The following is a 52,500-nucleotide window of genomic DNA, read 5'->3' as shown; positions in this document are numbered from 1 at the left end:
ACTTTTCGAGGGTTCGATAAAACGGAAACGACTAAACCATCGAGACTAGTAGAAAATCGGGAAATCAGCACCCGATCTACGGGAAAATATCAATTGCATGCACGTTTTCGTCTGATACACTCGCAACCTTCGATAGCTGCGGTGCATAGTGCAGCTTGTCGTCGTGGGCCGTAGCCTAGCTTGGTATCGATATCGATGAGTGTTGGCAGCGATGCATCCGTACATCGTTGCTGCATTGACATTGGTCCCCACCAGCCAGCCAGCCGACCAGCATTTCACCTTCGTACGAACAATACATGCACATCACGTACGAAACGATTCCCAAAAATTTATACTAAATATTTCCAACCAAACCTTTTGCTTTTACTGCCATACATCGAACCCCGGAGCTGCGGAACTTAGGGGTATGGAACGGTGAAAGCACGTGCTCAGGTGGATTTGGCGCAAAAAAAATGGGTTTGTGGTTTTTCCAATACTCCGTTGGGTTGTAACGTTTAGCTGATGCATTCCTGGTGGATGCATATTTCGTTATGTATAAGAGGACGGTCACTAACACCATCCGCACTTAATTTGATTGAGCGGGAGGTTTGAAAAATGAAATAGAAAATGCAGAAATAGTGACTGCAAGTGTGTATTGGTCAGATATTACGATACACTTCCTACAGATAAACTACATCGAAGCTGCAGATAGGCGCCATATTCTGATGCTCAACACTAACATTAAACATCATTAAACGAAAAAAAACCATTCCTATTTCCATCTTCTCTTCTACAAAACAGCAGAGTTTAAATAGAACCTCCAACATGCCTCAAACGCAGCTCACTCTGATGCTGATTGTCGGTGTGGTCGCCATGGTGCTGGTGCCTGGTACGATAGAGGCCACGTTTGCATCGTCACAACGCAATCCGATCGGCCGTGAGCGGGGCAATGTGCTGAAAAACATAACCGGAACGCAAGAGTACGAAAATCACATCGTCACCAGCCAGCTCGATGCATCGGAACCGGTGCGGATGATGTACCGTGGGATCCGCGAAGTGTACAACCGATTGCTGGGACCAACGGGAATGCGTGACGAGGGCGTTTCGCTACAGGCACGCGTTCCCCCTCACGTACCGTTCCCGTGCGATGTGCGCGGATACCGGAGCTCACCGGTGCCCCGTAGTGTGCACCAGTTACGGCCCGGTGATTTTGACGTGGTCGCGGCCCTCGGTGATTCATTGACGAGTGCCACCGGTGCTAACTCGCGCCAGTTCTGGGAGCTGCTGATCGATAATCGGGGCCTATCGTGGTGTATCGGGGGGCAGGGAAACTGGCGAACCCACCTGACGTTACCGAACATCCTGAAAGAGTTCAATCCACGCCTGTTTGGGTAAGGAAGATGGAGGTGCATGGTGGATGTTGGACGTTGGCGCTAAAATATAGTCTTTGGTACTGGCCTTTTTTTGTTGTTGCAGGTATTCCTTCGCGGACTCATACAATGTGCATCTGCCGTCGCAGTTTAATGTGGCGGAAATCATTGCGACGACGAGCGATATGCCGTACAATGCGGCATCGTTGGTGGAGCGAATGAAGTCCGATCCAAGGTAACGGTCATTTGAAGGCGAACGCTGCATTGCATTTGGATCTTGTATTGAGATTTCTCCAACGAAATGACTTTATTTGCAGAGTGAATTGGAAAAATCATTGGAAGCTGTTGACGATTATGATCGGTGGAAACGATTTCTGCTCGGATGTGTGCTTCCAGACAAACGCGACCGAGTGGATCAACCGTGATCAGGAGAAGTATCTTCTGACCACGCTACACTATCTCAAGAAAACTATGCCGAGGTTAGATGAGGAAGCTTCAACTTTTAAACGATAAATCTTTCATTTCATTTCAAACTTCCTGTAACAGGACACTCGTGAATCTAGTGCCATCACCGCTGATCAATCTGTCGTTTTCGATCGACAAAGTGCAGGCACCATTAACCTGCCAATTCGTGCGTCCCATCGAGTGTTCCTGTTTGTATGGACCGAAGTATTCCGCACGGCGTAACCTCTACCGACAGCTCGAGCGTCGTTTTGTGCAGATTATGGAGCGCGTTAGCCATCGGCCTGAGTTTCATAGTGATGAGTTTACCGTCGTCTATCAACCGTTCTATCGGGATGCCAGTGTGTTCTATCGCCGAGACGGTAAGCCAGATCTGTCGATCATGGCGATCGATTGTGTGCACCTGAGCCAGAAGGGACATGCCGTGTCGGCGAACGGTTTGTGGAATAACATGCTCGAACCAACCCGTCACAAAACGACGGCATTGCGTGAACTGTTCGAGGAATTCCGGTGTCCGACGCCCCAGAATCCTTACATTAAGACGTACTACAATAGCTAAGGTGGTGAGCATTTTGCGCGCGAAGTAATAAAAGAGCGGAGGTTTTTTAGGAATAGTTTTGTATATTTTGTACAAATGACAATGAACAGCTTTATGTAAGCTTTATTTGATGTATGTCTGTGTGAATGAGTGTGTGGTGCTAGTGGTGTGGCCAGCGCACTCACACTACTGCTCTATGGTAACGATGAGGTGCTGCACATGATGTTTCAAGTAATCTGTCTACTAACTAAACACAGCACGGGCTGTGTGTGTGTGTGTGTTTTAGTACTGACTTAGAGAGAACTGATCACCTCAAAATGATCCTCTTAGAACCTAGACTTAGTGATGGTGCGGGACACCGTACACGGGACGGGGTGGTCCGTACGACGAGGATGGCGGACGGTAGGAAGAGATCGAGTGGTGCGAGGACGAGGATGGGCGATGGTAGTGGCCACCGATGCCTCCGCTACCGAACGATGGTACACCGTACGAGGAGGATGGGATGGCGGCTGCGAACGAGTGGCCGGACGAGTGAGAGGAACCGTGCGAGTACGAGGAGCCGCCCGAGTGCGACGAGTACGACGGGACACCGTAGCTGGAAGAGATGGAAGGGACACCGTACGAGGAGGATGGTGCCGAGTAGTGTGAAGAGATAGCAGGAGCGCCGTAGTGCGAGGAGATAGAAGGAGCAGAGTAGTGCGAGGAGATACCGTGGGATGAGCCACCGGAAGAGTAACCATGCGACGGCGTAAACGACGAGTGTCCCGAGGAGTACGACGGTGCCGAGTACGAGGACGAGTGTCCAGAAGAGAAGGAAGGTGCGGAATAGGATGACGAGTGTCCCGACGAGTACGATGGGGCAGAGTACGACGAGGAATGACCTGAGGAGTACGATGGTGCAGCGTAGGATGACGAGTGTCCGGAGGAAAAGGATGGCGCCGAGTACGACGACGAATGGCCGGACGAGTAGGAGGGCGCCGAGTAGGACGAGGAGTAACCGGATGCGTACGAGGAAGCTGGTCCATGGGATGCCTTGTAGTACTCGGCAACTTGGATGCCCTGCTGCACGTGACCGAGCTCGATGCCGGTGGTTTTACCGTATCCATGTCCGGAGTACGAAGGAACACCGTAGACGGGCGATGGTGGTCCATACGAGCTCGATGGTGGTCCGTAAGAGGACGAGATGGATCCACCGTGGCCACCGCTAGAGTAGCCACCATGACCGCCGCCGCCGCTGCTGTACGATCCAGAGTTTTCGTGCTCGAGCAGCGCCTCCTTCACCTTGTGCAGTAGGCTATGGTCGACATGGAGACCTTCGGAGGTTTGATGGCCAGGGCTAACGGCAATGTAGCCACCATCGTCGTAACCACCGCCGCCACCATGGCCATGACCATGACCACCACCACCTCGACTGGAGTAAGAGTAACCGCCGCTCAGGACGGGCGGTTCGGCAGAGACCAGCGCTACCGTGGCAGCAACTAGCAGAAAGATCTAAAGAAAGGAAGATAGATAGATACGGGGGAAAAGGTTACTTCGATCGGCGCGATTCACGAACAAGAAAATGTCAATTATGGCCGCAAAGCACACCATCTCATTTCTTGTCGATTATTAGCTAGACACTGGAGCCAGGTAAGTCAGGTCCGGGAGACTCTAGTATTAGGTCACTCCGCTTGCAATAACCATGATATTCGTACATTCAACCCGGAACCGATTCGCCACCAGCGCGTGACGTACGGTAATAACTAAATGTGGAATGCGAATTGTGATTTGGTTGCACTTTGTCCCCGACACTCTCCTGATGTCGATTCGAGTCGCGTCGAGTGGAGTGATAGTCACTCGCCAAGTGTGTCCACCGTACTTTCGGACGAATGGTTATGGAAAGTGAAATTCTTGCCGCCGGCATGCCGGCATCGTACTCGTACTCGCACCGATTGGTAACCGGTTCAACGGAACGGAACCCACGCGTCATCTCGTCCTCCTCCCGTGAGGGGCCAAAGGCTGAGAAGCTTACGCAACGCTGCAGTGGAGTGGAAGGAAGGAAGCAGATACTGGGATAGGTAGGGAAGAAGCAAACCAAACTCCTTTCTCCTGGCGCAAGCAGACCTATCGGTCCACAAGCAAAAAGCCGTCGCTGAAGGAGGACAAGTACCACACGGAGGGAGGTGTTGAGGATGAAGCGCGAGTGCGCGCCGCATATCGAGATAACTAGGAGTTGCGGGGCGAGTAAGTGGCACCCACGGTTGGACATCATTTTGGGGTCGTACAACGATATTGGGCTAGTGGCACGCATCATCATCATCATCATCATCATGTTGAGCGTCAGTCTACGATCATCATAATTTGGTCTCGGTATGATCATCGTGCCACGGCGTGTGTAAAGGGTGCCATATACATATTACGAGGCATCTGCAATCGTTTCAAGTGAAAGGCAAGCGCGTTGTCCATCCTATCCGTCCGACGTTACGCCCGACATTTCTCTTTCCCTTTGGGCGGTTTTTCTACTGCGCCATTGGCACCGCGTGATTGTGATGCAAGCGAAGGGTACCGTTGGAAGGTACAAAATAAAGGAAGAAAGGGTGGTAGGCAAGGCGGGTGAATCAAGATTTCAATTTCTTTTAGACGGTCGATTAGTCAGGTTCGTCGCCGCTGGCCAGAAGCTGTCAGTTCAGTTATGATGCAATGTTTGCGGCCCCAGTGCAACATTGTCCTGGTCTGGGCGAGAGATTAGGGAAGTGAAATGGAAAGGTGACTTGTATTTGATGAGTGCGTTCCCTTGGAAATGTCCTGTGCGAAATGCTATAGTTTTGAGGATACGACGTTAGATAGAACTCAGATGTAGAAGCATTGGATTCTGAAGTGAGGTGATTTGCCAGTAGTTTTATGTATTAGCTCAAGATCTGAGGTACCCTTTCGTTTTTCCAGTTTATAGACAGTTGCTCTATGCTATCGAATGAATAGCTAATGTCTACTGACACTTATTAGCGACTGAAGCGACGCTAAAAAGTATCCTTCAAAGAACTTGATGTAATACAAAGACAATCAAGCTTCATTAGGTGAGTCTCTTTGTTTGCTCGCCAAACCCTTCTCCTAGGAAGGGGGACTCATCGTACACTTCACTCGCCCCCCTTTCACATCCACTCTACACTTCCTTTTCTCCCTTTTCCTTTCCTAACACCTGTTATGTCGCCAATCGCCATTAACAGCATCCCACTTTGCGTCTTGCGCCATTTTGCTTTCTTTTCGGCCATTAGAGTTCCTCCTTTTTTGTGCCAAGCCGGGGAAGCCATTTAGATTGGCCATAAAAAAGCACATACACACACACACACACACATACACTGGCAAACCGCCGTCGGTCGCTTGTCTGTTTGCTGTTTGCGTCATTTCAATCGAAAAAAGGGAATTTCATCGACATCGACCGGGCGTCGTCCCAATTGTCCACTTTCACTCCATCGAACGCCCGATCGAAAGGGGCGAAGGTCGAAGGCAAGGCCTTTTGCTTTCATCGCCCATGATGGGCGATTCGATCAGAATCCAGCTTCCGGTTCGCCGGAATCGCCTCATCAAATACGACGCCACGACGGTGATTTACGCAAATCGCCATTTCCCTGTTGTACAATTGCGATCGTTCCGTTCCGGTGCTCGTTTTTTTTTGGTTGATTTCCACCGGTTACACTGCTCGGTTTTTGGCTGGCAATTACCACATACACACACACACACACACACACACACTCAGGCAGACACAGGCACTTACCGCACTGAACCGGTTCATTTTCCTTTCGCTTTTTTTCTCTCGCTTAATTCTTGCGAATGCAACACGCCAAAAACAACACCGAAATTGCACTCTACGTGGATGGGCAGAGAGAGAGAGAGAGAGAGAAAGAAGGCGGGTAATGCAGGAAGGCCCCACGGGTTGCACGCGGTTGTGTGGCTGTTGGCTGCTGTACTGCTACACGGTACCACGATCACTGATGGCCGTATGAGCCCGGGACAATCGCTTTTATACTCTCGAACCCCGGCGCTGGCGCTTCGGTCCGGGGCCCGGGGCCCGGGGCCACGATATTACGATCTTACACGGCACGGTTTATCTGCCTGGTCTGGTGTTTGGTTCGAGGGTGGGGTTTCGGGGGGCCATGGACTCGCGACGAAGCTGACGCGAGCCACAGACACAGCATGCAGAGTGGGATTTGGGGAAGGAAAGCCCCATGGCGTTGGCCCGAGGAGCCGCTGGTGGTGGTGGTGGGCTCTTCCGGAAGGCGAATCCGTCCGTCCGTCCGTCCGTCCGTCCGAGCCAAAGATGGCTGGAAGAGAGCGAGAGCGACGGCTGTGAGGCTTTCTTTCACTTTGGCACAGCTTCACGCTTTGTGTTGTGTGGCTCTCGATGGTCCGGGGCCCGGTGTTAATCAGGGCAAGTGTGGATGGCGCTCACGGGAAGGCCACCAACGTCCTGAGGAGAGGGACAGGAGGGGTCACAGCTGGATTATTGCGGGCCGAAATTGCAAGCCACTGACAGGGCAGAGGCTGTCAATGCACCACCACCACCACCACCACCACCGCCGCCCCTCGGTGCGTTGCGTGAAGAATTCGTTTTCGTCTTATTGTCGTATGTTGTCCATTGTTCGGCTCTCGGCGTTAATCCACTTGCGGCGGGGTTCGAGTTACGTGACCCGAGAACCAGGAGCTGACGATTCGACGAAAAACCGCAAGCGAGGATTGCGTTGGATCTCCAGCTTGGCCGTGGAAAATTGAAGACGACTGACGAGTGATTTCTGGTGCGATCTCTCGGCGAGCCGTCATCCTTTCGGCCATCCTTTGGCATTGCGTAATCGGTGCAGTGTGGAGAGAGAGAACGAGAGAATGGTCAACTTCACTTTAGCGACATTTCCCGACGACTTACTGGTGACGGTAGCCCGGTAACGGTGCCCGGTATGGTCCAAAGGTCTTCCATCAGGTTGCGCTCATTTATGAGGTTGAGTTATTTACGCGCCGATCGGATTGATAGGGGGAAGCGAAAATGGCATTTTACGGCATTTGCTTTTTTTTCACTTGTTAAGGGCGCCATGAAGAGTAGCTTAACTACTTCTGGTTTGGGAGCCTACAAAGGGTCTGCGGCAAGGATGAGATGTATGTGTGTGTGATTGCATTGAAGGGCTATACGAGTGGTGATTTGCATTCGGCTTAACTGCATTCTTTATTTCGTGTTTTAGGATCATTCGGTGGCCTTTTGGTGTTCCGCTTTAAATGGTCATTCGAGGTGAAGGGTTGATGTCGTTGTGAAAAGGCGAGTCGATGGTTTTCTTTGGTTTTGTTTTAATTGATTTAATGGGTACAGTGGAAAAAAAAACAAAAAAAATATGTAAAAGCTATCGCATATGTAAACAGCTTTAGTTATGTAATTTAAAAAAAAGGTTAGTAACATTCATTCGTTGCTTTCGCGTGCAAGTACCATTGGATGATGTATAATTAAAGCACATTTTATTTTATTTTCTTATCAAAATTAAGCAATTACACCAAGAAAGGGAGAACAGCATTGGCCGGGTTTTTTTTGGAACAAGAGTTGCGGTAAGGTGCCATTGGCTTACTGTCGTTTCTCGCCTTTCAATTTGTAACTTAACTATCGACAACGTTATTTAAAATGTTGTAACGCCAATCAATTGGCACCTCAATTTAACAATTTAGTATTTATTCGTCATTGACTGTTTGATCGAAATTTACGAATAGTTTTATGCGATTAAACTATTGATTCGTTTTGAAAATTGTAACAGTGTTCCTTAATATGTTATGTTATGTATAATATGTTAAATTTCTCCGAGTAACTGCACACTGCCTACTACAATGCGATTTCCACAAAACGTACAATCAATGAAACTCTAAATGAATCAATTGAACCATAAAATGATCGCAATAAACAAAGAAATCAAGATGTAAATCTGTTAGCGATCGTAAAAGGAAAACCCCGCTTCCGATGCACTCTCCCGATACGATCAAACCGATGGCCGGTGACTTAATGCTGCAAATGAAGATCAACGAGATCATAATTATGTAAATCGTAGTTCATCGGAGGTTGAGCACAGACAGGCCATGTGATGTCGGAACACGAAGGCCATACGATTACCGCTGCACTCGTCCCGGTGGTCAGCATTCCATCCGTTGCTCGGACCAGCGATTGCCGCCGAAAACCCACCCGAGAGCATGCGAGGGTTATGCTGCATTTCGAAAGTGAACTCACGGCGACGAAAGACATTAATCATAGTCCCAATTGGTTCACTTGTTGGCGACCGGCCAATTCGTGGGTCAAACACACACGTGAGCATGCATGGACAGCACAAATGGAGCATAGGAAACGCTACCACCATGCGGTAGGTTCCCGCACCGCGGTTTGACGGAAATCGATGCAACTGAAACGAGTGGCGCTCGAATCGAACGAAACATTGTAATTTTGTCGCCGGCGTCGTCGTCGTCGTCATCGTCGTCGGTAGCGGAAATAGTTGGAATGGTTTCGGAACCGCGAAGCCCGTTGCCGCTGGGGAGTCATGATATAAACAAATGTGTGATACAATTTTGTTCGATCGGACACTGGAAAAGCAACAGGAGCAAGGGATGAAACGACAGAGAGAGAGAGACCGAGAGAGAGAGAGCGAGAGAAAAATGTTTTGGTGACCGCCGCTCGATGGAAACTCTCGATTGCATAAGATCGAGCGACGGTTTGGGGCGCGGTGAAAGATGAAATGCTTACGGCCGGTGGCCCAGTGGCCCCCAACACACACTCATACACCTCGTCTTCCCCATCCCAGGGAAGATCCAGTCCTGAGATAGATAAAGTGAAGGGATTCGTGGTGGATGATCGATTGGTGACGGCGTTCCGGCCACGGCGAGCGATCCTGGGGCCAGGTGTTTGCTTCCACTACTCTCGCTGTCATGATCGGTTCCCATTTTCGTCCGCCGGATCACGACAATTGGGTTAGAGGAAGGAGAAAGGTTGAGCGCGGCCACGACGGCGGCGACGGCGAAGTTGACTTCTGACCAGCCGATTTTGACGTTTCTGATGCACACCCGATACAGATCACCCGGACACCCACCATCACCGCCACCACGGGAGGATTGGGAGTGAAATTATGCAACACGGTGGGCTGGGCTGGGCTCTGGCTGGACCATGAACAAGGCACTCGTCAACGAGTTGATGAGTTTTGCGCCAAACATCAACGGTTCGATCAACCGAACTCGATCGACAATTGATCGTCTAATAAGCCGTCGTGCTCGTGGTTTCGTCAGACGACGCGAGCGTAAATTCGATTAGCGGGGAACATTAATTTTGGGGTTTAGCTCCCCACCACCGGGTGGTTGTCTGACATTTCGATGCTATTCGATTGCCAGTATCGTGTCGGGATAAACAGTACCGCGTTTATCGGCGCAATTTGTTGGCTAAACACGAGATGAGCGCAAATGGATTGCTTTCGTCTTTCTTCCTGTCGTCCTATAGCTTGGTCTTGGTCCCGGGGGTTTTTGTCATTACATGCACCATACCGGTACACCGGTCTTCGGGCCGAGCAACACTTGGCAAATGGAAGTGGCCTTCCGAAGTGGCCGGTCGGTACTTTCCTTTCCATTTTGCCGCGTTTTGACAAGTGGTGATGATGTTGTGCCGCCCGCTTTCCGGTAGTTTCGTTGAACTGTTAAGGGTTTTCCGAAATTAAGTAATCGTATGCAAATGGATGGATGGATGGACGACTGGGTGGTTGGCATGGTTGGCCACATAACCGACCGCTCAACCTCATTTTTGCTATCGTCGATGATCGCTGGCGCTGGTGGCGATGGCAAGCTGTGTCGAGCATATCAGGTGTATTGTGATTTTTAATGTCAACTGTCTTATCGTTTGTGAAATGCAAAGAAAAGCCACACGCTTAGGAGTCGGTTTATAACATTTTGCGTTCACTGGGAAGCCGGTTTGGGTCAAGTGTCCAATGGCGAAAGGACATTGTCACAAGTTCATCTGTTTCGTAATTATGTCGTCGTCTTCCTGCTCCCTTCGTTTTTTTTGTCCTTTTGATGTGTGTTAGGTGACAGGAAACGTTTCTTATAAGTTGTCTCAATTGCAGGTACGCGCCTTTCTGGCCAGTGATCCTCAACGAAGCGGTGGATCATGTCGTTTCAAGTCTTTTACCAGAGCGACACGCCAGCTAGTGGAAGAGCTGCTAAATATGGCACGCTACGAAATGTGTGATAATACTAGACGCTGTCCTTTTGCCAACAAAAGACACTCCATTTTATATAATCCCCTTGAAAAGACGGACCAGTTCCAGTTTCCAGTGGCCGAATACATTGCACCGATAGCCGGGGTGAGGCCATTTCACTCCGGTCATTGCGGTTGGTTCGTTCGTTGTTGTTTTTTTTTGCTTTCTTTCCTTTACTTTCATTGGATTTCGACGCGTCGTCGTATCTGCGCCGTTTTTCATCATTGAACTCCCGCATGATGCAACCGCACCGACGACATGACACTCGAAACAGTACACAAGGTACACGGCACACGATGTCAGGGACCGCGAAATGGAAAATGTGTGAGGAAAGGCAGGAAAGTAATTAATTTGGGTTCATCTTACCACCACCACCGGACCGGACGGAGCACTGGCGAGCGATAGTGAAGCTGACAAAAAACAAAAAAAAAAAAACGAAAAAAAAATCTCTGGTCAATCTACTGGCCAAAAACGGGAAAAATCAGGTTTGTCGAGCGACGAACCCCCTTTTTTCACGCCTCGTTGTTGCTGCCGCTGCTGCTGCTGAGCCTTTCTGCTTTCGTGCACGCGCTTGGCGCTTTTGCATCCATAATTGCATAATAGTGCAATGGCGCATTCGTTCCGGCCATCCGGTCGTCTTTCCGCGAACTGGCTGACATGCGAAAGACAGTACCGGGCATCCTCGTACCTACGGGAGGTTGTCTGCACTCCATTGAAAATTCCACACATTTTCCACCTTTGTGAATTAATTTCGATTTTCGCCAGCTCATCCCATTCGTGCTGCACCACTTGACGCCCTGACGGTGAAGAAGATGGGCATTTGTGGCGTCTTCGCTTCGCCATGGCGTTTGACTTCCTTTTCGTGGATCGTTAAGCTTCATGCGCGAGGGCGTGCGCTCACGTGCACTCACGTGATGTGGTGGAGTGTGCCAATTTTTGTCACTTACCCACCGGGGGGATGGATGCTAAGTCATACTATAGCGGAGCGGAGATGTGGTAGGATGCTAAAACAACGCGCGATCACGAGCTTATACTTATCTAAGCGGCTTGTGTATGTCGCGTAGGTGCCATTACAGGCAGGTGCGCTGTGCAAAAGGAGTGAAATTGCGCATTGTTTGCACTTCTTTGCTAATGAAATTGTGTCAGTTATGCAACGAGGAATGCTGGGCCATCGCCTCGCCTTCGATCAGATTATGCTCGGTTTTTGGGATGCTTGAAACGTTTGAAGCAATACTTAAATCTGGCTGTGGCTCACCTTTGAATGATATGAACATTAAATCATATGCTTAGCTCGTGTTTCGTAATTGATTTCATGATTGCTGCTCCGAAAGCGGGCTACAGGGATCATTAAACGTCTCCGGTTGGTCAATTCCTGCCCTCGAAATTATCGTTACGGCCCCGCGTGTAGTTCTGGGAGCTGTACATACCGCTTTGATACCACCAATCAATCATATCACGATTTGTAACATTGTAAAATGCCGACCCTCACAAAAGACAAATGCAACCGACAAATGATTAATAGGGCGTCATTTGTGGAGTCTTTTCGGGGCTAATGAGGTAGATGGGTTTTTGGGTTGGTCCCTAAAGAGGGCATTAGCTGTGCCTTCGGGGTTCTATTGGCGGGCACCGGCCAAGGTCTCATCGCGCAACCGTAAACCACTCTATACTACCCCCATTCACCTCATCTCGCCGTTCGCAGATCCTCTTCCGAGTCGTTTCTTGTTGCTAAGATTTGCGCTCTAGCATAATTAATTTAGGGCACACTTGCCTGAACTTTTGAGGAGGATGTCGCTCTCCCATGTGCTGTTCATGTTGCGCAACCGCTGGGTGTACAACAATGGGAACTGCGGTGCACCATTAAGTCATATCCGTCACGCAAGCACCACCAATCCGCATCCAGCATTAGTCGACAAACGGCCTGCAGAGGTGGCGTGAAATGCTCGCAAATGATAAAATTGAGTGACAATTCCACTTGCTGCTGCCGCCGAAGCCACCGCGCGGAAATACACGCGGCTCCCGGGGCCATGCGCTGCGGCCTTTGTGGCGGGCGGGATGGAAAAGCTTTTATGAATGAATGGCCCTCTGGCGAGACGTGTGCGCGAGCGTGCGCGAGCACTCGTTCGCGTTCGCTCTTGGCATCTTGGCCAAGTGCTGCTGCTGCTGCCGGCAGAGATAGTCGATCTCTGGCGTCGGCTTCCTCAGAGGTATTATTAGTTCGGGGGGCCCTATTCATGCGGGTCTTTCTGTACGATCCGTACGATGGGACTCGCGTTTATGCAAGCATTTTTTTGGATGAACATTAAATCCCAGATAATTGATTGAATATAAATAACGCGGTGTTTTTGGAGAGAATTCGAGGTACTCCTTCACTGATTTCCAAAAACCAGCCCTAAAGAACTATCCCCACTAATCGGATATAACTGTCGTGCGAGCATAGGTTTTGCTGTTTCGATCGCAAATATTGAGAACAATAAACGTTCGGAGCTGACTTAACGACCATACCACATCATACACACAACCGGTGAAAGCTCAACGGTGAGCTGCTGCGGCTAATGGTCACTCCGTTACCGAAACATCGCGCGCAAATAAACGTAAAATTGGACGTAGATGTCATTTGGTTAACCTTTCCCATCATGCTTCAGCCGATTAGATGGGGCACCCCGCCCAGCGTCGATGCTTGATGATCTTTTGAGGGAGCCACCACCAACACCACCACCATCACCAGCAGCGTCATCGTCATCATAATGCGCGCACAATGCCAGCTCCTGGGTGTGGGTCTGGGAGAATGTGCGTTCGATTGCGTGACTGCGCGAGGATCTCGTGCTTTCGTTGGGAGCTGAAGGAGTCTCCCGCTGCAAATCTCCTGGCCAACCTATTGCGTTGCTGATGGGGATGATGATGATGATGGGTGGGATGGGGGGGGGGGGGGCGCTTTTGGTTTGGTGCGAAACCAATTGTGTGTAGCAGCAACAGCAGCAGCAGCAGCAGCAGCAGCAGCAGCAGCAGCAGCAGCAGCAGCAGCAGCAGCAGCAGCAGCAGCAGCAGCAGCAGCAGCAGCAGCAGCAGCAGCAGCAGCAGCAGCAGCAGCAGCAGCATGGAGAAAGGGCGCTTCACGTTGCTTCGAAATCGAGCCTCTGTTGACGCATCTGTTGCTACGGAGCGTTTTTTTATATTCGTCTGATCATTTTTTACAATACACACACACAAACACACACACACAAACACACACACACACACACACGCACGCGCATCGCCTTTCGATTGCGGAACAGGAAAGGATAAGAGAGCGAACAAAATAAATAGTGAATGTTGCTGTTCGCTTGCAATGGATAGCGAAAAGCCGAACAGACGATGGCCTTATCGAGTTTTGGTTTCGTTTCATAAACGGTACGAGGATGCCTGAGAGATGACCGCACAGGAGATTGGCGAGTAAGCCTGGGCCATTGTGGTCAAAGGAGCATTGTTGAGCATTCATGGGCCAATGGGTTGTGATGGATGATATCAGGTAAAATGTCTGACTGAATATGATCCCCGAGGAGCTTCTAATCTATTTTGTTTCCTACTTTAATCTGGCAGTTTATTATTTTATAACGTTGCGGAATAAGTTGAAATATTATACTTCGGTTTGCTAAGTTATCACAATATTTTAAAATTGGATGTGCAGGGGAATTTGTGATCAGTTTTTGTGAAAAATGGAAGTTTATGTTGAATGGTCCTATAAATGTGAATCTTACATTGCTGCGGGGTTTTTAAGGCCATACAGAATAAAGCAAACTTGTTTATGATGATGATCATTGTATTGTTTATGATAATGATCAACAGGCTCGAAGGTCGGTAGTTCTACCATCAGCCCGTAGAAACGTTTGAAAACGAAAAACAGCTCAAAATTATCATTTAACATGGAATATCCGTTATAAAATTTAAATCCCCTTTTTTCTCGATTTTTGACTCGTGTTGGGCAGATGTGTCCCACTATGAAACGCTATCCGCCTGAAAATATGCGGATAGCCGCCTGCTGGGTGCGGATCACCGTCTGCTGGCTGGGGAAATCCCCGAGAGTTTCTGCAATCGAAAAGTTACATTTAGTTGCGCTAGTAAGCTGTGGTAGCTATACGCAACACTACCGTAGTAACCAATAACTTGTAGTGGCCTATGCGTTAGAAAGTAATGCGATTCATAGAAGATTTTTCTGGGTGACCTCAAGGATGTGGTGACCTCAAGTAATGCGATCAAAGATCAAGCGAACTCAGATAAGTTTGGTGTATGAATCAGTTACCGCGTTTTATGTGAATCCGTTATCCGTGCTTCGCAAGCAACTTGGTCTTTGCAGATGAGAAATTGCACATCGATTGAATAGAATATGCCATTGCGCCACGACGAGATCAGATTCCATCCCATTCTAATCATTATTGGCATTATTATAGTAGTGTAGTACAAAAAAGGAAAATGCCGAAAAAGATGAGCGAATTTAAGAAGAATACGTGCCGTAGCTTTTCACTGTTTCAAGCTCCAGAGCTTGTCTGCAATGCTGGTCTCTTTCCTTGATGTTATCATCTAGCGACGAAAATGCGACTCAAAAGCTACCGAACCAGCATGCTAGATGAAGGTAAGGAAATTGTTACTCTGGATTGGCGGTTGTTCATGGTGCCATCTACTTTGTTTCAGCTTGCACCAATGGCTATTGGTGTCCAGAACGAGTTCTAAACGAAACAAGGTTTTTTTCACCAACATTCCCGATCTTTTTTAGAACGAAGCAGATAAATCGATTTATGGATGTGGTGCTAAATTGATCGACTATCGTTTATTATTAGCATCGGCAGATTGTGTTACCATGGCAGCTATTTTCGGATTCATCTATTTTTAATAAGTTTCACACAGCGTTCGAGCGATGCCCGAATCTTTGGTGTTGCTTTGTCTTGGTCGGTCGGGGTTCCTGGTATCGAACATGTTTTGCCATAGGCTTGCGGGCATCGTCTTCGTTACTGATTATAGAAACTAGTTGCTGAAAATGGGGAAACCCCACGCACACGCTTCCAGACAAGAAGATAAATTTCCGGTTTAACAAAGGCGATTGATGGTTCAAGCATAGTTGCTCAGTTTCTGTAGGTCCTTCGTGGCGATTGGAAGTGTGATCGGTTCATCCCACTTTGACCATTTAAATCTGAGTTTAGGATGCTACTCTTAGGACTAGTAGGATTGTTTTATGTTGCAATTTCTATGAGTTCCAAGACGGATAGATTCAGCATATGCTGTCGTGGTGCATTAGTATTGTCGTTAGTTTCCCTCTTAGACTGTCTGGTATCTGTCCAGGCATTTTGGTTTGTGGACAACCCACCAAGTGATTATTTGGCAAGAACATCTTTACGGGGTAAGATCTATTCAGCTCATTGAGAGTCGACATCCTAATCCTCTATCGAACTTCAGATTGCCCTTCTAGGTTCCATTCGACACCGGCTACGTCTTATCTTACCACTACCGCCTATGTCGACGTCGCGTCTGGTCATGTTCCAAGGCGGGTATACGGTGGCGAGTTCCAACACATGGTAAGGAGTCTATAGCCGGTTTTATGCACATTAAACGAGAAAATTGTATGTAACTGACATATTAGGTAGCGATCGGTTGGACTCAGAAAGATGGTAGCATCGACTATGCGTGTGGAGGAACCTTGATTACCGACCGCCACGTTCTTACAGCCGCGCATTGTACTTACGATTTAGAGAAGTATAACAAGAAACATCACTGTGTAGCGATCAATGGTGGTTTTAATCAATGTTTTCTTGTGTGGTCTCTTTGAAGTATTGCTCCTGATACGGTGCGACTTGGTGACACGGACCTTGGAAGCGTAGAGGATGATGAGTTTGCTCAACAGATTGCGATTCTCGGAATTACTGTACACCCTCAGTACCGTGGATCTCTCCGCTATTTCGATATAGCTCTGGTGGAGTTGGCCGAATCTATTGAATTCAACCTTGCCGTGTGCCCAGCTTGTCTGTGGCGCGAAAAAGAACTACCAGAGGAACAAATGCAAGCCATTGGGTTTGGTGCAACTGGTTTTGGCGAAGCGCGTAGTCCAACATTGCAGCTGGTGAAGCTCGATAAAATCGAGCCGTCGGTGTGCGCGGAAAGAATAGTTATCAATCGACATCGACGACGAATGCCTGATGGATTCCGAAATGATCAGTTTTGCGCCGCTGGTGATGGTATGGACACCTGTGAAGGCGATTCAGGAGGCCCGATAGGAGTGAAGCGTTTGGACATATATGGGTTTGTGTTTGATTTAGTAGCTGGTGTTGTCTCATTTGGAACTCCGTGTATTCCGGGATCTACGGGAGTTTACAGCAGAGTAAGTGATTACATCGATTGGCTTGAGCGAGAAACGAGTCAATCTTTAAGCTATGAAGGTACGAAAATTGTTACTATAAATTGGCGCTTACTCTAATTGTCCCTTTCTTTATTTCAGCTTGCACCCAGGACTATTCATGTCCAGGACGGGCTCTTAACGAAACTAAGAATATTGAAAGAAACGTTTATAATCGCTTTGGATTTATATGGAACGAAGCAGATTCCTCAATCTTTGAATGTGGCGCCACATTGATCGATTATCAGTTCCTACTAACATCGGCACATTGTGTTACCACAGCTAAAGGATATCCAAAATACGTTAAACGAGATAGCTTTCAGCGAGTGGCGGTTACAGACGTCTATGTGTCCCCGCGATACAAACCAGGAAGTCCAGAGAATGATATTGCCCTGGTAAAGGTAAATAAGTTCATTAATCCAAATCTCCTGCGCCCAGTTTGTCTGTGGGATCGGCGGATCGACGGTGAATGGTCGGGAGTGCTAAAATTTTCCGCATATGGACCAAGAGCCGCTTCCTTCCAAAATAGGATGTTTTTCAATGAAAGCATCTTTGTCGATGCTTCGAATGGAACGAAATGCCGAGTGAGTGGCGATTCTGGGAGTGATTTGGTTTGCCTTAATATTGATGTCAAAATGCTGCCGCATGCTTGTTATGTAGGTAGAATCCCGTTGTATATTTTAAGGCCAAATTCAACATTTCTGTTTCCTTATTCTTCGCACAGATGGATTACGGAGCAGCGGTTACAAAAACATCAGTTTCGGATGAAACAGTTCACGCGATCGGTGTAACATCCGCCCTTAGCAAGGGTTGTGGTTCCGACTTGATCGTAACAGATGTCACCCCGCACATCGATTGGATAGAATCTATCATCGTTGCACGACGAGATCAAATGCTTCTCTTTTCCTGATTAAATAAATAAATGAACCACCCTAGATAATCTCATATATTAATCGATCTTTTTGGGTTGGAAAGTTTTCGTTACTAGTCCATAAATCATTATTGTTCTCCAAACTCCTACCACGCACAAAAGAAGGAAATTGACAAAGAAATGAAGAATACGTGCGTCTGATAGGAAGATGAATAGAGCATGCCTGCCATGGTTCTTAGGTTTCCTCGCCTGGCAACAAAAATCCGACTGAAAAGCTATCAAACCAGTTTGCTTGATCGTTTCCCATCTCAATCATAGTTGACTTTTTGCACCTCAAACCAGGTGATGACTTGCTAAACAATCAGAACATTACCGGATTATTCTACTGGAAAATCCAAAATAGAACCTCGCACCTCCTCCTCCTCGCACAGAGCGATCGCTGTACAGAATCGTCACCACTAACGAGCTAATGAACGTGGAAATTGTGCTCGAGGGGACTGATCGATATCGCCTAATCATTGCGGTACCGTGCGGGGTGTGTGTGCTGTTGTAGAACAAGGCCTTCGCCCTAATTGCTGTGCGGTTTTTGGGGCCAACGCGCACCGATTTCTTCCGCGCACGTGCGCATTACACGATAACATGAGTTTTGCTCTTGTCGGTTCTCGCATTGACGACACTGGTTAAGAATTTTAATAACAAAAAGAGTGCAGCGCTGGTGATGATCATTAGCGACCGGTTCCTTGGCGATATATTCTGTTCGTTAACCGCTCGGCCAGTTCAGTTGAAGGGTGGGTTCTGGTGAGACACGATCGCAGACGGTTTTCACATAGGCGCATGTGTGTGATAGCATCTGGCGATCAGAGACCAGTTCTTCTGGAAATATCCGTCTCAGTGTCCATCACCCATGCGGTAAAAATAGATTGAGTTCTGTTGGCAAATTCTTAGGTTGGCAAAAACAGGTTCATAGAAGAAGGAAGTTGGCAAAGCGGCCTTTTATTGTGCTGTTGCTGTTGGATTTCCCAGCAATAACAAGGGTATTAAGGCAGAAAGCTAGAAGATCCTCGATCCATTCCTTCTTCAGCATCCGCACGAAGTGGATCCCGTTTAGCGATCAAGTGACCAAGGACCTATCCTGTGCTACTAGGGTGTTCAACGGTAGAGCAAGTGCTAAAGTGTCTTTCGACTGTGCTGCTAATTAACATCTTCAGTTCAGGTATCCTGTTTTGTTCATCTCTCAAAAAACCCTAAATCTAATCTCTTCCCCGCTGCGACCATGAACCTACAGAGTTCCGGTTCCTCACAAACGCGACGATCCGCTAATGCCCGCTGTGGCTGTGGCCCATAAACTAACGACTTTTTTTTCCGAAGGCCACCTTCAAAGCTGTCTCAGAGGAAGGGATCAAAAGGTAGCGGTTTTGTGGCTCACATAATTGTATGCTCACGCACGAGTATGCAAATCTCACGTGGCTAACGCTGGTCCTCTCTGTATTGTATTGTTTTACACTCGACGGGTCCGGTTGGTCACAGTGAAGGCCGGTCGCCAGCGATCCGCCTCCCAATCGATTCTATGTCAATATCAACAACTATGTATTCGCGGAGTGGAGGGCTTTTGGGTGCCCGAGTACGCTCCAGTTTATCGTGGCCTTTCTTTCTTTTTCTTCTTCTTCTAAAAGCTGTACATCGATACAGGTGCAAGGGTCCGGGGCGGGTCGGGCGTACATTAACCCCACTAAGCGCTACGCAAAAACTCGTGGCTCGTGGCTAACGAGCAAAGGAACTAGTTCGACCACGGTTCAGTCACCGGTACCGCGGAGCTACGATTTTGCATCTCCGATTGTTTTTCTTCTCTTCCCGGCGATCAGCCGCCACCGTGGTGGAAAAATGGTGGTCCGCCACTGGGGTGAGTCGAGCCGTTCCGTTCACGATCGCGTTCACGTTTCTTGCCTAACATTGGAAGTACCTTGAATGGAAGAGAGAACGATCAGCTGAGTATTCGGGGTGGATGGGGTTGATCTGGGGATCTGGAAGTCTCTAGTCTCTTGCCAGTGAGCCGGCTCGTAGCCAGCAACTCAGTAGCTCTTGAGGCTTGATGCTTGAAGCATACACGCTGCCCAATGCAGCGGATCGGGCTACCGCTTCCCTATGCCTTCCGAGCATCGCGGTGTGGTGTGCAGTGCAAGAGAAGTGCAAAGTAAGTGTTCGTTAGCAAATTCTTTCACCCCCCCCGGAGGTGGGGTATGAGGCTTGTGAAAATGGGTTTTACGCAGCTGCGAGACGTTCGCGATGCGCCGCTGAGTGCTGAGAAGTGTGTGAGGGACACAGCAGCAGAGCGTTCAAGTTCACGGTGAAATGCTATCGCTGGTCAAGGTCATGTACCCTGTGCTCTGTGTGTGAGTGTGAGGCGATAAGCCAAATTGGAAAGGGTTCGGTCGCCCGGAGTGCATGGCTTAATGACGACTCACAGCTTCGAAATCGAAATGCTGTCACCACGGAATGCTGCTGCTGCTGCTGCTGCTGCTGTTTCTGTTGCAGTGTTGCTACCTATTAAAAGCGTTGTTTTCTTTGAGCAACTTCCATCACCGAGCGAACGCGAAAGCAAATCAAGCGAATTCAACACGCTCGTTCGCTTAGAGTTTCCACTAATGAGAGAGGGTTGCTTCTGGAGCCTTCTGATCCGATGATGGCAACGCGGATTGGGCGTTTGGAAAGGACTGCACGTGGAGCGGACGCTGACTTTAGGGTTGGCGAAATCGCTACTGCTGCTGCTGCTCCTGGGCGTGTAAATGCGTTCGATCGCTTGATCGAGCCGCTGATGGCGCAACACGATCCTAGGCCCATAATCTTGGCCCACTTTCAGCGTGACTCTTTAGTTCCATCCCTACATCGCATCCGTTTGGATCATAGTGTGCTTGTTTTTTTTTAATAATGAAATGAAGTTTAAGGGAAAGACTTCCGCACTGATGACGGCGATGACGACGAAGACGCGATGTAGCGGTGGCCACCGGCGTTTAGAGGTTGCGCTTCCTCACATCATCATTCCAATGCCGCTCCGGTATCCATTTATGGCACGTGTCTATGGGGAGATTTCACTTTCGGAAGGCACTTTCAATGAATACTAGATGACTGTCAGCTTTTTGCGATCATCTGCTTTTTGGTGTGTTTGGCATGATTTGGCGCGCATAAAGCACCTCCCAGTGGGGTGACGGGGGGCAAAGATCCTTGTTCAAATACCCCGGGGCACCCTGGGAGCGGTAGCGCGATCCATTTAAGGATAACAATTGAAGCGTGAGATGTCCATTATCTATTGTGTTGTTTTCTACGATGATGACGATGGCGCTGCTACCGGCGAGTGGGCAACAAAGTGTCGTCGTCCTTCACGCACTTATCCGAGCACTCGGCGCCAAATCCTATTAACGCACAATGATATAGAGCACCCGGTGACCTTTGCTGGATCGAAGATCATTGAGCAGGACAATACGGGTAGCCAAACGCAATCCTCTACACGCCCTCGTGACTCTTGCTTTGACTTTCGTCTCTTATTAGTGAGCACGGAATGTACATAAAATAAACAACTCCACTGCAAAACACTGGGAAGGGTGTACACCGAAAGGCAAATGAAACGCCCAAGCGCAAGCGTTAGGATCGGTTAGGCAAACGCCGCGGATCGTGGTCGAAACGCCGGCACTATGGCCGTCGTGCGTCACATCGCTCGCTCTCTTTCTCTCTTTTGCGCATTGTTCTCCCTTTTGTTCGGTTCCACATTTCACTGACACTCACTCGTGTCACGTGTACGGCAGGACAGGGCCACAGTTAGATTGCCAAATTTGCGCAATCCTTGTCAACAGCGCAGAGCAGAGCAGAGCAGAGCAGAGAAGGTGTCCTCGGGTTCGTGCATTCTGGGCTATGGGCAGCATTGAAGTCTTTCATCTTTCGTTCGGAATTCGTTCGCAACGAAAGCTCATCAGCAAGGCAGCATGTTCAGTGCACGGAGAAGGTGCTCTCCGTCTGTCTGTGTGTGATTCTCGGTGACGCATTGTTCCGGATGTAAAGCAGTACTCGGAGAGATGACGGTTCAGCGAGGAACAGTGAAGCCGCTGTGCTGGCAAATATTTGCGTCTGTCGATCGTTTGCGTGTCAGGTTAAGGTTCGGTTTCACTTTCAGCTGGACGAGCGGATGGCAGACGCCCGATTTGAGGGCGCTAGATGATGCGAGTGCGCCAAGCGAAAGATCTCTGTGGTCTGTTTACCAACTCGTGTCGCGAGCACCTTTGAAGAGGGTTCAAGAGGAAAAGGAACCGAAAATGGAGTTTAAAGGAGTTGTTTTGTCGCGACGTAACAGGACCTATTAGCTCGGTTCGTTGGTAATGGTTTTATGTTGTACAAATAAACCGTGTATTGATGATTTGCATGCTATGTTTTTTTTACACGAAGATAATTGCTTTATCGAGTCATTATCGGATATATTTATCATCCATTTCGTTGCGCCTAATGATCGCCTCGTCTTAACACCCTTCGAGGCTTCCCTTTTCAATGCCAATGATGCTGTAACCAGGGCGGTATGCTGGTGTAAATCTCACTACCTTCATCGCGCTGATTGTATGTTAATTGTGTGCGAGCGAGAGGAGAAAGGCCACCGAGCATGACGAGCATTGAGATTAATGCCCTACAGCGAGAGCAACAGCAAACTCGCTCTCGCTACCTTTTGAACTCCCGCCATGTTGTTCAGTGTCAATGTCACGAGGCGCATTGTGAGCCGAACCGACATCTTCATTGAAACGGAATCAATCCTCTTGAAGCCCCCTCATCCCCTTCCATTTATGCTCGGTGGCCTTAACACAACCACTCAACGGCGCCGGCAACAAAGGTGTACGCGTGTCGCACATCTGATATGCGATTGCGTAAAGCTTGCGAGCATAAACAGAGGGTAGAGGAGCGCGTGCCATCACTCTCTTTCCCACTCTCCCCTGGCCGGTGATGTATGTTCCTTTATAAACGATGCTTAACGCAAACGAAGCATCACAAGTACACCTTTTTGGCCGTTTTTCGGCGCTGCACGTGTTATGCGCTTCCCGGCACGTTCCCATTATTGCGCCACGCGCGTTACGCGCATGAATAGCGCACTAAAACAGCCGAACAGGGGTTTACCAGAATGACCCACTCGTGGCTGGCTCGTTGCCGAGGGTTTTTTCTTTCTGCTGTGCCGGTGCACAGAGTAATGGTTTTAATTAATGTAAGCGCCGCTGCAAGCGTTTTCATTGAACAATTCTAACGTGGATTTACCGAGCGCTGTCTGTCTCACTGTAACATTCCGGCTGCAATTCCAACCAGCTAGACAGACAGACAGACCGCGAGATGATTTATTTGTAGTGCAATGGTTTTTAATTTATGCACACCACTTCATGATCCCAAGCCAATGCTTCAGCTGCTCGCGTTAAGTTGCCACTGCAGGAGAGGGCGCGGGAATGTTTGTCAAACCTTCGCTTTGGCCGCCCTGATTGGTGTGGAAACGAGCGCAGCAAACCAATCGGAACTAACGCGCATGTCGGTTCCACCGTGTTTTTTTCTCTTCTTTTCCCCCTCCGTGCGCTAATATCATTGATTAAGAGTTAATGCGGACCGCGTTAGTGCGAGAGTGCGTTTCACTGTTGCACTCGCGGCACTAGAATGTCTGTGTCGGTGAGGTTTTTTTGTTGGCCAACCCGGGTCCTAGCCTAGAGACCTGATCTGTGGTGGTTCGCGCCACCGGACAGCCGTCCGGCATCGATTGGCACGAAACCTGACCCTGGCGCTAGATCTTGCGGCGATAGGTTGAACGAACGATCGTTCGTTGCAGACCAAACCCAGGACCAGGAGGGCAACAGAAACTCGTTTCAGCCTCGTTGGTTGGTTTCATCAGCAGCTCGCGAACTCACTGTTAGGTGCGTTCTTATGCAAAAAGGGCACCACCAAACGTTTCTACCTATCGTATGCATGTGTGTGTGTGTGTGATGCAAATGATACCCTGGGCAAGGGAAGCTGTGTGCTTGTGTGCAGTGAGATTGTGTGGTGAAGGGGGCAAACGCGACGCACTCATGTTGCAGCTCATCATCAGTGGGTCAAGGTAGTCCATTTGGTGGTTTTTATGAGCTGGCACCGGGGGAGAGCAGTTCTACCATTCGGTTACTCAGTTTTAATACAATGTTACCGTTACAACGGATGAAGACCTTTCGCGTACCGTGTATACTATCCTGATCGGTCCACCGTGGTCCAGTCCACTTTGCAATTCGATTGCAAATGGTAAGTGAGTGAGTCTTGCGGTTGCCCCGAACCCGGACCCGGGTTAACGAAGCTTAAAGTCCTCCCCACACACTGGACAGTTAACAACAGATGAAAGATGGAGCGAAGCGAAACCGAAAAACAAAAAACAAAAAACAGCAAGAAAGGAAATGGCCATTTAATAGCCGAACCGAGGCGTGTTCGTTCGCGTGTGTTACGCTCGAATCGTCTAGCGGATAGAAAAAAAAGCTATGATGCTGCTGCATGCCGTGTGTGTATGTGTGAGTGTATGCCATTTTGTGTCAACCGATCAAACGATCGATCGGGAGATGAAATGGCATTTGACGACTGTTTCGATTGGATGGTTAGTTTGCGACGATTAAAAGCCCATTTGCGTGGTTGTCTCTAACATCAATAAACAGTATTGTGGTTAAATAAACACCTTTACCACGAGACGCTCAGCTGGTGGTGGTGGTGGTGATGATGGCGAATATTAAAGAAATGCATAAAATAAAACGAATGAAAAGCAAGCATGTTTTATGTACACCACCCACCGTGTCTCCCTCCCCGGGTTGTGACAGTCGTTTTAATCTGCTCATTAGTCGCATATTAATGGTTATGTTATTCATGGCGAATGAGCCTGAAAGGAGCCAAACACAAAACAGCAGAGCCAGCCGCTCGTCGCTTGCGGTGGCATTCAATTCATCCATCAAGCTGCAAGCTCCCCAACCTGGCGTGTGGTTGACACAAGAAAGTGGAGAAAAAAGAATGGTAATTTGTTTGGGTAAAAATAAATCTCCGGCGCATGAAAGTGGACCGAAAACCGGGACCGTGTAAATGGAGCAGCTGCGATGACCACAACATTAGACGGGCGGTTGGATCGGTGGCTGGCGGACAATGAGCCGCCGGCCAATCCGGTGAACTTGAACTTGAGTCTCGGCTCGGGGTGCGAACGTAAGCAAATGAAAGATCACCCCGCGCGTACGCTAATGCTCCCCATTTGTGTATTTTCTCACCGATTGAGTTACGGACTCTCCCCCCCCCCCCCCCCCCCGGTTCGGTTGCATCACCGAGGTGGCCACTGGAGATGGCGGACAAATTGGTTCCGTTCGCGCGCAGGACGGAAGTAATAGAGGTGGCTTCCCACGAACGCGAATGCCACGGTGCTTCCAGGCCTTTTTCACGGTAGCAATCGCGTCCGATTGGCAACTTGGGACTCGACAACTTGGCTCGAGGTGAAAGGGGATGAAATGTGGATGCGAAAGTGATTTTCTCACCGGCCACCAGCCATCATTGATCCCGGGAGGGTAGCGAGAGATTAGCTGGGACCGCGGGAGCAAACGCGAGGGACCGATAGACGATCGGAACCGGTGATCGCGTTCGAGCTCTCCAGTTGGTTACGAAACGGTTCGCCACACTTTTGCCATGCTTTCGCCGAACGGAAGAGGGAAGAAAGATGCGTTATGTGGTCGACGTGGACGGTTAGTCGGTCGCAGGAAGGGGATGGGGAAGGGGGAGGTAAGGGGCTTCATATTGAAACTGTTTACCGATGCCGATCGTGTTCGGTCATGCTGATGCCGTCGTTCGTGGTTCGATATTTTATTGCAAACCGATTTGATGAAGTAATTGCTTTCGCCGGTGCGCCGAATTCGGTCAATGTTTCAAGGGCAGCCCCGCATTGGGAGGAGGCCGTCGAAGCATGTCCGGAATGTTGTAGTGGGTGGGCGCCGTGAGCGTGAGTGCAATCCGATTGCAGTTGCATAATGTGTTTGGGTTGCGTTGCGTTTGCGCGGGAAGAAATTGCGTTTTGTCACCGGTTAGAGTCAGGTAGATTTCATGTTTCGGTGTTTCGAATAACTTGCTGTCGAAGGATACACGAGGAATGGATAGCTTAGTGTTTTTTAGTAATGAGTATTTTCATTTATAATGATGGTATTTTTATTGATAAAGAAATCGCTAGAAAAATAGCGTTTAAAGGACACTCACACTACAAAATGTCACGAACGAACAGGCAAAATATCAAAAAGAAATATTTTAGATGAGTACGAGAAGACAATATTACGTGTTTATGAATATGTTGTCAATAGATTAACAACATCAAATATAGTCAGAAACATATTTCAGAACAGAAGATTATCAGAGCAGGACAGATTATTTCAATTACTGAGCATTGAGATAGTAGTCTGTTACTAGATCTGAATATATGTTCAGAAAGCTGATTCATTTGTTCACATATTGACCATATTAATAACGAAAAATTATTGAATATTCTTTAACGTTTATTATTCTCAATGGTTTTATTTATCATTTTATCTGTTTAAACATTTACATAATCACAAAGTTGAATTGACAAGACGGTTGGAAGTTGTTTTAGAAGAAACATTGTGAATAGAAAACTGATACTCAAGTAAAACAAAACCTTAAAATGGCGTGAGTCGCTAGAATGGTGAATTGATTTCTTTTACTTACTAATTATTAGTTTGTATCGTCAATCCACTAGTAACGAACGCGGCGCAATATTCGTGTTGTACTTCCACCCACTTAGAATCAAGTTGCTCCAATTTCACATCCGACCTTGTATGTAGCGACCACATACCTTTAAACTTGTTTACCCCGCAGGTGACACACTTTCACGGCGAGTCAGTAAATTGTACTTTTTTCTTCAATTTCAAAGCAGTCCAGTAGCTAAGGTCTACTTAATACACCTCAAGACCGATTTATGACAATGATCATGAATGATCGAAATCATTTTAGGACAAAATAAAACATAATAGTCATCCGCATGATGGTTTAAAACAAGAAAAGCAGGTATCGAGGAATGTCCAAACCGAGCCGAGTGACTAAGTGCGAATCCACCCTTTTTGGAGAGATCCGGGACATAATGACACGGAGTTCCGTCTCGCTTTCGCCTCGCATTTCGCGGCGTGACTCAACCTTCTTCTGCCATGGTTTTGCAATAGGAAACTCCATCGCCTCACCGTTTTGCTATGCTCTTCTCCTTTTCCTGCTCTTTCCCCATACCGTTACCTAGAAGTTCCGTCGATCACAATGATCCTTCGATGGCCACGATATCGTCGCAACGACACCGGTGCGACCTTCGTCACCCTCGGTACCCTTTCGCTGACCATCATCGTCGTCGTCGTGGGCGCACAAGGAATCGGCAACAGAAACGTGGACATTACGGACCAGAAAACGTTCCTCGATGTCGGTGGAATGCGAGCCATGTTTAAGTTCATGCGCACACTGATGTATACCATCGCCGGTCCGACCGGCGTGCGGACGAGCGGATCATTCCTACAGGATCCGATACCGCCCGAGGTGCCCTTTCCCTGTGATGTGTCACTGGGCCGGAGCGCCAAGGTACCCTCGAGCGTACACAAACTGAGACCAGGTAGAAGTGTCCCTAAGTCTAATGTTCTTCCAGCAGCTTCTTCTTAGTTCGTATTGTCGTGTTCCCTTTCCTACAGGTGATATCCGCGTGATAGCGGCTATGGGAGACTCACTGACGGCGGCATCTGGTGCATCCGCTACCCAGTTCACCGATCTGTACCAGGAGAACCGTGGTCTAGCGTGGAGTATCGGTGGCCAGTGGGATTGGCGTAACGTGACGACGCTACCGAACATACTGAAGGTGTTCAACCCGCAGGTAAGTCCACCGGGCCAACAACGGTATCCTCTTCAGCCGAGTGCTTGAAAGGTGTTTGACCTTGCCGCAAGTGGCAGCATAGCATAGCAGCATTTCCAGCTGCATCCCCTCATTTTCGGAAGGTCCGAGGTACAGGTATCTCAACAGGTCTGCATCAGTCCTCACGATCGCACGATCGGGCACGTTGCAACATTCACTCGACGGGCAATTGCACTTGCTGCACGCTTGACGTGATTGCGAAAAGCGCCTTTTTCGGGCCGATGGATGGATGCTCTTCACGTGGATGCTCGCTCGCATGTGCTCGTGACCTGCATTTTTGGTGAATAACGCCGAACGTAAACCTTTTGATGGTGTCTACGGTGGAGGCCAGAGTCCTTTAATGGATTGTTCTTTTTGGTGGCGATTACCTAAAAGCCACAAGAGCAAGAGAGAGAGAGAGAGAGAGAGAGAGAGAGAGAGAGAGAGAGAGAGCGATGCGATGAGATGCAAATGGACGCCGGTTGCGTTCAATTATGAAAATTATGATTTAGTAACGATCATTCAATCGATCGGAGTGGCGATAGAATGCATGTGAGGGATGCTGTTCCTCACTCTCTTTCTCTCTCTCGCTCGCTATTATGTCTCGAAGACGATTCCTATCCACATCGGTCCGTTCCTGCCCCGCTTTGATGAAGTAATTGAGGGCCTGTGTATTGTCTGTGGGTCGGTCGGCAGTTCAAGAAGAGTTGCCAATGTTGCCAAACAGCTCAACCGTATTCAGTGCTCAGAGGAGTGCTTCGTCGGCCTTTGAACTTTGCCATTTGCGATGCGTTTTTCCAGGTGAGGTTCAAACAGTGAAATTGATTGCTTTTCCAATACCAGCGACCGTGCCATGGTATCGCGGTCCTGGCGCGGGCTACACCAATGTACAATTACATTGCGCGTTAGGCCTTTCTGGCTGGCAGTTGCAATTTGGGGGCCAGCAAGCAAATGATGTAATACCCGTTGGATGTGGTGCCCGGTGTCGCGGTGTACGCCCCGCGGCTCGCAATGCATTCGGCTTAGGATTCGTGCACAGGACTGCAGTGCCAGTGGTCATGGATGAAGATTATGAAAATGTGTTTTTTTTTCTCTCCTTTGTCTTCTCTCTTGATCCCTGGATTGACTCGCAGCTGGTAGGATACTCGTACGGTGACTCGATGCCGTTCCACTGGGAAACGCAGTTCAATATGGCCGAGATTGGGGCCGTTTCGTACGATATCCCGCACATGGCAAGGGCCATGGTCGAGCGCATCAGGCGCGATCGGCGAGTCGATTGGAAGCGCGACTGGAAGATGGTGACGATCGCGATCGGTGGTAACGATATCTGCACCTTCGTCTGTATGATGCAGCAACCGGAGCAGCTACCGTACAAGCATCGGTTGCGGTTGCAGAAAACGTTGCGCTATCTGCGCGATAACATGCCGCGCACCTTTGTGAACGTCGTTTCGGTGCCGAGCGTGAAGAAGGTGATCACGCTGGAGGACAAACCGTTCGTCTGCCAGTCGCTGCACCACGGCGAATGTTCCTGCTGGATCGGGAAGCTGTACAATCAGAGTGATGCATCGCGGAAAAGGTAAGTTCTACCTCTCTGGGTTGCGATCGATTGCGATGGAATCAACCCTCTCACTGTATCACTCACGTGTATTGCTTGGTGAATCGCAGATGGGCACGGATACAGGAGCAGTTCATTAGCGTGGAGCGTGAGGTCGCTGAGTCAGCCGAGTTTCGAGGACTGGATGAGTTTGCCGTCGTCTATCAACCCTGGTCGCTGAACGTTACTGTAGGTTTGCAAAAGGAGGGGCGCAAGGACTTGTATAAGTTGGTTTTATTTAAATTTTCCATTGCTTTGTTATTGTTCTTCTTACACAGATGAAAATGAATGGCAAGAAGGTGGACTATTCGCTTCTCTCGTATGATTGCTTTCATATGAGCCAGAAAGGGAATGCGTAAGTATTTTGGTTGCTAGGCCAATTCTTTTTGTTTTATTTGATTGATTGAGAAATAGTTAAAGATTATGAAATCATTCATTTTTGTACTACTTTATTAACAATAACAAAGTTAATCAATAACAAAGTTAACTCAAGAAGCGATTAAGTTATTCAATATGTTTTCATTATAGGGAGCATTTTGATGCGCAGAACAAATTGTGTTAATAGTTTTTTCAAAGATGTGCCTTTTCATAATTATTTTAAATGGGATTAAAGTTTTGTTATAAAATCACACAGTTCTTTAAACTGCTGAGGTTCTGTTTGTATTGCTGAATTTAATCCAAAAAAATCCTAAAACGCTTTTTATACTTACTGTTATGTTAATGTTAAAAAAATTGATTGTCTTTGTACTCTTTTATAATCCTTCTATTATGAATTGAATCAATTTCCTCTTATTTAAATGTAGTTCGTTCGCTCCTTTCATTTTCTATTTCGGTCGTTCTATCATCTCTCCAGCTACGCCGGCACTGCGCTTTGGAACAACTTGCTTGAGCCTCCGGGCAAGAAATCGGCCAGCTGGCGCCCACTGATGAAGAACTTTAAATGTCCCACCAAAGAGTCACCGTATCTCTTCACCTACGATAACAGCGCAATGCGCAGCTAGCGACTAGACACCAAGAGATGACTACGATGCCTATGACGACGATGACGACGATACGCAGTTGACGCAGGATTCCCATGGAAGCTCCTCGGTGATAGAGGCAATGCAATGGATTGATGATGATAATTCCTTTTTGCATTAAGACAAAAAGGCGAAAAGCTGTTTAAATCTACCACACTGTTGCGGCGCCGCCGGCACAGAAGATGCCAGTCAAGTGTCACTTGGTGCTGCTGCTGCGTGCAACGCAACGTAACGCAACGCAACGCAAGTGAGATCTCCCCACGATGTGAGCGAACGATCGCGGTATTCATAATCGATTTCAGTCTAGTAAGTAAGTGTCATTCAGTAGCAGCACTAGCAGCAGTTGCTGCAGTAGGTAGCGTGCGAGGTGTAAGTGGGCTTTCGAGGTGTGTTGTGTGCGTTTGTTGTGGGTAGGTTTCCCAACAAACGAGTGGAAAATAGGGGGAAATACACTGAACGAGGCAGCAATGAGAAGTAGCAGCAGCAGCAGCAGCAATAAACGCATAAACGAAACCATGTTAGTGGAGCAGTAGCATCATTTGGCTGGCCACCGAGGCAGTGGCCAGTGTGAAAGAAATTTTCCAATCAAAAGCGCCAGCGCCAACGCCAGCGATACCGCCGGCGGTGATAAGTGCTGTGAGAAGAGGGCTGTACGCTCGAGATTCATCTTCAAAATGACGGTTGGCTTGCATAAGAGTGAAGATCACTCGAAGAAGGAGCTGACGAGGTGCCGATGCGATGACGCATGCGAAAACTCTCCAAAAACCCTGGTGCCCACCAATACTCCAGTGGCCTTTGCCAAGAACAAACCTTGCGCTTGCAATCGATCGCTCGATGTAATCGGTTTCCGTTTGCGTCGAAATAAAAATCAATTAAGCCTCCGGGGTGGCGTTCGTAAAGAAAAAAAATGGAAAAACCTCACCGACAGGATGCGTCAACAGCGGGGTGCAGTGCAGGAGACGCATTTCAGCGAAATGCACCCGCGAGACCTCCTTCCTGAGCACCAGCAAGTGTGTCCAGTCAAGTGTTGCACTTTATTTGCTCATTGTTGCGAGTTCCTCGCGCGCTTCAGCCCCCCATGGTCGCCTTTGCATTCACTTTCATCCTCCTTAGCATACGCGCACGAGCAAAAAAAAAAGAGAATGCTCATTCCCCGGCATTCGTAGTCGATGTCGTCACTAGCGTTCGTTGTCACCTTGCCGGTACTCGACTCGGTGACTCGCGAGCGGCCGTCCGTGCGCCGCATTACACGCGCACAAGGCACTGTTTAGTGGCCATCATGCAGTCAAATTAATATTCCTCGATGGTTTTTAACGGTTTTCAGTTGCGCTTTTACTGTGCTCCCCCCTCAGGAGGGAGCACGCGAAACAATGCAGCCACCACATAAGATGCATAAGACCGATCGTATGCGCCACGATCATCCGGAGGGAAGGACTTTTGGGGTTTTGGACCATTCCATTGCTTTGCTTCGATACTTACGATAGGTCTTTTTTGAATCGATGGTTATTTGGTTTGGAGTTTACTTTGAATTTCGTTTCGTTCTGTTGATTTTGTGATTTGTGGTGGCGATCGATTTGATGTTTGTTGCTCTCTTTCTCTCTTTCTCTCTCTCTACGGTGCCCTAGGTCTAAGCTGTTGGTGGAAGACAAGACGGAGTGCAAGTGTTACGTTGCCCCTTGCATGGAGACTGATTTACGATTAACCATTTAAATGAAAACTGAGCTCAACGCCTTCAATGTATTGCCTTTTTGTGGGCAGGATTGCAAATCAACGTGAACCGAAGCCGAGAGGGTCTAGATTGTTGCCCAGCTTGTCATTGAGATTAATTTTGGAGTCAAATCGTGGCAGTAAACGCTATCGTTGAGGATAAATGCAAACCGAATTTCATGCAATGTCCTTGTGCGCTGTTTTTGGGACTCGGGATTTATCCAGAATACCTTCTGTAATGTCTCCTTTATGCCTTCTACTGCAGCAGCAGCAGCAGCAGACGTCTACGATCTTCGTTAGTTGATCAGCTTGCTCTGAACAATCAAACTGCCAATTGGTTTGCGAACAGCTCATGCACAGACGCGCACGTGCAATAAATCAATTAAAGACATTACACGGCTTCGTAGTGGCAGTAACACACACAACAGGAATCGTATCCGTTACTCAACACAAGTTCGGATTTCTTTCGTTGGAAACCACATTTGCCGATGCTGCGCTGCTCCGAGCCCGGCGATGGCCTTATACGATAAGACCACAAAACACGAGGCAATCGGCGAGGCGCGAGGCGCGAGGCTGGCGTACAATTGACACTTGCGCTGCGTCGATGCATCACCAACACCGATCGTCGATGCTCGATCGATCGATATTACGTGTACGCCGCAACGCTGTCTGTGTCTGTCTGTGTGTGTCACGTCTGTCCCAATAGTATGCTCCAGTGGTCCAGCTCCTCCCGGGCGATTAGCTAAACTCCGAAATCGCTTTCGCTTTCCTGCCACGCGCTCGTCCCCGGAAGGCACGGTCGGACGGTCGGCCGGACGGTCCGTTTTAATTTGATAACATATGGTTTGATTACCTTTAAAAATGGACGATAACCGAGGGAGAGAAGGCCGCCAGCCGTTTGATGCCAAAAACTGTCGGTTTGCCGGTTCCGTCGGCAAACATTCGCGTGATTATCGCGTCGGAGGGATAGTGGATTTTCGGTTCGACCAACCCCCCCCCCCCCAAAATCCACCGAAGTAGGCCGTTTAGGCGTGTCAGCACGGACGGAGCGAAACCGGACGACGCGATTCCCCGACATAATCACCCGGGAGGACCACCACGACGAAACGACGTCGTGGCCTACTGCGACCATATAAGTGACCGAAGAGAGCACAGCAGTGAAAGAGACGTGAGGAGACCCCGAGCCCCGAGGGCAACACATCTAGCAGGCCGTTTGCACCCTTGTTCCGAGCTGCGTACAGTTTTATGAATGAACTCGTTCGCTTGTCGTTCGGATGGTCGGTTATGGAGTCTCCGCCGTGCATTGGCGTGCGCCAACATTGTTGTCCGGTTCGGTCCGGTCCGGTGGTGTGTGTGCGGTGGAGGCTTTCACCACGGCGTCGGCGACGGGGTAGGTTCAGTAGGGCTCTGTCTGAAAGCGTCCATAACCGGGCCCCCGCGATCCCAAGTATGGTCAATCGATCGTCGATCGAACGATTTCATTCACAAAACTCCGAATCCGAAGCCGTAATCGTTGTCATCATGTTGCAGACGAAGAAGAAGAAGAAGAAGAAGGGACTGGAGGCAAGCTGCAAAAAGGGCTGAAAGGCGGTGGTGGTAACCGGTTGTTTTTGTGAGTTTCTTTTCGATTTCCTTAAACGATTCCGAGGTGACAACAGCAAACTGAGGCGTGTGTGTATGTTTCGTCAGAGCGGGAAGTGCTCCCGGAATTTTATTGGTTTCTCTGTCTCTCCTTCTCTCTTCCTCCTACTCTTAAATCACATAAAACATGACCCACCTATGGCGCCCCACTCCCCCCTCCTTTAAAGGAATATCCCCGCTAAATTCCCTCCATAACTGACGGCGAGGCGTCTCGGCGGCGGTAAGGTCTCTAGCTGTTGTCGTAGGTGTAGATGTAGGGTGACTCCTTCGTCGGACAGCGGAACACCTCGATGCCCGGTTTCCAGCCCGTGCTCTTCTTGCCCGGCGGTTCCAGCAGATTGTTCCAGTAGGCCACCGCCGCTTGTCTGTATAGTAACGATACACCGGAGTCGACCCGTGGGAGGAGGGTGCCCGAGATGGTTTTGGAATAGATAATAGGAACATGGTCTGACATTAAGGAAACCGCCAAGCGATGTGGCAAGCGATTACGCCTGCGATCGTGGCCGACCGTTTTGGTAGCCGGTTTTTTGGCGAAGTGAATCGTCGCGCGGACGGATACTTACGCGTGGCCTTTCTGACTCATGTGGAAGCAGTCGTAGGATAGGAGCGTGTAGTCCATCTCTTTACCCTTCATCAGCTGTCAGACGGGCAGGGAGAAGAAGAAGAAGAAGCAGAAGAAATGTTAAGCATTAGTATTTGGAAGTGAACTCGCCAGAATATATGGCGCAGAAGTCCCGTGGTCCTACCGACAGGTTTCTCGTCCACGGCTGGTGTACGACCGCGAACTCGTCCAGCCCCCGGAACTCATCCAGCATGGCCACCTCTTCCTCCACCTTACGGTACTGGGTTTGTATGCGAGCCCATCTGAAGCAGAGAAAAACAGTATCGTCACAGGCATGCGACATTCGGTAACGATCGACATTAGTCGCTCGACTCGACGTACCTGGCTCGTGATTCTTTGGTAGAGTTGTGCATCGGACCGACCCAGCACGGACACTCGGCATGGTGCAGGATCCAGCAGATCATCGGTTTCTTCTTCACCGAAACGACGGTCGAAACGTCCGGTACCGAGACGATGTTGACGAGCGTCCGCGGTAGATTGTCCCGCAGATAGCGCAGCATCTTAAGGAGCGAGCGCCGATGGCGCATCGGTAACGATTCCGGATCCTGCAGGGTACAGACGTACGCACAGATATCGTTACCACCAATCGTGATCGTTAGGAGCTTCCAGTCCTTCTGGAAGTTGACGCGCGCATCGTTCCGGATCCGGGTCACCATCTGGGCCGCCATGTGTGGTAGTTCCTTCGAGACGGCTCCGATCTCGGCATTGTTGAACTGTGAGTCCCAGTGGAAGCTGTACGAATCACGATACGAATAGCCAACGAGCTAATCGTGCGACGCGACGCGCCGTGAAGAAGAAAAAGGGGAGAAAGGACAGGTTGCGAGGTATTCGTTATTAGCATATTATTAGCTCCTATGCTGCTGCGGTCAGTCGCCTCAGCCTACCTTGGGATTGAACATTTTGAGTATGTTCGGGAGCGTGGTGGCATTTCGCCAGCCCCACTGGCCACCGATGCACCAGGAGAGGCCCCGGTTTTCCGTGTACAGCTGCAGGAAGCTGGTGGCCGATGCACCGCTCGCCGTGATGACCGAATCACCGATCGCTGCCACCACGTTTATGTCACCTGTAGGGGTGCCAGAAGCGCAGAAAGAGAGGTGAAATGGTGCCGGTAAGCGCCGGGAGGGGGAGTGTTTTTTGTTGTGTTTATGTTGATTTTTATGTAAATGAACCGTTTATAAGAAACCGACCGCCGATGTCCGGGTCCCTTGTGGTTGATCAGGAAGTCGTAAAATGGGAGCATTCGGGTTTGGGGTTTTTTTTTCGGGTCTCTCTAACGCTCTCTTTCTCTCTCTCTATCTCTCCCACCAACTTGTCATCGTTCGATTGTCTGCAACGACCGCGACGACAACGACCTGATAAAGCTAAGCTAGGACGTGTGACAGATTAAAATTAGGAAAATTATCAGGATGAGCTTGAATCCTCCTGCTTTCCGGGTTAATTCGAACCAAACGCTGGCTCATATTTTGAGATATTTTTTTAAAAATAATTTCATCAGACTTCTTTTCTTTCGTGACTGTCACCTCGATCAGCAACTTTTCAATAACTACGGAATAGCAGTTTGTGGAAAATGCCATAAAAAATTATGTAAAAATAATGTACGTTCCATAAGATACTGAGCTTCGTCAAAATGTTGTTAAAATTTAAAATTTTTAAGTGGTTTGAGATAATTTTACAAGTGTGCTTTGCATTGGCGGTGAAATAAATCAAGAAACTTCTGCAAAAATCAACGACCTGGTGTATGTGGTGAATGATATGCCAATGAACTGTTGAAAATTTCGAAAAGATTGGTCCAGTAGTTTCGATGCTAGGATTGATCCCGTATTCGGAAATGTTAGTTTTAGAAAGATCACTTCTTCATTTCAAAATACACTGAACAATGTATGGCGCGAGTTTATTTAAGGCGTCGTATCATTCTCTGTGTTGCTTCAACAAATTGTCATTCTGACGATATTTCTGACAAAAATATCATTCTCTGTGTTGCTAAACCTGTTATGCAATAATCTCAGAAAGCATTTAGTAAAAACAAATATTATTGCAAAAATAAATTAAATACAACAGCACCTTTTGGAGGCAAAAGTCGTAACTGAGCAACAACGTGAGATGATCGTTTGCATGATTCACACACACGCACACAAAACACTCGTGGTGTTCTGCCGCTACACCACGTTATCTTATCTCTTATTTGTCCACCATTTGTCTGTGCAAAATCTTTTCAAATATTTGGACAATAAAAAACCGGTCTCTATATCCTGCCGATGATGTTGACAAATGCTGCATCATTAACGAGACAGGGGCCTAGCGCGTATGCGCTATCGTGCTTGTCCATGGGAAGCCCATCAACGGCGAACTCAGCGGAGCGCAGCAATGATCCGTTCATGATGATGATGATGATGATGATGATAGAGCTTCTCGCATGACATTATGAGCCTAGCGAGCAGGATTTTTTGCATCGCATCCAACGTTCCAAGGAAGACCCAACCGCAAAACCGCGGTTTTGTGACGCGACGTCGCGTCGCGGTTTTTGGTGCCAAAGTGCTGCACCCGCACTCGCCCTCGCCAGGTGCCATGCAAGGGCGCGGATCTTGAAGCGCCGAACCGCCTTGCGATGCGTTGGTACACATTGCGTAAAATGTGTCACTCACTCAATGTGCCAACTGAGTGTCTGACTGGCATCAGCAAGCATCCCGATAGTGCGTGACTGCGATTGGCACGTGGACGCTCTCCTCGTCCAAGGACTGGCGAGCAATTGTTCCGCCATTTGCATGCAAAAGTGCCAAGACAACCGCGACGGGGAATGTTAATTTCGAACAAAAAACCAAACAAAAAATGGTCTTTTTGGTGACCATCCGGGCACCGGCGATGCTCGGACTCCATTTTCCGATTTCGGTGATCCGGTTCGCTTACCTGGACGTAGCTTGTGGACGCTGGTCGGTGGTTCGGGGCTGCGACCGACCGTAACGTCGCACGGGAACGGCACCCGGTCGGGGATTTTGCTCTGCAGGAACTTGCCGGTCGTCTTGAGGCCGGTCCGGCCGGCCATCATCATCGTCACGTTCCGGTAGAGATGGAAGACGACGCGCCACCGCTCGTTGTCGAAGAAGGTCGGCTGGAATGCGCTGATGGCCGCGTTCGCCTTCCAGCGATGGAATTTGTTTTCGTGGCACAGCAACGCCAGCAACACCAGCAGCACGCTCAACGATGACTGCACGAACTGCATCGTACACGGTGTGTGTGTGTGGCGCGTCTAGGGCTGTTAGGTGGGATTTAGGTGTTATGCTTCTTTCGAATTTATGCGACCCTCTCTCAGGGTGCCATCAGCGGAAACAACACTCGCTTTGCGCTTTGTCACTTTGGTCTTCCGATAGCGCGATGCACACGCACACTGGACACCTTTGACACATAAACACGGACGCACGTTGAGCACCCCAACATTAAACACACATAAAACGCTACGCGCTCCACGACGGCCACGACGGGTGCCAATTTGAACGGTTCGATTAGTTCCTGAAAATGGAGATGCCAGCAAGGAAAAAAAAATGAAATCCAAGTTGAGTTCGGTGGCCGATCGATCGATCCAGCAGTTGAATAAGAGCCGGGACGAGCACCGGAAAGGTGATTAGTGTGTTCACGCGCGCGTGTGGCCGCAGGGGCAGATGCTACCGCGGGGCGGATGATGCGAACCCCCAAAGCAGCTCATTTGGTAGCCGAAATGGCTGGTCGCGACCACGGCTGGTGGCTTCTTCCGCGCTTTGCTCCTCGCTATCAATTATAAACGACGACGACGCCCCTCTTCCTGGGGGTCTCTAAAGCTAATGAGTCTCACAACAAAAAAAAAAAGGAAAACAAAAGATGCGACTGCATGACAGGCATGGCGTGCTCGAGGTGACCATAAATAGACAAAAAGGTGCCAGAGCCACGCAGTCTCGGGCTCTGATGGGGGGTCTAACCGTGATGTGTGATGTGTGAGCGATCGAATGATGATGATGATGATGATGCATTAATATGGATGAGTGTGTATCACACCTTGCACCGCTTGCTCCGCGCGTTTGGGGTCATTAGAAAAGTGTCCAAACAGACAGAAAGACGCGTGACGTGGTCAGCGAAACGTTACAATGCACCAATGGATGCCCTTTTCCTTCTGCATGTTTCGTTTATCAACTGCATCATCACCGCACGAGGTGCAGTTGCTGTGTCAGAGAGTGCAGAGTGCACTCTCCAAGGGTAGACAATTTTCGTTGTCACAACGAAAAAAAGAGCTACTTTTTTTTGTAAGGCGCACAATCTAATTTTGAGCAAATTATTCTAAAGGAATTAAAGTATGTTTTGTGTGTTGAACTGTATGGTTTGTGCCGTTTAACTGTAAAACAATTGAGCTAAACGGAGCTATTTTCGTTGCGATGTATAATGTGACTTTTCCCTCCCGAATTTTTTTGATGACAATGTAGTTATCGCTACGAAAATGTTCTGCTTGTGTAGTAACAACGTAACAGAGAGTGCCAGTGGCATTGTGTCAAAGGAGGCAAGGCTGATAAGCACCGCGGATTTGTGAGTCCGAGCGATCGATTTGGATAAGATTGTTGTGGCTTCCATTTTCATCGGAAATTAGTAGGTTTCACAGTCGCTTTCTGGACAACAAAGTGAACTCCAAGAGCAGCAGCGGAGGCGGGTGTGACGCTAGTTAAGAAAGTTGTTACTTAAGCTCTTGTCACTGCTTGTGTTGTTCATCATCTCCACCGCGAGAGAGAGATAGAGAAACAGAGACCCCGCAGGCGCTAGGTAAGTGTTTCCGTGAGAAAAACATTTTTTCCACTAACAAGGGATTCCCGGCGAGGCCAGGGCAGACCAATTGGTTTTGCTGTCACTGTGCAATTGCCCGGGGTCCAATTTAATAAAAACATTAGCCAATCTACCAACCGGGAGCCAGCCCCCAGAGGTAAAAGGCAAGTGTTCCTGGATTGGCTTCATGCTTCTGCTTCCATCTCGACGTACGCAAAGCAAATGCTTTTCAATCGATGACGCTTCGAGGAGAACGGCCGTGAATGCGGTGATGCTTGGTGGTACCGCTTGGTGACTTGGTGGTGACGATGCGCAATTGGAAGTGAGTGGAAAAGTGGGCCCGTTGTTTATGTAATCTAATCATTACGAACCCTACATCTTCATTCATAGGCCGCTACTGCTGCTCGTTTATGTTTCACGCTTCCTCCGCGCTCTCTGGCATGGCAGCAACAGCACCAGCGCCAGCATCGCTTCTGTTTCTGTTTCGTTGATAAAAAAAATCGAACCGATCGCAGGGTCGGTGGCTGGAGCTGGATCGAAAATGTAGCTCAAAACCGCCACTCAAAAGCCACAAACCGAGCCTTGCGATGCTCGGGAAGGCATCGCATACGTGCGCATAACACGCGCAACAGCACCAGCACCAGCACTGTTGTTGTGCCAATTCTCAACGCGAACCTCACGATGGATATCGATAATGATTGCTTCGATCGATCGAACAATCGAACAACGACAACGGCTGCCGTTGGCGAGCTGATGAGGCCAGACCTGGTCTCGCGCTAATGCTTTGGGTCCCTTGCCCCCGGTCTCGAAAGACAGCTGAAGCAGCCGATCGCCGATCAAAGCAGATCATCGAAGATCAAAGAGAACGCTAGAGACAATACAAAAAAATCAAAACAAATGGGGAGCTCCCTACGATCGGATTCGTTGCGGCACATTTAGCTTCGTCAGTGGGGCCGCGATTTGATTTATGAATTGAGCATGGTTTGTTTGGAGTCCGCGCACGCCACACGCCACACGAGCGCGTCGATCCCGTTCTGCGTAATTTTGAAGCGAAAACGAGAGGACCAAGAGCGGGTTTGTTGCTTGCATAATGGGTACATCGTGGTGGTTTACTCGTGCATCCCGCGTGTGGTGATGATTGCCCTTAACGGTCTCTCTGGAGGTGGAGCTGATTGGAGTTACAAGGCCTTTTGCTAGATTCTACACCCCAGGGGATAACACGCAAGGAGTTGCCCGTTGTTTGGCTAACAATGGGGAGAGAGATGTGCGTTAAGCGTCATCGTTTTCCCGTTAAATACTGCACGAGAACAGTCTCTTTTCAATAATAAGACGCTTTGGAACAAAAAACATCATGAGCGACTTTAGCTGCTTAATTGTGTAAAACAGAAGATTGATTGAATCCTCCTTAAATGCTCAATATTTCCGTTTCCCCCATTAAAACGGGGGGTTCAATCTCCCGGTTTCTCAGCCATTGACACTCGCTGATTGATCCCTTCATCGCTCAAAAGACAGCTCAAAAAAAAAAAAGAACAAAAGACAGAGATCATTAACGCGGAGGGTTCGTCGCTTTTGAGCAAGTCTTTCGTTCGTTCGAGTCCACGGTCGCTGCGGTAAAATCGTGCGCTTATGACGCCGTTTATACGGCATTCCCGGGGCATTGTTTCGGGTTTCGCTCATTAGCTTTTATCACTTTATTGACCTAGCAGCTCTTCCTCTCTCGCCATCCCAACCAATAATAAAAAAGAAGAAATATAAAAGTTTGAGGCGCATTTTCCGGAATGCATTTCCCTCTTTCGTGTTCGCAGTACAATGGGAGGAGGGCTGGGAAGGGAGCGAACCAAAACTTCTGCAAACTCTCTTATATCATCTTCTGGTCAGTCGTCCGGGGACCCGCCGCTGCTCACCCCGCTCGCTCACCCCGATGGCCGCTCGCTCACCCCGTTAATACGATCTCCATTCCGCACGCCCCGTCCCGGCGTTCCTGTTGCGAGATCGGGCACACTAATAAGCCAATAAATTGTCTACCGGGACTGACCATATGCCAGTCCCAGGGTCGAGCCAGGGAGCGGTGGAAATGCAGTAAAATGAGCCACTTCACCTTCCCCGTGTCTTGGTATCGCGCAGATGAAAAACGCGATTCGCGAATTCCAGTCGGGACGGGACTCCAGACGGAGATGGAGACGGAATCGTTACATTCATGCACTACTCATGCATTTAATTGCATGCGCCGGCACGGGACGTCGAAACAGGTTGATCACACACACACACACACACACACGCAAGCTCGGAGTTACCGGGGCCAGCTGGGCGAATGGTCACACAAAAAAGTCCGGAATTCATAGAGCTAAAGCCCTCGAGTCTGCGCTCGTGCCACGTGCCCAGCATTGGCTGAGCATTCCGAGAGAGGAAAAGTAGTCTAATGGGCCATTTGGATATTGGCAAATCCCCGGGTCGCGTTACACTCCGAAACCGCCGCCGCGACCGCCATTTGCCCGCCAGATGATCAGAGATGCCCATGCAATGGCCATAATGCTGGTGGGCCGCAGCCACCGCGGTGGCTGCTACCGTAATATGTAACATTAGAAATGGCGCTACGATGAAACAGGAATCGAATCGAACACCGGGAGGGCAGACAGGAGCAGGAGATAAGCGTTAGACGGTGGACGGGACGGGTGGGCTTCACTTCACTTCTGCCACTGCCACTGGCGGTCCCCTCTCCCCGTGCTGGTGGTCGACGAAATGGTCCGAAAATGGGAAAGAATAATCCTGAACCGGTTCACCGGTTAGCTGCCGGGGCTGGCTGGCTGCCCGGGCTGGCTAGCTCATGTTTCATTTGATGGCCAGTTTTCCCGAACCACACACACGCACATACTCATGCACACATACACACTCATGCACACGCACGATTCGCTTTACGTCACACACTACACCACGCGAGAGCAGTCCAGTAGTGAGATGCTCACTCCGAGACCGAATGTGGACAGTCCTTAGCGGCGCATTCGTCCACTTACACAATCCGTCAGCCTCCGTTTCGGTTGAACACCGTTCGATCGATCGAACGATCGAATCCAATCCAATAGAAACAGTTGTTTGATTTTCGATATCTTCGACTCGACTTCCGAGACTGAACTTCTGATACTGCGTCACGAGCACAGACGGAAAACAAACGCAACGCAAAAAGCAAACCTTGTGTGCCTGCAGGGAACGACCTCGACGCGATGATAAGACGCGACCGCCTGTGGCCGAGTGTCGGGCGCAACTAATGCGCTGACGGTAAGCCAGCGACCCAATGAGCTCGATGAGCGGGATCGCGCGGAAAATCGTGGCGCGCGCGCACCGTCGAGCGATCGCTAACAGAAGAAGGGGTCACAAGCTTAGCCAGAGTGCGCTCACACTCTCGAATGCGTGTGTGTTTATGCATGTGTGTAGCGACCGATCGACCGACTGACTGAGCCGAGTTTTTGGTGGGAGTTTCGTGGTTGTCGCGTGCCGACGGGCCCGTTGATGACGATGCGTACCGGCGGGGTTAGACGACGTCGCCGCCGCCGCCGCCGCCGAGTCTTACGAGCCGTTTAACAGAAGGGGGCTTGGTGTTTGCGGCCGAACGAACGGTGGTTCTGGCGTGGTTCCAGGGGCGAGATGGAATAATTATCTATTAAGTTGTTACCCTTTCGCAGCAGCAGCGGCGTTAGATGCTATGAAGGATGCCTCGCTATGAAAGATGATGCTTCGAGAGAGGCGTTGGGAATATGGTTTTGAGTTTTGGCGAATGACCTTCAGGTTCGGTGACATAATGTTCGAACCGCGCTCGCAAGGGTTGGTTGGTTAATTGGATCATCGTGTGCTGTTTTGAATATAGTTTTGCGCGCTTGCGAGCGCTATGCTTGTATGCAAATTAATTCGATAGGACACCGGTATCGGTCGATCGAGTTTGTTTGTTTTTTTTTTTCTATTTTAATTCAAGCTTGACCATGCGTGACTCATACCACGGGTGGGTTGGCTATGTTAAATTTGCTGTATCATTTTTTTAGAGGCGGAGAATGTTTAGGAGCGGAGAAATATTTCATTCATGTTGACATCCAGAAACCATCCAGAAACTATGACTTTTTATCTTAGCAATTGATTTACTTACCCATTTATGTACCTAATTAAACCATAGTTGTGAACGTATTAAGCAAACTAACCATTTTTGAAAGAGCCAATTCGTGATCATTCGTGTTGGTTTTATTTTTAAAAAAATCTGGCGAATTGAGAATCATTCAACAATATTTTACTGAGCCTAAATTGTACTGATCCTGTTAATCGATACATTATTGCAATTAGTGTAAATTTCTCTAGGATCTAGGATATATTAGTTAGGACAAAAGGACACCAAAGAAAAGAGAATAGTAGAAAATAAAGAGAAAAGACAGCTGGGAGAAAATGGAAACAGATACAACACTTTATGTACATTGGCAAAACATATTAAAAAGATTGTTTGAAATACAAAATAACATTGAAACACAACAGGACGCTGAACTCATTATCATGTAGAAAAACGGACAAAAATTCTAAGGAAGTGGCGTAAATCTGATTATCAACGAAGAAAAGGGAATCGACGAAAAAAAGGAAGAAAAAGAAAGAAGTTAAACCCATCGGCACAATGGAAGGGATTAAGGCGCTGGAATGAAATAAGGCCGGGATAGGGGGGTAGCGACTCTAGAAGCAGCTCACCAGAAGCCTTAATAACCACAATCAAATTAATTCCATTACGCTCAACGGTTTTGAATGCGTTGTAATGCCGCTGCACCCTTCTTTTCAGCTCATCAAAAACAACCACCGCTCGGAAGGGGAAGCGAAATTAAGAAGAAGAATGGAAAGAAAAAGGTAAAAGGAAAAGAAAAAAAAAGAAGAAAAGACAGAAATTGTGGCAAGATTGTATGCACCACTCCCTTCCGAACAATTTAACGCCCGTTCGCCGCTCGCCGTTGCCACATTTCAATATTCAGCTTCAGCGTTACCCTCCCAGCGTCGCCCTCGCCGCGCGTGGAATGCATTTCCTTTCATTCGTTCTCTGCTTTCGCACGCCATGCCGGTACTCGAGGCGGATTAAGAAAATTCATTACATCCCCTGGTGCGATGGGCTGCCGTCGACGGCGACGGGATTCAACAGATGAAATAAATACGGCGAATCCGGAGTCCGGCGAAACCTAAAAAAAAAACCCCACGATGGCACCACTAAAACCTGCTGCCACCGAACCATAGTGCAGCATAAATTATGTTGCGTCGTCCCACTCATTCGGGCGGCTCATTCTCCTTTTCCTTTGGCATGTTGGGCTCGCTGGCTAGCTGGCTGGCTGGCTGCGGAGCATAATAATTTGGATTGCGCTCTCCGTGATTCCCGCGATTTCCCCCGGGTGATCGGAGGAATGAGGGATGGTGGTGACTGTCCATTCCGAGTACCCGTTCTCGCCACAGACTGCAAAGGGGGTTCGATCAAACGAATAAGAATAATGCCATCGGCGAGTATGGACCGGAATCTGTCCTGGTGCGTGGTGTGGCGGCTGCGGCGACGGCGGTGGAAGGATTTTCATTACTCCGGTGCAGCTCCGGTGAAAATGGGCGCTCTCGTGGGGAATGGAGGAATCGAATAGTTGGTTGAGGGACTCGCCGTGCTTGTTGCTGAAATGAAAATCCAGCTCCCTTTGCGACGACAACGATGACGACTACGAGGAAGATGATGATGATGCCTTTGTTTTTTCACCGCTTAACAGACTCGGAGACGACGCTTTATCCGGAGCTCCTCAACCCAAAAGTCAACCATTCAAAAGGGATGGGGGGCCCATGGGGACATTTATTAATTATTCTCGGAATTGAACAGGAACAGCAGCGGCAGCGACGACGTTGGCATTCGTTTGAAATACCTTGGACAGCAGATGCGATTGTCAACTTCTTGCGTTTTTCTCATTTGTTTCGTCGGAACTCCCTTCCCTGCGAGATGCGAAACAATTTTCCTCCGTTTTTCATTTCTCCAACCAGGCCGGCGATGCGAAGAGAAAACAGGACACGCGATGCGATGTAACGGCGGGACGTTGGGTGCGGATTCGTGAAAGATTGCATCTCATCTCTCGAAGTCGTTCCCTCTGGCCATTGGCTCTGGCCCCCGTCAGAAAACGGTCGGTCGGTTGGCCGGACCGGACTGACGATGATGCAGATGAGCAGGTGCCTGGCAGTGTGTGCGCGCGCGAGCCTTTACCCTTTTATTGTCTAGCCCAATAGACTGCGATCCGCCTGACCGGGGGAGACCTGTTGGATCATACTTGGCTGGTAGGTATGGCCACCGTCGCCGTCGTCGTCGATGCCACCCGGACGAATGTTCTGTGGTACCGATGGCATGTCTATGGTCGATCTTTGACATCGATGCAATTATGCAACTTGGCAGGGCCGACTGGAATGGCCGGTAGATCTCGGGATCGTGTTTAATACTCACTCGCGGTGGACTTGGTTCGCGAGTTACACCACCATCGGCGAATCTGCGGCGCGTTGCACACGGTTTTGGGGTTGGAAAACAAGAAGCTGATAGCTCAACCGTTAATGTGGCTGCCAACTGCCACTGGCTGGGATGGAGTGGTGAGAAAAGTCAGGTGCAATGCATGTTAATTACTGGTATTGATTCGACCGAGGGCCCTACTGTTCACGTTGACAGCCAGTTTCGTTCGGTGTGTAATTGGAGGGACCTTTGACCAGTGCGAAGCCAACGATGTGCAAGATAAGTGTGCGCGCGGTGCATCTATTGAAAGCTTTATTGGGTTGTTTGAATAATTCTGGTAAACATTAATAAACATTAACAATAATTCTGGCTTATATTAGAGGAGTTTTGAGACTTGTTTTTCCGTAAATATCACATTTGAAAAGAACGTTTCAGGCATATTCTGACTCAGTATGATGGAACTGCACAAAAATTGCATCCGTTTTGCAGCGACTTTGAAAACGATTGTTTGAGAACACCAAATATTCAAGATGCCTCAAACCATGTATGGCGCACGTTATTTAAAAACGATACTGGTTTTGAGAATAGCATGAATTCATTAATTTTTTACAATACAACAGTCATAAAAGATTCCTAGTTGCTCTTCGAAATCGAATAAAAAAATAATTAAATTAAATAGAAAATCACCCCCTGGAATTAGATAGAAAATGTTTTCTTTCCAATCGACTAATTATTATCCAAGCTACGATTTACAAGACCAAAAGACAAGCTAACGGCAGTGATTTCACAATTAAGGAGCACTGATACGCGGTGCCCCAACGCAGCGAGAATAACAAATTGAACATTGATTTCATTGAAGCGTGCGCATGCTACTGACGCACTACTTACAACCCACAAACGCCTATATACACGCATGCACACGAGAGCATAATAAGCTATGTAATCAATTTTGTTTCGACACATCGCAAACGCGCTGGTGCATGTGCCCGTGTGTGTGCGTGCGTGTGTGTACGCGATATGATACGGCTAGCCAGCTCGCCAGCGGCGGTAAGTGGCTCCCAAAAAAGGAATCGAAGCCGCTTCTTCTCTTGCTGCGAAGTCGCGAACCGCGCGTTGCGTGCCATTAGCTAATTTGCCACAATGCCAGGCACGGGCAGCGGGCGTGGCGTGGCGTGGCGTAGCGTGCTGGCAACTGGTCCCTTTTCGAGCGATCAAACAGCATTATTTAATAGACATTTAACCCCTTTTTTTGCTACATCTCGAACTCGGCGTGCGGTGGATGGATGGATGGATGAACGCGAAAAGAAAATGTTTTCCATTCCGATTGGTTGCAGCGGCGTGTGTGTTTTGGGCCAGCGAAGGGCGAGAAGCGTTCTTTCGATGTCGAGTAGCAGCAGAAGGTAGCAATAAAGTACTATGCTTGTCGAAAATCGTGATGCGATAATAATGCCAAACGTGGCCGGGATCAGGATCGATCGACCGTAAAGGAATGACAAGCGACCGCCAACGATGCACCAAGCGATGTAAGAACATGAGTACGGCATCTTTTGATCGCTAGTTCAAGCACATGGCTCTGTGCATGTTGGTTCACGTGGCGCTGCAGCATAATGTCGCGGTTGCCGGGCTGGATTAGCCAAGGTGGTCGTCGCGCTGGATGATGATATGCGTTCGCGGTCAACGATGGCAGCAACCGCGACCGAAACGCGAAGCCGCCACGATGGTGGAAGATGCAGCAGCAAAATGCACACCTTCATGCAAACCGCGCCTCATGAGAAGCTTCGAGATGAATTCGCTGTCTTGCAGTGGCCCTGAAGGGTCGAAACGCCCTTCACCTCGCTGGTGGTGGTGGTGCGGTTTCACGCTGTTGGAAAAAAGTTAAATCTTTATGTTGACATTCTCCGCTGCGCTTTTCATTAGCGATGAATGGGCGCTTTGACGCCTCCCAACCCCACAGCCGTAGGGAGGTGATGGTATAATTTGCAATGGGTGGCAGTTAGTGTCGGTGATAGATTGCTGTGACGCTCGAGGCCGCTCGATCTTGTCCTCCTTCCGCGGCCCTTGCCCTACCGGTAATCGATGCCCTTTTTGCTTCGCTGCTTTGCGATGAGCTTTTGAGTGTTTTTCATTGGGCTGGTGGGTCCTCACCCACGTCCACACGACACACGCTGTCGTTGTGCTGCTGCTGCAGCTGCTGCCGGCAAGCGTGTATGATGCATTGTTCTCTTTTCACCGTTTGAACCGTTTTCCTTCGCTTCCTTTTCTCGTGGCGTGGCGAGTGCCGCACGCGGCGGCGGTGGCGATCATGATGAATGGTGTTTACGCGGTTAACAAGATATTTATTGATTGCGGCAGGAGAGGGTTGAAAGCGTGATGAACTTTGTGCGACCTGTTCGACGAGTCAAAATTAGTTTCTCATGCGCGTTCTGCCGTTACTCATTTCTGTTTTATTGGCCATTTTTCCGCTGTTTTTTGTGTGCGAAATGAGGTTCGCTTCTCATTAAGATAGTGGAGCAGTGGGAAACCGCGCGGTGGGCGCTGTGCTGGGGCCCATTGGCCATTTGGTCGAGATAACTTCCTCTTCCTGTGGGAGAGGTTCTTGCGTAAGGTAGCAAAAAAACGGAAAGTATGGTATTGTGCAATACGGGCTGCTGGTTTCGATTTCTAATCTAGAGGAAGTAAGGAGGTAACTGGGAAGAAAAATGATTCAATATCCATGCCTTTACTTTTATAATGGAAATGTTTTCTAATATATGAATTCATTTTGATCTTGACAGAATGAATGATACAAAACAGTCAAGAGTACGGCAATCTTAGGAGAAATTTGGGATACTTCGCTTGGGATACTGATTCATTTGTCTGCGTATGTCATATCAAAATTCGATCTTTAAAGAATCGTATATCAGGTATTGAAGATCATAGATACAAACATTCAGCCTTCGCATCAGTTCCAATGTTTCGAGAATCTAAAAATGCCCTTCACGATACTTTTGGTGCTTTGTAGCTCCATGCTGGTTTATCCGAGAGTGAGAAGAGAGAGAATTTAGTGTTTTTTCGTTAGATAATGAGTTTCTTCAGATAACTCTAAAAAAAAAGATAAAATTTTTTAATTTTTTTATTATTTTTTTTATTGAATAAATTATTTTTTTTTATTGATAAATGATGGATTTGATTTGATTATAAATGTGAAAAATTTCAACCCAAAAATTTAATGAAATAAAATTCCATAAAATCTGCATTCAACTAAGCGCCAAATGATTCCACAGTGCAGCGTCGAGTGCTGGATATCACCAACACACGTAAAAGACGCCGCTTTTCGGTCGGAAAATCACATGCTGTGGAACGTTAAGCGATTTCCGCGACGACCGGCAAACATTGCGAGCGAATCAAAACAGAGAGTCGGCTTTACGAAACCATCGCGAGTGTCTCTCGCGCGAGAGGAACGCGTTTCCAGCATGTGTTCCAAGAATTGACGAGTTTAAGGCGCAAACCATAGTACCACGGAAGACCGGAGAAACATTAAACATTGCATAAACTTGTAAAATTTATATTTGATGGGAAATGTCGTAGATTATGATATTTTTATGTAACTATTTCCAAAAAAATCTCGAAAAGAAAGTAAGTCAACAAATAAATAAAAAAAATGTCAAAAATGTCAACACAATTCCGGAAAGAAGAGGCATCGTAACGAAAACAATTCATCGGAGGTTTAAATCAAACGAGCGACGAAGAAGGAAGTTGGGAATGGTGGAGTGAATGCGCATGTCCTGGCTCTCTGAGTTCCAGACTCAGACTCCGCCGGTGAGTTCGTGTTTACAAACCGTCACGTCTTCGTGGCACGGATGCCGGCGGAAACGGAATTCTGATTGCAGCACCAGCTTCCAGCTTCAGCAGAGATTCTACTCTTCCGGTACCGGTTAACAGCATCGCCCTCCGGCCGGGTATTGTCTGTACCGGTGTCCGACCCGACCGAACGCCGTCTCGAGAGAGCGAGTGTCCTGGCGCGACATCGATTTTCCCGAGTTTCCCGGCACGGAAGCGCCGAGCGCCACCGAACGAGCAGCCAGACGACTGAGCTGAGTGCCGGCGCTCCGTGGAAAGCACTTTTCACGCAAATCGTGGTATCGGGAAAATTGCTACACAATCCTCCGCACGCCAGTACGGTTCCGATCGTTGATGCTGGTGGAAGCGAGCGTACCGAGCGAGCTGGTTTTGTGTGTGCGTGCGTGTGAATTACGCGAGTTTTGTGTATTTGCGTATCCGGATAGCAGGTACGCAGGTATCGTATCCGGATAGATAGAACGTCAACCCAGGATAGGTACGGAACGAAGGATAGCAGTCACATCAGGACATCTTGCCGGACATCTTTCCACAGTGAAAAGAGAGCAAGGGGAATATCTCCTCCAGCTTCCGGTGGCACCTGCTGCTGCGGCCATCAACTGGGTCAAGTCTGTCTATCGGATCGGATACCGAAAAAGGAAACTGGTGTTGCGCATTCGCCAGATTATTATTTGGAGATGCCATGATCTATCCATGGCTACCGGTGAACCGAAAGGACCTGTGATCGAGGCCGAGAAGCCGGTGTTTGAGATGCGGATGAGATAAAAGGGCGAAAAGCAGAGAAAGACGCCGAAAGCCACCTCGACACACCTTCGGGTACGAATTCCAGGTGCAGGTCGCATTAGCACCGGACGTGGTCTGACCAGATGCCTGTGGTGGTGGTGGCCGGATGCGAGCGATAAGGAACCGTGCCTTATGCTAATGCACGCCGTTCCCATCCGGTGTCGATTTATGCGGGTTTCCAATCCAACTTTGCCAGGTGTTGGAGGATTTGTGAACCGCAACCCCGGGAGTCTGTGTCCTGTGTTCCTGAGAGAGAGAGCCCGTTCTGTCCTGCTTCAGGTTTTCGGGATTTTTTCTTCCCGAAAACCCCATCGGATCTGTGGTTGCGTGCCAGTGGCCAAACCAGGTGAAAGTTTATTTATTGATTGGAGTAGCAGGAGCACGACTACGACGACGCCATCGACGACGACTCTTCGCTTTATCGCACAAGGACTGGCGGTGGCCTGAAGACCCAGTGTGATTCGTGGTGCGTGTGCTGCTGCTGTTGCGGCCAACTGACCTCTGCTCTGGTGCGAGTATTTGTGGCCGGAAATCGGGCCAGCTTTGTATCGGTGTCGTATCGAGGGTGCCGTGTGGTGATCTGACGGCAGGAGAGTGCTGGTGGCTTGGCCTAGTGCCACCACTTCGGTCATCCGGGCCGAAGTAGTGATGTGCAGGAGATGCCGTCTGCGGAGCGAAGCTGTGGGCGACAGCACACATAAATCAGAAAGCTTCGCTGGTGACGTGTGACCAGCGTGTGTGTGTGCGCGTGTGTGTGACGGTATGTAGCTCGTTCGATGCTAGAAGACCACTCTGTGGAGAGGGAAAGGGGCCTAAAGCCTAGGCACATCCTGCTACACACACACACATCCCCTGCACTATTAGTCATCTGGAGGATGAGGTTTTAAAGCCCCCGATTGTGTTACCATATTGTATCGACCACCAGTGCTGCTGCTGCTGCTCCTGCAGGCGTGTGTGTGTGTGTGTGTGCTCATCAGTCATCCATCTGTTTCGCTGCGATCTGACCAAAGTTTTGCGAGGTGCAAGTGCCAGTGTGTGTGCGGTTTGCCCGGAGAGGAGTCCTTTGATACGAGAAGCAGCCCCTCGATCGATCTGCCGTGAAATGTGATGCCAGGCGTGTCTACTCATATGCATACAAGTGCTGCTGCTGCTACTGCTTTTGCTGCCGTGTGTTAGTGTTTATCGAGTGTGTGTGTGCGTGCGTGTGCGTGTGCTCTAAACCAATATGCTACTTCATGTCCATCTTTATCATCTCATCATAACCATCACATAACCCCATAACCAATAGAACGCGCGCGCCACTCACTCGCCAAAGCAATCGAAAGTATCCCGTATGTACGAGTGTTTGCGTTTTCATTCCAATGCTAGTCAGTTTGTGGTGTGCCGGTTTCGTGTGTTTTGAGTAATCAATTTAAGAAGTAAATCATCTCGATATAGTTGGTGTGCACCTGTCGGCCATTCCTGTCGTCAATATGTTTGGCCATTCAGTGTAGTTGAGGGGTTGAGGAAGGTGTTCTTCTTCGCGGATTCTCTTCGCAGCTGCTACTGTTTACTGAGACACTAAGGTAGGTAATCCCCCAGCAGGCGGGGGATTGTGGAAGATTCTAAAATGAGGAAGGAGGTTGCAGTGAAAAATGTTCAGAAGATTGATTCCTTGGTCGAATGATTTACTTCGGTCTAATCCGGTTAGAGCCAGGACAGGCCGATTGAACTGATGCCACAGCGAATGCCAAAAGTTGAAAGTCATGTCAAACCCATCAAAACACACACACATACACACACGTAGTGGTGTTTGCTCTACGCACGATGAATAATCAAGTAATCCACCGCGTTGTCCCGGTGATGGTCGCGAGCACACGGGCGTGTGTGAGCGCGGCCATAGTTTATCCGCTTTTATGGCCTAGAGACGGCCCCCGTTTTCTCCGCACCGTTTCCGTTCTTGTCCTTAGTGACATGTTTGGTTTAGTTCGATTATTACTTTTTCCCTTTTTATTCGGGGGTGCGCGAGCTCCCGCGAGTCATGCCTTGTGTCGTGTATTGCTGCATCTTGAACTGGGTGCCGGGTTCCCCCGTTAAAGGAAGCTTATGAATGGGCACCCCTGGCAACGTATCCCTTACGAGGAAGGGCATCCTGAAAAAAAAGAAATCAAGGAAATGGTTTCGTATCCACCCCTTGGCCGGCAGGAGCAAAAAGAGCAGCCAAAGCACTTGGCACACCGATGTCGATGGCCAAATCGAACCTCACCCCCTCCTTGGTGTGGCAGTAAATTCCTGGCTTCATTCACCCTCGTCTTTGACTTTAAACAGTCTTAGGCTCTACTGTGCAA

The 52,500-nt window shown here is 48.8% G+C and overlaps 4 protein-coding genes across 4 annotated transcripts; 2 read left to right on the top strand and 2 right to left on the bottom strand.

Moving 5' to 3' along the window:
* Positions 1-804: 804 nt before the first annotated feature.
* On the top strand, positions 805-2,370 carry LOC125958256 (phospholipase B1, membrane-associated-like). Its single transcript, XM_049691487.1, is given in 4 exon segments — positions 805-1,370; positions 1,456-1,585; positions 1,587-1,828; positions 1,896-2,370. Coding segments are annotated over 4 exon segments (1,413 nt in total).
* A 318-nt stretch (positions 2,371-2,688) lies between these two features.
* On the bottom strand, positions 2,689-7,294 carry LOC125958308 (hornerin-like). The gene is made up of 3 exons (XM_049691575.1): positions 7,244-7,294; positions 4,208-4,366; positions 2,689-3,840 (listed from the first exon to the last, which is right to left on the bottom strand). The coding sequence occupies exons 1-3, from the start codon at positions 7,292-7,294 to the stop codon at positions 2,689-2,691; spliced, it is 1,362 nt and encodes a 453-aa protein (XP_049547532.1).
* A 12,591-nt stretch (positions 7,295-19,885) lies between these two features.
* LOC125957577 (phospholipase B1, membrane-associated-like) lies at positions 19,886-30,744 on the top strand. Its single transcript, XM_049690370.1, has 7 exons — positions 19,886-19,997; positions 27,093-27,452; positions 27,529-27,707; positions 28,859-29,301; positions 29,391-29,508; positions 29,598-29,674; positions 30,173-30,744. The coding sequence occupies exons 1-7, from the start codon at positions 19,949-19,951 to the stop codon at positions 30,318-30,320; spliced, it is 1,374 nt and encodes a 457-aa protein (XP_049546327.1). The 5' UTR covers positions 19,886-19,948; the 3' UTR covers positions 30,321-30,744.
* Positions 30,745-33,846: 3,102 nt separating this feature from the next.
* On the bottom strand, positions 33,847-37,615 carry LOC125957582 (phospholipase B1, membrane-associated-like). The gene is made up of 6 exons (XM_049690374.1): positions 37,213-37,615; positions 35,193-35,371; positions 34,630-35,072; positions 34,433-34,550; positions 34,250-34,323; positions 33,847-34,051 (listed from the first exon to the last, which is right to left on the bottom strand). The coding sequence occupies exons 1-6, from the start codon at positions 37,523-37,525 to the stop codon at positions 33,916-33,918; spliced, it is 1,263 nt and encodes a 420-aa protein (XP_049546331.1). The 5' UTR covers positions 37,526-37,615; the 3' UTR covers positions 33,847-33,915.
* Positions 37,616-52,500: the final 14,885 nt, after the last annotated feature.

This window comes from Anopheles darlingi, chromosome 3, assembly GCF_943734745.1.
Source record: "Anopheles darlingi chromosome 3, idAnoDarlMG_H_01, whole genome shotgun sequence".
Taxonomy (NCBI): Eukaryota; Metazoa; Arthropoda; class Insecta; order Diptera; family Culicidae; genus Anopheles; species Anopheles darlingi.
The sequence above is the reverse complement of the archived record's forward strand: the minus strand, read 5'-3'. Positions and strand labels throughout refer to the sequence as shown.

Coding starts and splice junctions, on each gene's coding strand:
- LOC125958308 (XM_049691575.1), bottom strand. CDS start 7,294: ATGGAAGACCTTTGGACCATACCGGGCACCGTTACCGGGCTACCGTCA. Junction 4,367..7,243: donor TTACCGGGCTACCGTCACCA/GTAAGTCGTCGG, acceptor ACTCCACTGCAG/CGTTGCGTAAGCTTCTCAGC. Junction 3,841..4,207: donor CCATAACCATTCGTCCGAAA/GTACGGTGGACA, acceptor TCCTTTCTTTAG/ATCTTTCTGCTAGTTGCTGC.
- LOC125957577 (XM_049690370.1), top strand. CDS start 19,949: ATGCCTTCCGAGCATCGCGGTGTGGTGTGCAGTGCAAGAGAAGTGCAA. Junction 19,998..27,092: donor CAGTGCAAGAGAAGTGCAAA/GTAAGTGTTCGT, acceptor ACCGTTACCTAG/AAGTTCCGTCGATCACAATG. Junction 29,675..30,172: donor ATGAGCCAGAAAGGGAATGC/GTAAGTATTTTG, acceptor TCATCTCTCCAG/CTACGCCGGCACTGCGCTTT.
- LOC125957582 (XM_049690374.1), bottom strand. CDS start 37,525: ATGCAGTTCGTGCAGTCATCGTTGAGCGTGCTGCTGGTGTTGCTGGCG. Junction 35,073..35,192: donor TCAAAATGTTCAATCCCAAG/GTAGGCTGAGGC, acceptor TCGCACGATTAG/CTCGTTGGCTATTCGTATCG. Junction 34,052..34,249: donor ATGAGTCAGAAAGGCCACGC/GTAAGTATCCGT, acceptor GTTACTATACAG/ACAAGCGGCGGTGGCCTACT.